This window comes from Acomys russatus, chromosome 19 (genome assembly GCF_903995435.1).
Source record: "Acomys russatus chromosome 19, mAcoRus1.1, whole genome shotgun sequence".
Lineage (NCBI taxonomy): Eukaryota > Metazoa > Chordata > Mammalia > Rodentia > Muridae > Acomys > Acomys russatus.
Genome location: NC_067155.1, coordinates 47,677,573 through 47,748,568, shown reverse-complemented (window position 1 = coordinate 47,748,568; position 70,996 = coordinate 47,677,573). Strand labels below are relative to the sequence as shown.

The 70,996-nt window shown below is 48.8% G+C and overlaps 2 protein-coding genes across 5 annotated transcripts; one reads left to right on the top strand and one right to left on the bottom strand.

Moving 5' to 3' along the window:
* Window positions 1–30,769: 30,769 nt before the first annotated feature.
* Window positions 30,770–57,631, bottom strand: Stx2 (syntaxin 2). Of its 3 annotated transcripts, XM_051161413.1 has the most exons (11): window positions 57,467–57,631; window positions 45,955–46,032; window positions 42,679–42,778; window positions 41,112–41,186; window positions 39,681–39,754; window positions 38,362–38,470; window positions 36,793–36,866; window positions 36,551–36,688; window positions 34,534–34,644; window positions 33,398–33,522; window positions 31,521–32,114 (listed from the first exon to the last, which is right to left on the bottom strand). In XM_051161413.1, exons 1-10 carry the CDS (start codon window positions 57,494–57,496, stop codon window positions 33,442–33,444), a joined length of 870 nt encoding a protein of 289 aa, XP_051017370.1. In that variant the 5' UTR covers window positions 57,497–57,631; the 3' UTR covers window positions 31,521–32,114; window positions 33,398–33,441. The 3 variants fall into 3 exon arrangements, with proteins under 3 accessions (XP_051017369.1, XP_051017370.1, XP_051017371.1); XM_051161412.1 differs by lacking the exon at window positions 33,398–33,522 and having other exon boundaries at window positions 30,770–31,660; XM_051161414.1 differs by lacking the exon at window positions 33,398–33,522.
* Window positions 57,632–66,917: 9,286 nt separating this feature from the next.
* Window positions 66,918–70,044, top strand: Ran (RAN, member RAS oncogene family). Of its 2 annotated transcripts, none has more exons than XM_051161409.1 (7): window positions 66,918–67,036; window positions 67,268–67,313; window positions 67,436–67,520; window positions 67,604–67,729; window positions 68,835–69,022; window positions 69,183–69,353; window positions 69,646–70,044. In XM_051161409.1, exons 2-7 carry the CDS (start codon window positions 67,278–67,280, stop codon window positions 69,688–69,690), a joined length of 651 nt encoding a protein of 216 aa, XP_051017366.1. In that variant the 5' UTR covers window positions 66,918–67,036; window positions 67,268–67,277; the 3' UTR covers window positions 69,691–70,044. The 2 variants fall into 2 exon arrangements, with proteins under 2 accessions (XP_051017366.1, XP_051017368.1); XM_051161411.1 differs by having other exon boundaries at window positions 66,941–67,036; window positions 67,252–67,313.
* Window positions 70,045–70,996: the final 952 nt, after the last annotated feature.

Here is a 70,996-nt window from a genome sequence, read left to right as displayed (position 1 = left end):
GTTGACACACGCGGCCGTCAAGGCCTCCTCTGGGGTCTGGTGGCTTTCTATGTTGAGTCAGAATCAATAGCTTTAATGTACAGTGTACACGGGCTTGCTTTTTAAGTGGGGTTGGCTGAGGGAGAAGAGAGTGAAATAGGATTATAGCTGCAGACAGAGCTTAGGAGATGCAGGGGGCGGGTAAGAGACTCCTAGGAGCAAAAGGGAAATCTAGAAGTAGACTTTAAATCCTCAGCAATGCACAGAGCTGGGGTCTGACCATGGTGGAAGTGGGGGCTGGGTCCCCAGTGCAGGCTGGTAAAGTGAACCCCACTAACTTGCTCACATAGGGCCTTGTGCAAAGTCCCCTTAAACATCTCCTTGTCTGTGCCCCCAGGAGAAGCCTGGAGAACTCTCCTTCTAAGTAACAACATCAAGTACCCTATGTCACCTGGAAAAGGCACAGAGTTGCCATGCCCTGACTGTGAATGGTTACCATCACCAGCCCCTTCCCACCATGCTTTCCGAAGCCAGCTCCCAACTTAAAAAAACAAAAAAACAAACAAAAAAAACCACCCAAATTACAATGTTTTAGCTAGTTAGTTGTTGTGTGTGCATGCACACACATAACACAGAATTTGTGTGGAGATCAGAGGACAATTTTAGGGGAGTCAGTTCCCTCCTTCCAATGTGGGAGTCCTGGGGCTCGAACTCAGGCCATCAGTCTTGTTGGCAAGCACCTTTAGCTGTTGAGCCATTTGGTTGACTCCCTACTTCTACTTAGAAAAATATTAAGTATAGAAATGTAGCTTAGTTGGTAGAGTGCTTGCCTAGTATGGCTGAAGCTCTGGGTTCCATTCCCAGCACTGCACAAAACAGGGCATGGGGACCCACACCTGTAATCCCAGCATCCCACAGGTAAAGGCAGAATTATCCCCAGCCTGGAATACGTAAGATCTTGTCTCAAGTAAATACAGGCACAGGGAAGATGGCTCAGCAGTTAAGAGCACTGGTTATTCTTCGAGAGGACCAGAGTTCAAATCCTAGAACCCAAATGGTGCCTTACAACTACCTGTAACTCAAGTTCCAGGCAATCTGACGCCCTCTTGTGGCCTCCTCAGGCACCAGCAAGCGCACACACACACACACACACACACACACACACACACACACACGGTGCAGACAAACACTCATATACATAAAAGCAAATCTTTAGAAAAATAATAATTAGCTTTTTAAGTAAACAAAAGCAAATGTCCCTTAAATGGGAGTTTTTAGGTCTAGAAGCCATTCTGTGTCATGTCTGTGTCCTCTCAACTCCCTCCCTCCACAGCTCTCTCCATGCCTCAGTTTCTCCATCCTCACAGTGTGGGTGAAAGCAAAAGCCTGGGCTGCCAAAACAAGTTAGAACAGCACTGGGCTATAGCTTCTCAGTGTTGGGGACTAGGTGCCAACACTCAAGATGTGGCTGGGTTTGCAGTGTCCACAGGCTTTGGGGACCACCTCGTGTAGTTGTCAATCTCTGGTGCCTTCAGGGAGTCACAGCACCTCACCCCTGCCTCTGTGGCCCACAGCTTTGTGGGTGTTTTCTTCTGTCACAGAGCTCCCCTCAACCTCTTATTTATATGAATGTATCTTGCTCAATAAGAGGCAGGATAAAGCCCCACCTCCCCAAACAAGACCTGACCTTCTTGGCACCCTGAGGGGACCTCCCCAGGGTCAGTATTCACATGCATTTGCTTGATAAGGATGCTCTGAAGGTCTGGAGTGGGGGCGGTTGTGTGTGTGGGGGTGCATCAATGTCAGCAGTTCCCTGGGCTGACCTGCCTTACAATAAATATCACAGTAGGCATTTGGGCACAGGCCTGCCATCCGGATGCATATTTGAAAGGCTGTGCACCCCCTCACCCATCACAGCTGTGCCATATATACATTAACTTTATTTAGGTGACAGGCAGTTTTCAAGTATAGCCCTCATCTACAATTACATTAAATTATGCATGCCTTTAAAAAGCACACTTACTGAAAACAGACAAAGTCAGTAAAATGCAGGCAGGATTTCACATGGGCCTGGGAGCGGAGCTGATGGTAGAGAAAGCGATGTTGTTGTGGTCCACACTATTAGCCTGGAGCTTGGGGGGACTTCTGTGATATCCATGTCCCCAGGGTGGACCCCAAAGGATCAAACCCAGACAGGGGAATAAGCGATAGTCTTAAGGCCTTTAACCAGAGAAGGCAGACCAGAGACAGGGCTCAGGTCATTGGTTTGTACTGACCCTATGTTGTTCACTTCTGGGAGAAAGAAGGTCCCCTGTTCCCATCGCTATGACAGTGAGCCATAGAACCATGCTGAGGTATGGACGTGACTGTCCCTGGTACAACCAATCAGAAGAGCCAGGGACCACACTGGTCTCCTGTCAAACACAACACCCCATGCTAGTCGCCCCTGGGAAACCATGGGGTGGGAGACCTGAAGGTGGTGAGAGCCGATGGCAGCACACTGGTGTTACTCTATTCTCTGGCTGCCGTGTGCTGTTCCCCACACCCCTTTCCCACCCGTGGAGCCTCAAGGCAAAACGTAGAAAAGAAGCCTTCAGACTGCAAAACTACCCAGGGCAAGGCCCGGCATGGCCAGGGCCCTGGATGATGATGCCGATGAAGAGCCTCAGGCTGTGACAAAGGTTAGGGCTACCTCTCTCCAACCCATCCATCGTGAGGACACAGGACCACAAGGACACACACAGATAACTAAAGTGTGGAAGGTCTCTCTCCCTCCCACCCTGGCCACTGGATTTGCATTCACCCTCTCAACAGTGCAGCTTGCAAGAAAGGAAAATCACACACACTGCAGAGAGGTCTGTAGAAATTCTGGTCTGTGGATCACAGGGGCGGGGGTGGGGGGGTGGTCAAAAGTCCACACATTCTTCAGGATCAGGAGGTGAGAACTGCCGTTCGAGGCTGTGGGCTGTTAGTACAGCTTCTTTTACCAGAGTGCCCAGCCTGACCTAGCCAGGCTTACAGGGTATGGGGTAGCACAGGAGAGCCAACCCATCCATGTCAACACTGGGCCACTTCTATGAATCATGTCCCAGGGAAACAACTGCTCCAGTCTCCAAGATCAAGAACAGGAAGGAGAGAAGGCACCTCGTACACCATTTGAGCCAGGATGTGAAAGGGCTGGGCTGCCCCTACCATCAGAGAGCAAAGTCCAACACAAACAGAATTTAACATGAGCCCATGTGCTGGGCACAAGTGGGGACTGTGGCAGTTTGAATGAAAATGGCGACCACAGGCTCATAAGGTGTGGCCTCGTTGGAAGAGGTGTGTCACTGGAGGTGGGCCTTGGGACTTCAGAAGCTCAAGCCAAACCCAGTGTCACTTTCTCTTCCTGCTGCCTGCTGATCCAGATGGAGAGCCCTTGGCTCTTTCTCCAGCATCATGTCTGTCTCTGCACCTCTGCGCTTGCCACTGTGATGATAATAAACTATCTGAGGTGCTAAAAATTCCCTTGCCCAAGTCCTCACACAAGTTCCACTGGGTACTGTGGCCCTAGTGAACATCACTGACCACGGCATCAGGCGGGGCAGGCAGGCCTGCGAGGGCCCCACAGTGACAACAGAAGCAGCTCTAAGCATGTGACCAGCTGAAATAACCTTCCCTGGGTGACAGAACATGGTCTTTAGGTGTGACTACAGGCACCTCTTTCAGATTCTCTACTTCTGTTTCTCCGCTATATAAAGGGGGGGGGGGGGAGGCACAGTGTATTATCCTCATAGTGTTCTCATGGAATGGGACTGTTGTAGGGAAATGCTCAGTATACACAATAACTCAATAAATACCAGCTAGTGCCTTTGTAATCCTCTATCAGCTGGCATGTAGCCTCTAGGACAGGCCTGGCTCCCAGAGGTGTGTCACTGGGCTCCAAGCTGCCTATCAATGGAACTCACAGGATAACCTCAGTGGTCCCAGGATGGTGTCTGAAGGCTAGTAGGGACCGTCTCTCATCTCTCCTGTCTCTAGGCATGCAAGCGTCTACTAAGCTCAACTTGGGCTCCAATGGCCCAGCTAGCCCAGTGTGGTTCCCCTCATACCCACAGAGAAGAGGAAATTCATGAGGATTGTGTAAACTCTGAAAATCTGGAAGAGCTGAGTTTACACTTGGGTGCCCAGATCAACTTCTCTGTCTTAGGCCAAAGCCTAGCCTGCTCCATACACACAGAGCTGTGGACAGCTGGTGGCCTCAGGATGCTGCTGACCTGCAAATGAACTGCAGTGGGCTGGGAGTGTGGAAGTTACCATAGTTACAAATCTAGTTCCCTTCAGGAATGCCTTTGGTCACTAGGGCAGGAGGAGCCCACACCCTAGACATTTGTGCCCTGTGCTCAGTGCTCATATAGAAGCAGGCCACCAGGGGGCAGCAGAGAGCAAAGGGCCCTGCCCGGGGAGAGTGGGAGAGAAGAGCCTGTGCAGGAGGGAGAGGGTCAGCTGTCCATCAGGTCAGGCAGGAAGAGACCTCTGAGCAGAGCCCTGAACAAGTGAACAGTTGTGGGTAGAGGCCTCTGGGTTAAGATGTAAGGGAGAAAGAAAGAACAAAACCACGTCATGAGTTCCCAGGGCCTCTAGGGACCTCACAGTGGCTCAGACAGGCACTAAATATGACAGAGCTCCATGGCACAACAGGATGGACCTGCTTTCATAGGACTCTGTCTGTCATGCTGAGTGGCCTGTAGATCAGAAATGGATGCAGGAGGCCAGGAATGTGAGTCACAGCCCATGAGGAGATCTTAGGCCAGGCCATAGTGAAAGAGGTCAAACTTCAATGCAAAGGGGAGGAGGGGGCAATGGTGGACAAAACTGTCTGGAGCTGGAGGGATCTAAATAAATGTCTAGACAGAGGAATGCCGAGTCAAGATAGAAGAGAAAAAGTCAGGGATAAGTGCTTTATACACGCCTATGCTTTCAGCAGTCATTCTGGCCAGGCAGGATTTGTATCTCTGGAATGGAATGCTGGCCTAGAATCCCCCAGTGAGGGACTGGAGTGTGGCTAGAGCCCCTGCCTAGAGTGCCCCAGTGAAGGGCTAGGGGCATGACTAGAGCACCTGCTTACTATGTGTAAGGCCCTGCATTCCATCCCTAATCACACCACACACGTCACTCACACACACACACATCACTCACACACACACATCACACACACACATCACTCTCACACACATCACTCACTCACACACACATCACTCTCACACACATCACTCTCACACACACATCACTCACACACACATCACTCTCACACACATCACTCTCACACACACATCACTCTCACACACATCACTCACACACACACATCACTCTCACACACATCACTCTCACACACATCACTCACACACACACACATCACTCTCACACACACATCACTCACACACACATCACTCACACACACATCACACACACATCACTCACACACATACATCACACACACACACACCACTCACACACATCACACACACACATCACACACACAGACACACAGGCATATTGATTTTTTAAATGCCCATCTATACAGCATGGTGTAAGTGCTCACCCACCATTTTTTAAAAGCTGTCACATTTCACTACATCCCACGGTGTGGGGGAACCTTGAGCTGGATGAAGAAGCTACACAGCACAGACCCCGCATCACAAACCGTCACGGCATACATGACACAGAGGCATCGCACGGTTAGTGAATTACACCCTGAGGAAGATGTCATACAAATGTTGATGGCCAGCTCGATGGGGTGATACATGCCTGTGATCCTGAGACTGAGGAGCTGAAGGCAAAAGGAGCAAGAGTTTAAGGATAGTTTAGGCTACAGGAGAACTTATGTCAAAAAAATAAAAATAAAAACGGGGCCATCAAGACAGCTCAGTGGATAAAGGCACTTGCTGCCAAGCCTGACAACATAAATTCAATCCCCAAAATTCATAGGTTAGAAGGAAAGAACTGATTCCCCAAGGTTTCCATTTGACCTGCACACACATGGCCATGGCCTCAAACTCATAGAGATCCTGAGTGCTGGGATTAAAGGCATGTGCCACCATGCCAGCTTTGAATATCTATTATATATATTTATTTATATATATTATTTATGGTATATTAGAATATATATGAATATACACACACGCATATACACACACACATATATGTATATATATTCTACATGCTGTTTCTTGATGCCTGCTCTAGAAGCCAGGAGCCAAGGCCCTAAACTTGAGTGACTTACAAAAGCTCCCAGGGATAGAGTGTCTCATGTACCGGGTCCAAGGCTGGTCCACTGTGTGCCACTGTCATGCCCACTGGGATAACAAGGGCAGGGCAGGGCTTCAGTAAAACTGGCTTTGGAATCAGGGGACCTAGACCTAGAACATGGGGTGTCCTCTCATAGTCGCATGATCTGGGATAAGCTACCTTATTTCCTCCTGTAACGTGGGGAGCCAGTGCCTGTGAGCCATACATACAGGTAACGCTCGTTGGCACGGGCCAGCATCAAGCGTCACCATTCCACATCTATAGTGACAACCACCCCATATCCTCGAGGCCATTCACTCTGTCCCCCTAGCAACAGCAGCCATTTGTAAATAACTATCTTCTCAGTATCTATGGGTCCTGTGCCCAAGACACAGGGGGGGGAGGGGCTTTGATTTCTGAGGAGTGTCCCTTCCCCTCTGTCCCTCTGCCCCTTCCATGTCATCTCAGCCTGGGACTGTAGCACTTCTTATCCTGTTACCAGAGAAGTGAGAAGAGCAGGTGTCATAGGGCAGAGGGGGAACCGTCTGGTCACTAGAAAGTGCCACCGTGCCATGTGTCAGCAAGAACACAAGGCCAGGAAGCCTCCTACGTGGCCAGTGCTGCCACTCCGTGGACCGTGGGATGTGCACACTCAGTGACCACTGTGACACATAGCAGAGAGCAGTGCTCACCTGGAGCCACAAAGACCCCACTGTGGGCCTGGGCTCTGGAGACGCCTGGGCACCCTTCCTGGGGAAAGAGGCCTAAAACATGAGTGGCAGACATTGTGGAATATTACACACCAGTGATCAGAGAAGCCGCCAGAACAGTGTGCCCAGAGTCACTTGAAGAAGCAGAGCACAGCAAGAGAGCAGGAACGCTATGGTTCATTGTCACACTGGGTATTTTACACAGACCCCCCACCCCCAAAACCAAGGTCACACATCAGACAGGAGCAAGGAGTTGACTGAGATGGAGATGGCTTAAAAAAAAAAAAAGTGAAGTGGAGTAAAAGTGGAGGTGAGGAGAGAGACAGAAGAAAAAGGAGCTGGCCCCACCCTTCCAAGGGCAGCATGTGAGCAAGAGTGGCGGGTGTATCCCACAGCTGGCTGGCCTCTCCCCCATACAAGGAGATGAGAGCACTTTCCACACAGGCGGAGGCAGATGAGAAGGCAGGGAGCAGAATGGAAGGCTGCCATTGTTTTCAAGCCGGGTCTGAGGGATGCAGGGTAGCACCCTGGGGATAACTGGCATCTTCCCAAACCGTCCCCATAGACAGGAAGCTCTCCAGTCAAACTGCCCATGCACCTGAACCCAACTCTCCGTGGCACCACTGGGAGCTGCCTGGCCACAAAGGAGGTTTAAGACCAACTTGCCTTTGTCTTTGTGCCCTGCACGGTATTACCTCCTAGAAGGCTGGCACAGGCTTATAGGGGTGCTCCATTTGTGACCTGGCCAAGGCCTAAGGCGGAGCATGGACATTCATTCACCAGAGGGTTGGTCCTCTGACCCAGGGCTGGCCACATGGGGCCCCAAGAAGCCGCAGCCATCTTTGGGAACTTTTAGAAAGATAGAAGCTTGGCCCCTCCCCGAATCCCACCCCTGATACACTGAGTGACAGAGTCCCTATAGTCCTGGTGTGTCTTTGCAGAAAGGCTTATAAGCCCAGCATGGCCACCGCCCACTAGGGAAGCACCTGGGAACCCCCACACCTCCCCATCATCCCTCATGCTGAAGGTGGGGGCAGAGGTAGAGGGCCAGATGCCCCCTCTACCCTGGACTACTGGAAAGGCAGAGCGCCCTCCGTACTGAGCTATTTGGAAACCATTTGGCCCTAAGCCCCTTGCCTCTGTCATACCATGCCCCTAAGGAGCTATCCTGTCCAGAACTCAGAAGTCCTGGCCTCAGAACCCATGCAAAAGAACCATAAATGTTGGGGGGTGGGGGCGGGGCACGCAAGAGCAGCTGCTGAGAAAGAAGCCAGTTTGAGCTTGGAGGGATTCTAGTGAAATGGGGGGATGGGGCAGTTTTCAGAGGTCTCATGCTAGTCACATTGAGATGTTCCCAGCTCTGGGCTCCATAGCTCATAGCTGGACAGCGAAGAAATCATCCCACAACCTGCACACAGGCCCAGGACCCTGGGTACCACCTCTTCCTCCATGCTCTCCCACACTCAGAACCACCTCTCTCTTCCTGCTAGGCAGCTCCACCTGTGTGACACGATGTTCTCTGTGACTTGAGTTGTGTCCCACCCACATCTTCTTCAAGGACCCTCGGAAGGGTCTGAACTGAAGCAGGACCTTCCGTTTCCCCCCACGGCCACTGTGCTGCTCAGACACAAACACTATGTATAATATATACAGACTTTCAGAGGGGGCTAGAGAGCCCAAGTTCAGTTCTGACAACCCACAGTAGACCTGCCTCCCTCCACCCAGCAGAAGATGAAACGTGCTCAGTCCTTCTTTCCTTCCTCCCTCCATCTCTCCTTCCTTCCTCCACACTTCCTTTCATTTCTAGTCCTTGTCCTCCTTCATTCTTTCTCCCCTCTTCTTTTTCTCTTTCCCTCCTTCCTTTCTTTCCTCTGTCCCACTCCCCCCTCTTCACTCCTTTTTTCCTCCCTTCTCTCTTCATCTCCCCTCTCTCTTCCTGACCTGATCTCTCAGGCAGCTCAGGGTTTAGCCAATTAGCTCTCCCTGGGGACAGAACCAAACTGCTCCTGCACAGTTCCCAGCCACCCATGCCTCCCTCTGGCTCTGTCCACACCAGGGTCTGGCAGGTCATCCGGTAAACCTACAAACCCTGCCTTTCCAGGTGGAGGGGAAAGTCTGCACTAGCCAAAGGCCTCTGTAGACAGACACACACACACACACACACACACACACACACACACACAGTGCCGAGAACATCTGTCTCCACAAACAAACCGTTGTGGCCACTCTCTGGGACACTATCCGACAAATTCACGTTGCACATTTAAGTCCGCGTGGGCAGCGGATGGCGTGGCCGACCGCGATGCTTTGAGCCCGCCCCTCCCCCCTGCGCCGTCCCCCAGGAAGTCATCCCCAGGGCCCAGGCGCTCTGTCTGATACCAAGACCGAGCTTCTGCCTTCTGGAAAGACTCTGCTCCTGCAGAGTGGTGTCAAACTTTGCCCAGAGGGGCTTTTTTGAAAGGCTGGGGGCCCAAGAGGACCCGGAGAGCCACAGCGCCACCGTCATCGCCGACACAGTACGGGTGAGAGAAGCCAGCAAGCCCTTCCCTTCACTGACAAGGATTCATTCGTGGCAAGCCACACGATGACAGGAGCACAGTGGCATTCCGCACCAAGCGTCACGCGAGGCAGCCTCCGGTCCTCGGCAACCACCACTGCCCACCCAATGCCGAAGGACCCCCTTCTGATGCAAACTTCACCTGGGCAAAGTTCCCTGCTAAGCCCCTGTCACCCATGCCTCTGCGGCTGTAAGACGAAAGGTGAATGGAACAGAAGCTATTTTTAGGACAGAGAGAGAAAAAAAATTAAATCTCAAATCGCAGCCTACCTTGGACGTTCTCGGTGCCCAGCCTCCCGGGCTCTCTGAGAGAGACAGAGACAGAGCCACTGCAGTGCACTGTGTCAGGTTACAAACTGGGGCCAGAGGGAGGGAGGGAGGGAGGGGAGAGAGAGAGAGAGAGAGAGAGAGAGAGAGAGAGAGAGAGAGAGAGAGAGAGAGAGAGAGAGAGAGAGAGAAAGAGAGGAGGGATCCAATCAACACTAAAGGGCAAGGGTGTGTGGGCACCGCTTGAAATCAGCTAGAAATTATTAATTTAATTTTTGCAGAAAGAGAGGAAATGAAGAGAGAGAGAGGGGGAGGGAGAGAGAGCACAAGAGCAAGAGGCACCCGCCAAAGAGCAGTAGCCAAAGCTTGGGAAAGGCAGTGCTTTAACACGCGCGCGCGCGCGCGCACACACACACACACACATACACACACACGTGCACACACAAACGCGCATGCACACACTCATCCCAAGATGGCTCTGTCCCTTCCCTGCCGGTGTCTCTCACCGAGCTACGGTCAAAAGCAGGGCAGGAATGGAGGCGGAGCTGGGGCCCTTGATGCAGAGCTCTGGGCTGAAGAGCTCCCCTGGCGGCCCAGGGCTAGGTCTGCCCCTGCAGGTGGTCCAGAGCCCAGGCAGCTAGATGGAAGCAGACATAGATGTGCCTGCCCATCAGGTAAGGCTAAGGATGCAGAATGAGGTGGCTGTGCAGAGCTCCCAGCTGCCTGGGTCCTTCATCCCTGTCCAGTCTCCCTCCCCATATGTACCCTTCCTATCTTCAGCTTGGCAACTGCCAGATGTACTAGCTACCTAGCAACAGAGGAGCAAGAGAGAATAATACCGGGAAATGGACACACATGGATGGGGAGACACACACACACTCACACACACACACACACACATACACCACTCCTCTGGGGTCAGAATTTTACTGTTAACTCTATAAAGATGCTAAGTAGCTCCATTTCTCTGGACACCTTAGCCTAGCAGCATCTTGATTGTGGTTGTGTAGGGCCCTCTGGCCTATGTACGAAAAGACTGGGGAAAACAAAACACAAAAAGAAAAGGCAGGCGGGCACAGATCATCTTCGGGTCCCTCCTACCAAACAAAGGTCTTCTGGCAGCTGTCCGTGGCCTCTCTGATTAAGGGACTCACTCTGTGCCTTTAAAACCCTCATGTGAGGGCTGGGGAGAAAGCTCAGGGTTTAAGAGCACCTGATGCTCTTGCAGAAGACTGGGGGTTCGGTCCTCAGCACTCATGCTCACAACCATCTGTATGTGATTCTAACGCCCTCTTCTGGCCTCTTCAGACACTGCATGTATGTGGAGCACAGACACATGCAGGCAACACGCCCACACACATAAAATAAAAACAGATAAGTCTTAAAACTCTAAAGGCTTCTTGGTGGAAACTATGCACCCCTCTGCCACTGTGGGTTCACTTGTGGATCTTAAATGAACCACAGCAACTAAAACTAAAAGGCCAAGGGATTGATGCCCCTCCCCCAAGATGATGTACCCTACCACGAAAATGTATTCATCAACATTCTCAGAACCCAGCCAGGCGTGGTAGTGCATGCTTTTACTCCCAGCATTCAGGAGGCAGGGGCAGGCAGATCTCTGTGAGTTCGAGGCAAGCCTGGTCTACAGAGAGAGTTCCAGAACAGCCAGGGCTACATAGAGAAACCCTGTCTCCAAAAATTATTTTTCTTTTTCAAAACCCACATCAGACAGCTCACAACTGTCTATAACACCAACTTCAGGGGATTCAATGGGTACACACACACACACACACACACACACACACACACACACACACACACACACACACACTACATCTTTCTGGACTCATTTTGCATCCTGGATGTGCCCCCTGAGCTTGCCCTTGGGAAGGGAGGGTTCACTCAAGCACCTCTGCCCCAAACACAGGTCCCCACTGGAGTATGGAGGTAGGGAGTGAAATGCCTGCCACACCCTGCACTCCAGAGCCACTAGGTCCTGGCAACTGCCAACATCCTGAGACCAAAAAAGGAACCTATTCAAAGACTCACCCGCTTTTCCTCACAGCAGTGCTGTCAGAGTAGCCACTGGGACCTTGGCTGTCCTGGACTCACTTTGTAGACCAGGCTGGCCTCGAACTCACAGAGATTTGCCTGCCTCTGCCTCCCCACTTGCTGGGATTATAGGTGTGTGCCACCGCTTCTGGCTTAATTTCTTTTAAAGATTTATTTATTTATTATTTATACAATATTCTCCCTGCATGTACATCTGCATGCCAGAAGAGGGCACCAGATATCATTATAGACAGTTATGAGCCACCATGTGGTTGCTGGGGATTGAACTCAGGACCTTTGAAAGAGCAGATGATGCTCTTAACCTCTGAGCCATCTCTCCAGTCCCCTGTTTTGTTTTTTGTTTTTGTTTTTATTTGGTTTTTTATTTGTCTGTTTGTTTTTGTGTTTTTTTTTGTTTGTTTGTTTTTTTGTTTTTTTTTTTTTGTTTTTTTTTTGAGGCAGGGTTTCTCTGTGTAGCCTTGGCTGTCCTGGACTTGCTTTGTAGACCAGGCTGGCCTTGAACTCACAGTGATCCACCTGCCTCTGCCTCCCGAGGGCTGGGCTTAAAGGCGTGCACCACCAAACCTGGCTATGTTTTCTTTTTTTAATGAAGTGCTCAGGGTAGACAATTCCATGGAAAATAAAAAGCAGACTGGTGATGGTAAAGACTGGAAAGCACTGTTTAGTGGGCATGGGGCTCATTCTAGGGGCAATAGCTAAATAATGGAACCAGAGAGGATAGTCCACATGCCACTGAACTACACGCTTTATAAGAGCTAAAGTGTGTCATTTAATCTGGGGTCACACTGGCCCAGGCCTGATCCTGACTTTCTATGTGACCTTGAATAGGTCAGCCCACTCTTCACCTAGAGAACCACCAACTGTTTAAAATATCAACGCCAACTTCATGGTGCATTTGTGCAAGACAAAATATCTGACAGAAGGAAATAATCCATCACCACTCTAAAAAACTCATTCTGAGCCAGGATAAAGGACATACCTGAAATCCCAGCAACTCTGAGAAGCTGAGGCAGGAGGATTGCTCTAAGTTCAAGGCCACAGCTTGGATCACAGAGACCTTACCTCTAAAAGTCAGTCACTGATATAATGACTATGTGGGCTGGGTTGTAGCTCAGTAACAGGGAACTTGGGGCTCCATCCCTCACCATGCAGGAATGGAAAAATGGCTCAGTATAAGAACACTGGCTGCTTTTCTGGTGGACCCAAGATTGGTTCCCAGAACTCACATGGAGGCTCATGGCCATCTGTAACTCCAGTTCCAGGAGACCCAATGCCCTCTTCTGGTGGGCACTACACACACACACACACACGGTACAGAGATGTCCACAAAAGCACAACGCACAAGTCAAATAGCAAAACCTCTAAAATGAGGAATATATTAAAATTGGATGGCTTTTGACCCCTACTTCCTTAGCAGAGAAGTCATTTTCAAAGCATTCCCACAGATCCAGTAGGCCCCAAGTCCTAGGCTCAGTGGCTCTGTCCCTTCCTGCTGGTGTCTTACAGTGGTCCAAAAGCAAGACAGAACTGGAGGTGAATTTGTGGCCCTTGCTGCCATCCTGAGAAATCCTGGGGGACAGGATGAAGCTTTACAGACAGCTCAGAGCACACTATTTCTTAGTATCATTCCTAATTACACACACACACACACACACACACACACACACACACACACAAAATTAAAAGGGTAAGCATGTGCATGAGTTACTGGAAACAGTGCCAGACTCGAGGCTTTGTGGGCACATCTCTTGAAACAAGGCAGTAGGTGAGGCCTGCCTGCACCAAGATGGATAAAGGCAAGTCCAGCCCAGCAGGAGGAACTGCCATGCCTGAAAGATAAAACAAAAGCAACCACTGGCCCATGCTGGTCTCAGCCCATTCACTCCTGAGCAGAGAACAGAACATGAGACTCCCTGGGTCACCAGGCTGTCATGGACTATGATCAATAATATACCACCTCTGAGTGCCACCAGGCCTCCCCATCCAGGGGACGTGGTCAAATATGGGGCACCAGAGTTCGTGTGAAAGTCAGACCCCACTCTTCACTCAACAGTGGAGAATGTCCTGTCCATTGGCTAGATCTGGGTAGGGGTTCGAAGTTTACTGCACGTATTGTCCTTGGCTGGTGCCATAGTTTGAGCAGGACCCCTGGACCCAGATCTGCCTGTCATAATGTTCTTCTTGTAGGTTTCTAGGACCCTCTGGATCCTACTGTTTCCCCATTCTCCCATGATTCTCTCACCTAGAGTCCCAATAGGATATCCTCCCCTCAGGCTACCAAGAAGAGACTTGATACCCTATGAGCATATACAGAGGGAGGAGGTCTCCCCCAGTCACAGTCATAAGGGAGTAAAGGGAAAATGGGAGGGAGGGAGGAATGAGAGGATACAAGGGACAGGATAACAATTTAGATGTAATATGAATAAATTAATAAAATATATTTTAAAAAAATACACCACCAAGAGGTTGTCCCATCCTGGATATAGCACCTGAGGAGGGTGTCAGGAAAGGGTCAGAAGCAGAGCTGTGTAATGAATGCCCCTTCTGTGCCCCAGCCCTCGCTTGGTAGAGACACATAGCTGCTTCCATGAGGTTCTGCTGCTAGCAGAAGCAGCAGGCATTCTGGTCGCAGAGGAGTTCTGAGGGCTCAGCATTAAACAGGATCTACGGATGGACGCTATTTGAAATGTACCTAATAATAGGTCTCTGCTAATGCTGAGCGTCAGTGCCCCAGCAGGCTGCACTGAGCACAGCCGGCTTCACATCCAGCCAGCTCCAAAGTGGGCAGAAAGTGGGGCCACCTAAGTCTTTGGCGCAGTATTTTGAAGTCAGCTATTGACATAAGCTCAGCACTGGGCCAGGAGTTTAAAAACAAACAAACAAAAAAAAATTTACAATTCCCTGTGGGACAGGAAGGAAAGTCTAGAAAGCTGGAATGCTGAAATTCTGGAAGATCTGCTGAAACCTACTAGAAACCATGGGAAAGCATGGAAACAAATGGTTGCTCTTAGGAATTGGGGGGGGGGTGGATGGATGGAATAAGGATGGAGACTGGGGATGGGATGGGTTAGGATGAGCATGGGATGAGGATGGGATGAGATAGAATGGGGTTAGGATGGTCATGTGATGAATGGCTAGAATAGGGGCTTGGGGGTGATGTGTTGTTGAGATGGGATGAATCGGGGTAGAACGACATGGATGAGGTGGAATGGGATGGGTGGGGTGGGGGATGGTGTGGGATGGGATGGGATTGGATAGTATGGGATAGGGTAGATGATGTTGACGGATAAGATGAGAGGGCGAATAGGACATATGGTGGGATGGGATGGATGGGATAGAAAGAAGTGGATAGGATGGGATGAGATGGATGGTGTGGGGATGGATGAGATGGGAAATCCAACAGGGGATGAGAAGGAAAGAGAAAAATGAACAGAAGAGCCTACATATACGCTAAGTTAGAATGCAATAATTATTTGTGGTAACAAAAAACCATGCATATAATATCTGCATATCAATGCAAGAAATATAAATATGCAGAATATTATATATTATATGTGGAAGCAGTAACTCGCAAGGAAAGAGAAGGGAAAGACAGTCCTACTCAGAGTAGCATTTCCCTCTCCCCCCCGCAAAAAAAAAAAAAATACATGAGTATGCATGACTCACACCAGAAAAACTAAGGAATGAGAAGGGATATTGAATAAAAAGAAGCATGCTGGCTCATCTTGTTGTCAGTTTGACCCGCCCTAGAAGAAGTCTCATCTAAGGAAATGTCTCTACTCGGTTGGCCCATGGTCTGAGGGGCGTTTTCTTGTTTGGCCATTGATGTAGGAGGGTCCAGCCCACTGTGGGTGGTTCCAACCCTATGAAGGCCATCCAGCATGGTTTAAGAAGGCAGGCTAAGGAAGTCAGTAGAAGCAAGCCAGTGAGCCGCATTCCTCCATGGCCTCTGCTTCAGTTCCTGCCTTTGGCTTCCTGCATGAGCTCCTGCCACAGTTCCCCTCTATAGTAGACTAGAACTTCTAAGCCAAATAAACCCTTTTCTGAAAGTTGCTTTTGGTCAGTGTTGTTTTTTGTTTTGTTTTGTTTTGTTTTTTAAGATGTATTTATTTTGCTGGGCATGGTGGTGCATGACTTTAATCCCAGCACTTAGGAGGGAGAGGTAGGCAGATCGCTGTGAGGTCGAGGCCAGCCTGGTCTACAATGCGAGTTCAGGATAGCCAAGGCTACATAGAGAGAGCCTGTCTCAAAAAACCAAAAAAAAAAATTATTTCTTTTATGTGTATGAATATTTTTCCTGAATGCATATTTATGTGCATCCCATATATGCCTGGTGCCACCAATTCCCTGGGACTGGCGTTACAGACAATTGTGAGCTGACATGTGTGTCTAGGAATATAACCTGGGCCCTCTAGAGGAGCAGCCAGTGCTCCTAACCACTGAGCCATCACTCGAACCTTTGGTTGGTGTTTTTATAACAGCAACAAAAAAGTGAGATAGGACAGGGAAGTTACTTTGATTTTTATAAAATTCTCCCTAAATCAATTGTATCATTTCTTGTGTCTTATTTGTTTTTTCTGTTGCTGTGATAAAACACCATGACAAAGGCAACTTATAGAAGAAAGAGTTTATTTGGGCTGAGGGTTCCAAAGGGGTAAGGGTCCATCATGGCGGGGAAGCATGTCAGTAAGTAATAAGTTCACATCTTCAAATGCAAATACAAAGCAGCAAGAAAGAGAGAACAGGATGTGGGGTTGAGCTATAAACCCTCACAGCCCTCCCCCAAGTGGCATATTTCCTCTACCTCCCAAAGTTCCATAACCTCCCCTCAAACAGCGCCACCTGCTGGAGAACAAGTGTTCAACTACTGAGCCTGTGGGCGACATTCTCAGTCAAACCACCACAGTATCAGTACAAATAATGCAAAGTTGAGAGGTTTTAGACCTCTGAATGCTGAAACTTTGTATGAAAATCAAGCCTCAAATTTCATTCTGAAATGCCTCTTTTTAGGACAACAAGAGTCAGGAGAGGGCAGCAGCTTGAGCAGATGGTGAAATACAGCATGAAGAGTTAAGGAGTCTGGGGAGATGGCTTAGCAGATAAAAGCACTTATATGCAAGCATGAGAACCTGAGTTCAAATCCTAAGAATCCATATGAATATCCAGGCACGGCCATCTGTAACTCCAGTGCTGGGGAGAAGAGGTAGAAACCAGTTCACTAAATGCCCAGCTGGGTCATCATTTCACATTACATATGAGAACCTCATTTACCTGGACCTAATTTTGTGTGTAAGATTTTGTCTTACTGGAGCTCTCTGGTTACCAGCCTAGCTTCAGCTACATTGAAAGACCCTATCTCAAGTGAATGACATGGAGAGTGACAGAGCAAGATATGTGATGCTCTCTTCTTGTCTCCACGTGTGTGCGCAGCCACATGCACCTTCTCCCACATATATCACCACCACCACCCCATACACACAAGAGATAAACAGTCTCTTATCTGATGCATAGGTGGAGAGGCTGACAAAACAGCAAACTGACCCAATTAATTAAAGATAAACTAAGACAAAGAGACACTTTTGGCGGGAGAGATGGGCTGGGGCGGAGCTCATGGGAAAGTGTTTGCGCAGCAATCATGAGATCCTGGGCCCCATCCTCAGTACTGCAAAACAAACAAGGACAGTTTACCCAACAGATGTTCAGGAAACTAGATAATTAAGAAACAAAACCTTGCTGTGCATGGTGGTGGTGTATACCTTTAATCTTAGCACTGGGGAGGCAGAGGTAAGAAGCTCAGAGAGGTCCAAGCCTACAGAGCAAGTCTCAGGGAAACATAGACTCTGTCTCTAAAATTGGAGACAAAATCTTACACATAAAATGTGGTCCAGAAAACTATACATACATTGAAATAACAGCCCACCTTGGTATCTATTGGACTATTTACGTTACTTTATTGCATTCATTTTTAGCCTGTTTGTGTAAAAAAAAAAAAAAAAAAATCTATCCAAGGGGTTTTGGGGAAAGGTTCAATGGTATGTTTTTGTCAGATCAATTCCAGAGATTGCTCAAAATTAATCCTGGATAGAGAACCCCCAGGCATCTTGATTTAGGTTCTGGAGATGCAAAAATCATGAGCTGTGGGGCTGGAGAGATGACTCGGGGGTTAAGAGCACTTGTTGCTCTTACAGAGAACCTACCAGTAGGTTTGAGACCCAGCACCTACAACCATCTGTAATTCCATCTACAGGGGATCTGATGCCCTCTTTTGGCCTCCAAGGGCACAAGGCATGCAAATGGTGCACAAATATGCATGTAGACAAGACATTCATACACAAAAATAAAATAAAACAAAGCTTTTTAAAAAATGATAAGTACTCATTTTGAAGAAATCCATGCCACTGAGCTTTCTGTCACTATGACAACATGAAGAGCTTGGTGGAAACGAATGGCAGAATCCAGTATTTTGGGGTAACATCATCAAGTGCTTGAGTTTGTCATCAATCTTGACTTTTTAAAAAGATGTCAGAAGTGTGGGACTAGAGCAACGACTCAGTGGTGAAGAGTGTGTATTTTTCTTGCAGAAGAGCTACGTTCAGTTCTCAGCATCCACACTGGGCGGCTCACACTGCCTCTACATCCAACTCTAGAGAATCCAACGCCCCCTTCTGGCATTTTGAGGCACTGCACTCACATGCACAAATCCACACAGACACAGAAAAGTGCACACGCGCGCGCACACACACACACACACACACACACACACACACACACCAGATGAAAGATGGAGAGATGGATCAGCAGCTTAGAGCACCTTTAATTCTCTTCCAAAGGTCCCATGCTCAGTTCCCAGGACCTATGTCTGATGGCTCACAACTGCCTGTAACTCCAGCTTCAAGGTATCCAATACCCTCTCTTAATCTCCACAGACACCCACACATATGTGGCACACACACACACACACACACACATTTTACACCTAATTATACTGAAGCAAAAACTAAAACTAACCCATCTATAGCCCTAGGAAACTGGATGCCCTCAGAACACGTTCTGTGTGTCAGCTCAACCCAGGAGAAAAGGAGTCACAGCACATGTGGCTTCAAGTATGGTAATGTGATGTTTCCAGGGCTGCCATGTCCCTGGCTGGTTTCACCTAGTTGATGGTAACCTGGGCGTCCTTACCCACTTGTGTCCTAATCACTGCTTGCAAGGAAGATGTAGTCACACTCTAAGAATTTGTTTCACCATAACCATTTCTTTGACGATCAAGCAGCCAAGTGCCCTTGGCGTTCTCAGGCATGACCAGCTAGAGTTCCCATTTGTAGATTTGAAGGGCACACCTCAGCCCATACTGTGGGGGCACCTCCGCAACTGGCCATGTTAGAAAGCCACTGTCTCGGCTGACGTCCAGAGTAAGGCAGGGGCAGCAGGACAAGAAGGCAGAGGAAGATCTGGGAACTGTCCATGGGTAATGGACTCTCTTCAGTTATCCTGCAGGTGGGTCTCAGTGCACCTGTGTGACCAACAGACACTGACCACATAGAGCCTCATCTACATAAACCAGTGTTTCTCGATCTGTGGGTCCCAACCCCACTGGCAAGCCTCTGTCTCTAAAAATATTTATATTATGATTCAAATCAGTAGCAAAATTCATTATGAAGCAGTGTGGTGATAAAAATAATGTTATGGCTAGGATCACCATAAAAGTGTTAATCTTCTGAGGAACTGAGTTAAAGGGTTGCAGCATTAGGAGCGTTGAGAACCAGTGGCATAAACCCTCTCGACACCAGGTAAAGTGGAAGTAGGAAGCATCATCGGAGAAAGCGGGTACCTGAACTGTATGACCAATGTGGATGCTAATTGCTCTGGGCCAGGCCGTCAGAAGATAAGAAGAACTCCCATCTCACAAAGGCACCTGTTGGGCCCTGAGTGGCTTCATGCTGTGGCAGGAGGCAGCAGGATGTGCGAGGTGGATGTGGAGGCTGGAGTCCATCCAGAGGTCATAGAGGCCAGTCCCTTGAGGAGCAATGCTAATAACCTCCACTTGCAGATGCTCTTCTTGCTATGGGCTCCCCATGCGCCCCGCCCTCCTACGTGAGGTGAGCTGAATGGGTTCTTCACCCGAATGAGGACCTGAACCTGATGAGGCCAGGGATGTGTTTGGGAAATAGCGCCCTTACCTGGCATGTTCATGTACCATGATGTTTAAAAAGTAATTAAAAGGCTGAGCACAGGAGCTCATGGTTGCAATCCCAGCACTTGGGAGGCTAAAGCAGAAGGATTCCCATTAGTTCAAGTCCAGCCTGGTTTACCAAAGGGAAGCAAAACAGAGGAAAACCATCTGCTTCGACTCTCATGTCTTTAATACGCTTTATTATTTTATGTGTATAGTGTTTGCCTACACATGTGTAAGGTCACACATTGGGGGTCATCTGGAGGCCGATCTCTGCCCACCTGAGCTGCCTCTCTCATTCCCAGGGTCCCCACTACCTTTCAAAAGAAGCACCTGGCCACCACATGTGGGAGTCAGTGCCGCTCTTGACCGATGCCACCTGTGACCGATGCTGTCCCTATGACTGACATTTGTCTCCATGAGCAACCAGGCCCTGCAGCAGAGTCTTCTACAACTGTCTCTCTGGGCAAATAAAACAGCAGATTTTTGCATCCAATGCTGCTCCCACCCTTCCAGATGGAGCCAGCATCTTACCCTGGTGACTGTCAGGGGGTTAGCTTCAGAAGTGTGGGGCCTGAACTCCTGGGACCCTATGCTACCCAAGCATGGGACCCAGATGCCATGTCTGCTCTGGATTGGCCCTGAGACTCAGGTCCTGGTACCTGCTCTGCAGATCCACAGAGCTAAGGAGCTGGGCTGTAGCCATGCACTGCATATGCTGTGGTCCCACCACCACAGAAGGGCTTGTTTGGGGAGATGGGCTAATCTAAGCCCTAAGTGTAAAATCCTGAATCTTCCTCCCTCCACAACTCCTCCATCTTCCTTTCTCTCTGTGGACAGAGGCAAATAGGACTGAAAAAGGGCAGCTGGACAGGTAACAGATTCATAAAGAGAGAGACACGGAGATGGATAATTGATAGGTAGATAGATGATAAACTCCTGCTGATAGGTGACTGATAGAAACAAATGATAAATGCCTGATAGGTGATTAGATAGATAATATACAGCTGGTAGATGATGGATAGGTGAATATGATAGATCAAAAGTATATAAACAATAGATGATGGATGGATAGATGATAAATGATTGGTAGATAGAGACAGATAGATGATAGATAATGGGCAGATGATTGATAAGTAGATGATAGAAATGCAAATAAGCAGGTGGCAGACAGATGATAGATGTCAGTGGGAGGTGGAAGTTTTTGTTTTGTTTTATTTTTGTTTCAATTTTTTGATTTTTGACGCAAGGTTTCTCTGTGTAACCCTGGCTGTCCTGGCACTCACTCTTTGACTAGGTTGGCCTCGAACTCAGATATCCTCCTGCCTTTGCCTCCCAAGTGCTGGGGTTAAAGGAGTGTGCCACCACTGCCAGGCTACGGGTGGTGGACATTTTTATATAAAGCGAAGAAAGTATAAAGAATTTGGGGCAAGGTGTGAGCAGTGCATCTGGTATAAGACTTAAGGGAGCATTTACTGGGTCCCTTCTTGTTTTTAAATGCTGCATTATATTAAAACAGAAAGGCCTCTCCAACACTGTAGAAAACCTGCAAGCCACCCTAAAGACGGGACACTCCTGTCTGTCATCACGCTCTTCTGGCTCAGGTTACTCACTCCCAGACCCCTGGCTGGGCACCAGGTCCCTCTCTGCCCAGTAGTCCCTTCCCAGACAGTCTGGTATCTAGGTGCCTGCTGGGGGTGGCGGCAGGCCTTCTCTGTGTGGACTGTGGTCTTTTCTCCACTTCCATGGAGGGTGTCATCCTCTTCTCTGCAGAGAAGGCACTGCTCCCAGATGCTAAAGGAAGCCAATTAGGCTAAGCCCTAATACCAGCCAGCTCTTCCTCCTATAGGTAGAACCAGTTACCCTAGGATAGCAATGCACTCAGGATACGGTGGGAGCCGAGTGGTACTGTAGGTTGGTGAGCAGGGAAAGTGGAAGCTAGGTTTTGCTTTCCCTTACGAAGAGGGACAAGTGATGTGAACCATATCCTTCATTTCCCCTTCTAGTTCCCACCCTAAATACAGATGTGAGAGCTGGAGCCATGACAGCCACATTTCAACTGTGACTAAGAGGCTAAAAAAGTTGAGTGTGGTAGCCCCAATGTACTCAAGCCACTAGCCCCTAGGCAGCAGACGCCTGCATTCAAACCTCTTCTCATCGGAGAAAAATAGATCTCTGTTTGAGTAACTGTTGGATGTGTGTTGTCCTGCTTCTGTGTGACTCATTTTAAACACACACACACACACACACACACACACACACACACACACACACATCCATTGTTGTCGTTTGGGTTTTTTGTTTTGTTTTGTTTTGTTTTGTTTTGTTTTGTTTCTACCCTTCTCTGCCTTAGGCTACAGAGAACAGCTGTGGTTAAATCTGCAGCAACACAACAGCTTAGGACTTCTTCCCCTCATTCTTCCTGCTCTAATGAAGACACCGACTCACTGTGCCCTTCCCTTTGCCTCAGATACTGAAACACTTAACCCCAAGAAATTGGAATCTTCCCAGAGGTCTCTCGGTGGAGCTTTTGTGGTGGCAGGAGAGTATGGACCCTAGATGGCAGCATTAACATAAGAGGGGGCCTGGAGAGACGGCTCAGTGTTCCTTTCCACCCAGCACTTGCATAGTGACTCCAGTTACTGAGCTCTGATGCCCTCTTCTGGTCTCTTCAGGTACTGCATGCACACACTTGGATACACACATACATATAAAATAAATAAACCTAGCAGACAGTGCAGGCGCTCACTTTTAAGCGCAGCATTTGGGAGGCAGAGGCAGGCAGATCTTTGAGTTTGAGGCCAGCCTGAGTGAGTTCCAGGACAGCCAGTGCTACATGGAGAAATTGTATCCAAAAAATAAATAAATAAATAAATAAATCTAAAAATAAAAATGTTAAAGATTAACATAAGTCCATTGGCAGAGAAACAGTGGAAACCTTTGCCTACCACAACTTAATCTGAGCAGAAACAAAACCTTGAGACACAAGTACTGGAGGACCAGAACTATGTAACAGTCTTATAAAGTGTTAAATGACCTGAGGCCTGGCACTTTGGGTTCTTTTCTTTCTTTCCATCACTGGCCTATACTATTCTTTAGAATGTTTTTTCTTTGTTAATAAAGTGTCTTCATTTCTATTGCTAAGCCTGTGCCCTGGTCCAATTCTTTGCTTTAGGACACACAAACCTGGATTCTTCAACAGATGTCCCAGGACTAAGTCTGTCTTGTTCGGGCTGCCAGGGGTCAGGTCCAGATCTAACAGCTCTAATAATAAAAGGGACTGAACTAAACTCTGCTCCAGGCAGAACTGGGCCTGGGTAGGGTTCTCAACTGTGCACATGGCCCTGCATTCCTCCCTCAAACTGGACACTCCCCTATTCTATTCAACTGCTGATATGCTACAGATACATACAGAGTGTTCCCACTACACTGGTTAGAGAAGGCTGCGTTGTGCCCACTGCCTGTCCCTGGTTGTGCTCAGTGGCTCATGCCAACACGCTTGCTGGTGGCTCTTTTCATCCTACCATCTATGTGGTAGGCCTCCAGGAGCAAAAAGACTCTCAGAGTCATAAAGGCAGCAGGGCTCTTCGGAGCTGAAGACATTGATGTGGACCAAGAAACCTTGCCTGGGGGTCCTCTGCCCACATAGGTCCTGTGCCCACATAGGTCCTCAGTAGAATGCCAGATCCAGCCCCGGGGAGAGAGAGGAAAGCCTCAAAGCCTGACTGCTGGGGCTCAGCACAGGATCCAGAAAAGCGGCAGCCCTGGGTGACCTGATGATGACTCTTTAGGGACTTGTTGTCACCTTGGCTCTGGTTGCTCTTTCAGATTCAAAGTGCACCTTCAACCCTCAGCCGTGATTTGTCAGTGTCTCACATGGCATGTCCCTTTTTCCACAGTGGCCCCAGCCATCAACTGTGAGTAGGCCAGGAACCGGCCTTGGGCCAGGCTGGCTCACCTGGAAAAATTCATTGCTCTCTGGTGCCACCTAGAGGTTCCTTCTGTGAACTCAAAATAAGAAAGTGAAGGTAACTGGACAATGTCTCCTCCTCCTCCTCCTCCTCCTCCTCCTTCTCATCCTCCTCCATTACATTTATTTTATTGTTATTTGTGTGTATGTGCACGCACACACGTACACATTTGTGTGGAGGCCAGAGGACAGCTCTCAGGAGTCAGCTCTCTCTGTCCACCACATGGATTCTGGGGATCAAACCCAGGTCACCAAGCTCGGCAACAAGAAGAGCTGTTAAACCCAGTGGTGGTGGCACACGCCTTTAATTCCAGCACTCCAGAGGTAGAGGCAGAGGGAATCTCTCTGAGTTTGAGGCCAGCCTGGTCTAACAAAGGGAGATCCAGGACAGCCAAGGCTACACAAAGAAACCTTGGGGTCTTGGGGGAAAAAAAAAAAGAGTTGTTAAAGCCAAATATGGTAGCCCACAATTTTAATCCCAGTACTGAGGAGGCAGAGGCAGTTTGAGGTCAGGTGGGGCTACATAGTAAAAACTTGTCTCTTAAAAAAAAGTGCCTTTCCCCACTGAGCCATCCCACCTTCCCAGGGCGATCTCTTATATACTCACGAAGGCCATGGAGGAGGTCACACAGACTCCTGAGGCACAAAACTGTCCTGTCCTTGTGTCCCCTTCCTGAGTGACTACACCTGGAGTTTTGGCCCTTGTTTATTATGCAGTCTATATAACATTGTATTTGTGTTTTCTGCACCTGGGGGAAGGTCATTGTTATTCTCTCTCTCTCTCTCTCTCTCTCTCTCTCTCTCTCTCTCTCTCTCTCTCTCTCTCTCTCTCTCTCTCTCACACACACACACACACACACACACACACACACAGAGACTGATTTATTGTGCTGAATAAACACTCTGCTATAATATCAACTGTTCTTGTAAGTAGTGACACCTGAACACTGGGAACATTCTAGAACCTATGTGAGTTTCATCTTCTGCTGTGTAGCACTTTACATGAGGTCTAGAATCAGCAACCCATGCTGTAAACTGCTTTCTAGGTGCGTCTGTCCAGCCATGAAAAGTGGCTTTTTCCTGCCTCTGCCAACTGTAGCTGTGTGGGAGGCATCACCTGCTTGGCACGTTAAAAACAGCATCTCTAGGGATGGGCTTGCCACTGAGTTGGTAGAGTGCTTACTGAGCATGTGCATAGCCCTGGGTTTGATCCCCAGCATGAACACACCAGGCACAGTGCTGGACATCCCAGGGATCAGAAGTTCAAGGTTATCCTTAGCTACACAGCAAATTGGGGGCCATCCTGGACTACATGAAATCCTGGATCAGAAACAAACTATATTTTTTAAAAGTGGTACTTCTGATACATAGCCCTGGTTGGGGGCCCAAATGGTGGGGACTGCCACTTGCATGACACTCCTACATGGCGACACACTAGCAGGACTTGAGGAGAGTCACCTTGGCCTATTGTGCTAGTTTTTCCCTCTGTACACAAGGTGTGAAAATAGCACTGATGCCTGGAGTGAGTTACGATGCAAAAAGGGCTGTGATGGGCTATGTGCACAGGCAGCGTGGCAGCAGCCCTACGGTCTCTGGTCCCGTGGTGACACACTAAGCATGCTCCTCTGCCATGCACTCTGGTGGACAGAGCGTTGTGATGCTCCTGATTGACAGTGTTTATCCATCAGCTGCGTTGGTTCCCATGGCAGCACCGTGATAAAGGCTCGGTGAAAAAGATGTCAGGAGGCTGCTATAAGCTGGCAACACTCACTACACAGCTTTTTAGAACTGAGAGATAGAGATAGAAATAGAGATAAAGATACAGAGAGGGAGAGGGAGAGGGAGAGAGAGAGAAGGGGGGAGAGAGAGAAAGGAGGGAGAGAGAGGGATATAGAGAGAGAGAGGAGGGAGAGAAAGAGAAGGGGGAAGGGAGAGAGAGGGAGGGGGAGAAAGAGAAGGGTGGGAGGAAAAGAGGGAGGGAGGGAGAGAGAGGAGAGGGAGTAGGGGGGAGAGAGAGAAGGGAGGGAGGGAGGGAGGGAGGGAGGGAGAGAGAGAGAAGAATTCTCACGCAGGCACCAGGAGGGATGGACAAGAGCTCAGTAACGCAGACATCAACACTGAATGCAGGATCCTAAAGCACACATTCAATGCAACTTTTCCTTCTCTTCAGTTTGGAAATTGCCATGAAAGTCACCAGCAAGGTCATGGCTGGGGGATGTTGTGCTATGTGACATCAGCCCTACATAGAAAGACAAGTGTTGCACATTTGCATATAGGAGGAAAATATGTCAGTCACACACAGATAAAGAATACAAAGGGGCCACTGGGGAGAAGCAGGAGAGAGAAAGTGGACATGGTGTCCCACATGGTCAGAAAGCTGACTCAAAGCACAGCCGCTAGCTAGCTAGTCTGGAATGATCTAGAAGAGAGGTACCAAAGCCCCTAACACAAAGAAGTGACATATTTAAGGAGGCAGTTGTGTATTACCTTGATGTGACTATTTCATACTATGAATGCACTGTACTCCAGAATGCAATTATGCTGTGTCAATTATAAATTTGTAATTTAATTATATTCTAAGATATTATAAGTGTGTATTTTAAAATTAAAAATATCATGGGTCATATGTGGTGGCACATTGCTATTATGCCAGTACTTGGGAGGCTAAGGCAGGAGGATTGCTGAGAGTTTGAGGCCAGCCTGGGCTATATAATCAGATCTTATCTCAAAAGACAAAACAAAATAGTTATTGAGTCAACTGCTTTCAACCAGTTTCATTTCTCACCCGGGCCACTTCCGTATTTGTTTTCTCCTTGAGACCTGCTGACCTTGACAGATTTTCAATTGTGACTGTATGGTGACTCTTTACAGCTTGGCATCTTCCAGGAGACCAGAACTGTTGGGGGGTGGGAGTGGGGGTAGGGTGTCTTCATCCACCTCTGTCCCGGCCAGGCTTCTCTGCCCACAGAGCTCAGCCTTCTTCAGAGGTACCTATACACATGGAGCAGAGCACCCCACAGCCTATCAGCACCTAAGGGCTAGTAGCTCAAAGCCAATGGCCTTGTCCCCCTCATCAAACACAAGTTTTGGGGCTGGAGGGATGGTTCGGTGGTTAAGGGCATGTCATAGGACCAGTTTGGTTCTCTGCACCATCCACTGTCAGGTGACTTACAACCACCTGACATAGCAAGACCCAGCCTCAGAATACGAAACAGAATTTTAAAAGTCTTGAAATTAAAATCATCCCAGCCATGGGCTGGTGAGATGGCTCAGCAGGTAAAGGTACTTGCTGCCAAGGCTGATCCCTGCAAGTTGTCCTCTGACTGCTACACTTTGATAATGGCATGCATGTGTGGGTGTGTGCAGACACACAATAAATAAAGCTTCTAAAACACCCAATGACTGGGACTCCTTGACACTTCAACTTTAAAAACAAAAACAAAAACAAAAACCTCTCCAACCAGAGCCAATGTGGCTCAGAGCTCACAATGCTGTTGTGCCATCTCCTTGGGGTCACCAATATAGTCACTCCTCAGGCTGACTTGGAGCTGCTAAGCATTGTGGGAGACTCCCATTCTATTATTAAAGCTCAGGCCAGTGCTTCCTTCCTACTATTGATCAGACAGAACCCCTTCCCCACTGAGGTCCCTTGTGGGTTCCCATAGTCTGGCCCTGTCACCCTGAAGTCCCCCACAGGCACCCGTTGTCTCTGCAGGACAGAAGCATCCAGAGCAGGGGGTCTGGAGGAGGCTACATTCCCCCAGATAAGTCATTGTTTGTGGGTCATTCATGTTCTGATGGCTCTGAGACCTCCAGTTGGAAGGGGGTCCCCTCTTCAGAAGCGACAATAAGCAGCTCTTAAAGGGTCACACAGGTCAGGGGGAAAACAGGATTTGATTGACACAGAGCCAGCTGGACCAAGGTCTGGACTAGCATGCTGTGAGCAGGGCGCCCTCTCCTGCCCTCAGGCTGTGAGAACAAATGATGAGGAAAAAAAACCAAAACAAAACCGAGACACCATGCAGAGGTAAGGTGCAGTCAGCCTCCAGATCCACTATCCAGGAAGACCACACATTCCCACCCCTTGCACTGAGAAAGACAATTGCAATTTTGGAAACAGCTTCAGTGGGAGAAACAGGATAGCTCCCTCTAGTGGCTGTTCTTGGTTTTGTCAACCTGACACACCCGGAAAGAGGGGGACCTCGGCTTCCATCAGCCTTTTAAAGGAATCACCAAGTTTTTTTCTGCAATCCCTGCCTTGAAAAACGTCCTGCTGATAAGAGTGCAGCTCCCCTCCCCAGGATACCCAACTTACCTCCGTGGCCTTTTGCCTTACTGTGGTTCTGATAAGAAGCATCCTCCCAAAGGCTTGGTCTCAACTGTGAGACGATCAAGAGAGTGTTAGCTTTATCAGTGGGCTACTAGGAGGAAACGGGCCTGTCTGTTACTTTTCTATTGCTCGGAGAAACACTGTGGCTAGAAGCAATGTGGGGAGGAAAGGGTTTATTTCAGGGTACAGCTCGCAGTCCATCACTGAGCAAAGGCAGGGTAGGAACTCAAGGCAGGAATCTGGGGCACAAACTGAAGCAAAGGGGTGCTGCTTACTGGCTTGCTCCCCAATGGCTTCCTCAGCCGGCTTTCTTACAGCACCCAGAACCACCTGCATGGAGGTGGCAGCACCCAACGATGAGCTGAGCTTTCTCTCGTCAATCAAGAAAATGCCCACAGGCTTATTACACATATTAATGTTATGGAGACATTTTCTCAATTAAATCTCTTTCCTCTTAGATGATTCTAGCTTGTGTCAAGTTGACAAACAACAAAACTAGTGAACCAACTGTCAGAAGGAATAGCTCCAGGCCCTGTAACTACTCACCCTCCACCACACACATTCACGGTGTCTCTCTCCTGACCCCTGCTGCCCAGCACTCACAAAGCTTTCTCCTTGTGTGACTGAGCTCATCAGGCAAGTCCACATCTACCCTGAACCTTTGCACGTGTTGCCTAAGTCTGTAGCATCACACCCCTCCCCCATTTCCTCTTTTCACACATCAACACCTCTGAGTTGTCTGGCTCCCTGCCCTGCTCCTCTGGATCACAGGCCCTAAGGGCCTGGGACCATATTGGGTGCTTTCTGGTGCTCCCTAGCAGGGTGGACCTGGCAGGCTCCCAGCTGGTGTTGTACAGGCATTTATGGAACAAGAGCTGCTTGCTTCATAGAAAGGAGAATGGAGATGCATGCTTCTTTGTGGAAGGGTAGTATTGTTGTTCTTGTTGTTGTTTGTGTGTGTGTGTGTGTGTGTGTGTGTGTGTGTGTGTGTGTGTGTGTGTGTGTAGCTGCACAGTAAAGCCACTGAAGCTTTGGTGAGGAGGGCAAGTCTGTAACACCCATCCAGATGAAAAGGGATGGAAGACCCTGGTCTATGAAATGGAGTGATGAGACGGCATTGTCCTCTTCCTTCTATCCCTGGACCAAGAAAGGCCATGCCCCTACAGAAGACCTGGGACCAAGCCATAGAGCTCCGGGGAATAACAAGCCCCGTGGCACTGTTTTTTGAAAACATTTAGAAAGGCAAGGTAGGGTAAGGCCAAACTAAACTCCAGCTGCTGGTACTACACAGGCCCCCAGCACACACAGGGACCTGCACTTCACTGCGTCCATATCTGGACCCTGGTCCCATGCAGGTCTTCTCCCATGACTGGGCTGAGGCATCCACAGAATGCCAGGTTCCTGGCCCCTCTCCCATGTCCTCACATTCCCTCCAGTCACGGTGAGTCCTGGGAAGCCATAAAAAAATGTCTTTTGACCTCAGATGGGGGGGAGAGGAGGGGGAAAGGGCAGGTACCAAGAGATCCAAGAAAGAGTTCCATCCAGTCTCACTTGGTGAACCAGTGGATTTACTGTGGTCACTTACAAGGGTGTGCTGCTCCTGGGCAGCCTGCTGCATGAACACTCAGGAAAAGCTGCTCCATGGACCAGTCTGCAGGCAACTTACAGGCAGTTACACTGCCACAGAGTGCTGAGCCCCAGGCAGCCTGTGCCCCCCGCTAACAGGCCTGTAAAGGTCTCCTATGATTGGCTCAGCTGCTCTGCACTAGACATGACTGCCATGTCCTGTCTGGGACATAGATACATGGAAAGTGTGTCTAGACTTATTTACAAGTGCTCATGTCTCCTCAGAAAGTATCACACAACGGGGTCTTATACAATGGCAATCTCCCCAGAAGTCCTTTTATAATGATGAGGCAGAAAATATATTCTTGTTTGCTTCTCTGGGATCATTTTAATGTAAACACAAAATGTTTGGAGAGATTGTTGGAAAAAGTAACAAGAGGATCTGTAAATGTTATTTTTAAGTAAACTATGAAGTCAGCATAGAAACATATCCTTAGTGCTGACTCACTTGCCCACACACCCCTGCTTTGCTAGAAAATAAGATTCAGTCACCTGCCTGGTCAAGAGGCCACCCGAGCACATAATCAGGAGTACACTGCAGGCCAAGGACTCAGGCTGACCTTGAAGGAACCTGGCCATGAGTGATGGCAACCTCTTTGGTGGTACGCAGGTCCTCTGCGGCTACATCAGATGGCACTGAAGCAGAGAGGGCGGGAGCTGCACAAGCACAGTTTCATCTTCAGAGCTTTCAGGGAGCTTCCAGACAGGAAGAGTGAGTGTCCAGACAGGAAGTGTAAGCATCCAGGCGGGAAGTGGGAGCATCCAGGAGGGAAGAGTCTCCGCTGCAGGTCAGCTCTGCACCAGGACGCACCTGCAGGCCAGCTCTGCACCAGGACACACAGCCCCGCCTCCTGCAGTAGCTCTCAGCACATGCGTGTCAGGCTTGGGGTGTGTGAGGTTGATCCACTCTAAGGATGGTGATTTCTAGGTTGTTCAGCATCTCTCACACTTGGTGTGCGGACTCAGCACAGCTACATCAGACCCGACCACATGAGGCTGGGATAGGGTGAGCAGCCACACCCACAGTCAGCAGTTGGCAGGGTTCACTAGGCTTGGTGTGCTTCTCATACTCGGTCTCAACAGATAAGCAGTCACTGGGCCACCAATTCACAGGTGTCCAACAGCCCGCATCTTTATACCTCACGTCACAACATCCTAGGAACTCTGGGCATTAGAGGGTGTTCAGCTGAGAATCTGGGCCCTCAGATGCTGTCCAAGAACGGCTCTGTGCCTGGAACCATTCCCGTGACTTTGGTGTGCACCATGTCTTGGTTCCACTGTCGCCTCACCTTGAGACTCCACTGTCACGAGTGGACAAGGAGGAGCGCAACGTGAGCGCGGCACGTGACCACTTGTCACCTCGTCCATGATGAAGCAGGTAGAAACAGGCTACTGACAAGACTTTTAAGACCCTTACGCTTCCGAGGTCAGAGTCACCAAAGGCACTGAAGAAGGGCCCTGAGGGGCTGTGAGGCCATGTTTTCAGTGACAGTAGCAAACTGTTACATGGCTGCCTAGGGCTGGCCCATTGTCCTTCACAAGGCAGTGTCTAGCTTAGAAAAGGGGGGTTTCGACGTTAATATATTAAGGAATTTAACTTATAGATATTTAAAATTACAGATACCTTACAAAACAGTGCTGTGATGATTCTGCAAGCAAGCCATGAAGAGCAATTGGGCCCAGGATGAAGAGTCTTCATTCGCACTGTCTGCTGAGAGCACAGAGCACACCCTAATTAAACTGCACACACATGTTTAACACTGACATCTTTTTTAAAGTTAGATTTCCCCCTTCCCCCGATCATTCCTATTTCAAAGCTACCAAGAGAAGGCCACCATTGTGAAATCTCGGTGGTGTCCTTCAGAGAGACCGAGGCTATCTGGGCTGGCACGTTGCATCCACTCAGCTCATGGGGTCTCATGGTATGAAGCCTCTGTGATGCTTTATTCTTCATCACCAGTAAAAACATCAGCGCCCAGCACTTGCCCCGGGGTCGGAGCGTCACAAGTAGAAGGACAGGACACTGACTCTGCTGCACGTGGGGTCCGAGTCTCTGAGGACAAAGAGCTCTTGGGGTGCGGTTGCTATGACAATGCCGTTGCTAGGATAATTCCAAGGATCACAAGCAAAGTGACTACACAAATGAGGACGAACATCACCTTCTGCAAGAAAAGAGACAGGAGTCTGCAGTGCAGAGAGAAAGCAAGCACTGTCCCCACGATGCCCTGCTGTCTGAGGCGTTTGTCCACCGTTAGGAAACGCACTCCAGGTGAGGGAGGAGGGAACACAAAACCACCTTTCTAGATGGGGCAAGCTATCTGGTCTAGTTTCATGAATGAAGGAAGGAAGGAACGAGTGTGTGTGTGTGCTGCGTGTGTGTGTGTGTGTGTGTGTGTGTGTAAGTGTGTATGTGTGTTATATGCAGGCAGTACAGCAAATGGCCAGCTGGCCCAGGGTAGAGACTCACACCTGCTCTCCCAGGTCCTAGCAAGAGCAGTTCATGGGCACCACAAAAAGCATATGCTTCTCTCATCATGCTGAGAGCCAGCCACCACAGGGACTTTGTGACCATGTTCAACTGACCTTGTTGTGCTAAGGGGGAAAAATGCATGGTTTTACAAAGACTGATGAAAATGTTGAAAAATACCATTTTTTTTTTTTTAGCAGACAAAATCAATCTGCCATCTTTTACAGAAGACTAAGAGGGCGGCATCAGGAAAGGTGGGTAACCTCCTGTCCAAGAGACATGGGGCTGCAAGTCCTTGTCCCAGGACAAATGCTCTGTGTAACCCCACAGCCTGCAATGACCACAGAGAGTGGCTGCTGCTGCTGCTGCTGGCAGCCATGCTGGACAAGAACTCGACTGTGAGAGAAGCCTCGTGGGTGGAAAGGCAGGAAGGACTGCAGCCATAGGGGAAAATTATCGTGAAGAAACACCACTGACTGGCCATGTTCACAAGGATGGCCCAGTGTGGAGGTGAATCGGCAGAACTAGGGGACAGATGACCATGAGCAACAACACAGGACTTTCCAGACTGACCGTAGGAACCTCATGGTCCTGCACGAGTTAGCAGGTGGCTAACTACATGTCAAGGTTTTCATTTTAGTAGGGGCTTGTCATCCGATGACCAGATAGATACTGCCAGGCAGGGACCTGAGAAGGGTTTAGTCTGTTGCGGTTGCTGATAGCTTAAGCGCCATTCTCTCAATTCCACTGTGAGCGGAGCAGTTAGAGAGTATTTTCTCTGTGGGGCAATGGCCACCTTGTGCAGAGCTGAGTGGCCTCTCAGCCTGTGTCACCTCAGTAAACAGAGACCCCCTGAGACCTGAAGCAAAGCGCTCGGGGTGCAAGCCCCTGTGACTTTTAAGTATATTAACGCTGGGCAAACAACACTGCTGGCTGGTTGAAAAGGTTAATAAGTAAATTAGTTGATCAGTCACTTACTGCCACCCTGAGGGAGAGGCAAGCACCCAGCGCCATCTACGCAATCATTTGCCAACCGACAAGCCAATGATTAGAGCCAGGACAGCAATGACAGCCACCGCCACAGCAGCAATTATCCACTTTTTCTGTCAAAGAAAAGCAGGCTGATTACACCACGCTGATTGTACACTGCCACGGTCAAGGGCAGCCTTCACTGGGAGTGAAGCGATTGCCAGAACTCGTTTTGAACTCTAAGTTACAGGCCCTCTTCTGAAGCCTAGAGCAGTTGTTAACTTTCTGAGCATCTCTATCTATGAGGTCAGTTTTCTTAAGAGTAGGTCTTCTATGTAACCCGGTAACACTAGCTTTTACCTGGGCACATGACAGGTTCATATTGGTTTCTGCTGGACTGAAACACAGGACATTCTCCCAGGAGCCCCCGAAGTCAGAGCTCTGACGGGAAACCCACCTGCAGCAGGCTGTGATGCCCTCCGCATGCCCTCAGCTGTCCTAGAAGAGCTTGCATGCTTATGTCATGTGTCTACATCTGAAGACTTAGACAAAGGGGTTAACAGCTCGTCCCTCTGCAGGCAGCCGGCATGGAACCTGAACTCCCGCAAGCTTCAGGGATGCCATGGGAGATACTCAAGTCAGCAGGGTACATCCAGCACTCTGCATCAGGAACATCCACTGCTCCACCACTGCCTTGGAACAGTCTGGGTACAAGGCAGATGTCTAAGAAAGCCGCGACTGCCTCCTGGGGCTCCAGGGGACCCTGACACAAGACACCAGGCCCACCTACAGCCTCAGCCAGCCAGCTCCCTAAGAGAGCAAACAGCTCTCACATACAATTCATTCCCAGTGATTCTGAGGGGAAACCCAAATCCTATCAGCTTGTTCCTCCCTCCAGATAATGTCCGTCAGAGGGAACAGGGCTCAAAAGAGGCAAGCTCATCTTGAGCTGAGGTTCTAAAGGGTTTTAATTAGAATACTAAATGGCTCATATACAAATAAGCTAATCAACTTAGGAAACTTAAGTGAAAAGAATTATTTCCATTTAAAAATAAAACATGTATTTAAGGCATTTTGCTCCTTCCACAGCTAGAAGCCAAGAGAAGAGAAGCCACCCCAGGCTCAGTCCTCAGTGGAGAACTCACCCGCCTGGCTTTGCTCTGGTACTTGATGGCCTTCTTGGTTTCCTCCTTAGCGTGTTCGACGTAGTCTGCAGCATTCATCACGTTTCTCTCGATGTTGTTGACCATTTCACCCTGAAAACAAGTTTCCAACTCAGCAAACTTCCAATCACTCTGCCCTGTCTCCCGGGACAGCTCTCATGGAAGGCCGGCATGAGAGGGAGGGATGGAGACAGGATCCCTCACAGCTGCACGGGAGGGCAAGGCTGGTGCAGATGTGCCAGCAAAAGCAATCCCATTCAATTCACGCTTTAGAAGCAGCCAAAAGGGGTGGCAGCAACAGTGACAGGTGAGTGGTGACCATCCACAGATGAGATGAGACCCGCCATGTAAGCTCTTCATGGATATGTGGTGAAGGGAGGGCCGCAAGCTCAGGTAGTCTCATGTTTTACTACTATGTAAAACATTCCACACGCAAAGGATGATGTCTTTTCACCACTATTTATCTTTACAATATCAGCAAACTAAGTACAGCCTCGGGATGACAATGAACTGATGATCGGAGATGAAAATGGAAGAGACGCCACAGCGTGCTGGGGGAGGGGCATGTTACCTGGGTCCTGTCCGGGAGGAGACAGAGTCTGTGGCAGCCAATAGCAAAGCATTGGAGAAGGATGGACAGGGAACTCATCATTCACAGACAACCGCACTAGCTAGTCCTGATTCTCAATTACCAGTGTAACACAATGGCAGACGTCTAAAGGGGAAGTGAGGCCGCGAATGGGGGCTTGTCTCATGATGCTCCACACTACACTTTAGATACGGTATGACAAAGCCTGAGCTGTTACAAAGTTCTGTGATTCAAAATCAATCTACCACTCTGATCACACAAATACTTTCCATCTGAACCCTTGTGGAAAGTTACCAGATATCCCACTGCTCAGTTCTTAGACCAAGTGGCAACTGGCCCATCCCAGATCGAAGAGTAACACACATGTCCACTCCTGAGCAGCAGTGCCCACCCGTGGCCACAGGTACACAATTCCAACACATCAGTGCCTATCTATGCCTCCACGGAACTGTTAGTATCGTCCACAGGTGTACGGTACTTGAGATCTTCACATTTTTATGGTAAAGGTCACCAAAATAAACACCATTCTTCACAAGGCTGGGAGGGCATGTGGGGGTGGGCATTCTAAACCCTTTTATGTATCCAGGTCACCATAGAACCTCACTAACTATACGCAAAGCACACTGACAGCTGCCTTGGGGCGGGAACCAAAGCTTGTCTCACTGGAAGCCAGTGGCACTCTATCCTGCCCCAGACTCTCCTGAGGGATCTGGAAACCCTGGGAAGACCAGCTCAGACTCCGCAGCTCCCCACTGCAATTGATCAGTACACATATATAACCTGATGTCTTTGTACCTGCACGCACACTCTGGTCCTCCCTGCCTGAGCTGCAGGGCAGGAGGGAACACCATAGAGTGAGCATGGGCTCAGGTCAGCCTCACTGACTTACCCTTGAGGTTAGCTTTTAGGCACTGTCCCTTCCTCAGTCACTCCTGTGGAAAATGGCCCCAAGAGAGGAAGACCAATACCCACCCCCCAGTTCTGCTGTTTTTCAGGGTGCTTGGCTGGACCACCTCCTTCCTCTGGGAGCACTGTTCTATGTAGCAGAGGTCACATGATGTGTGCTCACATATATTTACACTTATTTGTATCCATGGCTAAAGTAAGGTTGCTTCTTTATATCCTGTTATTTTAACTAAAACCCCCCATAGATGTTTGAAGACTTCATTGTTCTCCATGAACAAGTTCCTGATGATGGCTGTCTACCTAAGTAGCAGCCTGTGAGCATGCCGTGGCTCCTGTATTAGCCAGTGTCCTATGAGGAAGTGTAGGTTTGGGTTTGAGTTCAGCATTCGCACAGCAGACAACTCCTGGACTTCGAGATTGAGTACCTAGTCATGGCTTTCTTGGCCAGAACAGGCTGAGTACAAGCCTCTCCACAACCAGCCTGTGTGGAAGACGCCTCATTACCTGAGTCTCCACAAACATGGCCATATCCATGAACATCTCGTGCAGCTCTCGGATGCTGGTCTCTAGCTTCATGATGTCTTTGTGGCGTGACTCGATCTCGTTGAGGGCTTGCCTAGTAATTTGTGAATCTGATATAATCTTTGGAAGTAAAAGGCAAAGTGTTACTGACTGGACTGGCCAGCACATTAAAGGCAAAATCGCCCAGCTCGGGAAGTGTGTGCATTCACATCTGTGGCACTCACATCTGAGATGAAGATGGAAGGCTTCCCGCTCTCCAGCATCTCCTCCAGCTCATCGTCAGTGGTGGTCCTCCCAGCTAAGAGATAACAGGAACTGCACTGAGGACGCAGCATGGCTCAACAGCCAGGGCTGGTCAACTAAGGGCATGTGATGGTTTGAATGAAAATGGTCCCCATATGCCCATAGGGAGTGTCACTATTAGGAGGTGTGGCCTTGTTGGAGGAAGTGTGTCACTGGGGGCAAACTCTGAGGTCTCGGGTGCTCAAACCAGGCCCAGTGTCACTCTCTCTTCCCGCAACCTGTAGATCTAGATATAGAACTCTCAGCTACCTCTCCAGCACTGTGTCTGTCTGTGTGCCACCATGTTTCCACCATGTTCATGACAACAATGAACATAAACTCTGAAGTATGACAGCCCAATTACATAGTGGTGCATGCCTTTAATCCCACCATTCTGGAGGAGGAGGAGGCAGGCGAATCTCTGTGAGTTCGAGGCCAGCCTGGTCTACAAAGCGAGTCCATGACAGCCAAGGCTACACAGAGAAACCCTGTCTCTAAAAACAAAACAAAACAAACAAACAAACAAACAAACAAACAAAAAGACAGCCCAATTAAATGTTTTCCTTTATAAGAGTTGCTGTGGTCATGGCTTCTCTTCACAGCAATGAAACCCTAAGACAGGGCCTCACTAAGACTTAATTGAGCCATTAACATTGTCTACACTGTTTCCCTGCCCTTTCTTTTTTTTCTTTTCTTTTCTTTTCTTTTTTGCTTTTTGTTGAGACCGGTTTCTCTGTGTAGCCTTGGCTGTCCTGAATTCACTTTGTAGACTAGGCTAGCCTCAAACTCACAGTGATCCGCCTGCCTCTGCCTCCCGAGTGATGGGATTAAAGGCGTGCGCCACCATGCCCAGCTTCCCTGCCCTTTCTAAGATACTTTCCTGGGCAGGTTAATGTAGCAGAAATGTGACTGCAATGCATCACAAATCCACCCTGGTGTTACAAAGGAGCAGCTGCGCCACCAGCTTCTGGCCAGAGGGAGTTAAACTGAAGGTGACATGTGACAACTGGATGAGTGAACACATGGGAGGTCATCTCCCAGCCAAGTAGGAGGGGCTGTACACAGAAATGCAAACTGCAATCAGAAATCAGAACTGCAAGCTTTCCAGATGTGACTGAAATAAAAGCATCAGCAGGTACGAGTCATTTAGAGCCCCTCACTCAGAACTCTGAAGCCTACAGCACATAACACATCTGGCTGACTCTGGGCACAGGTATTGGAAAAGGTTTTTTTCAGTATATGGTGCAGTTAAGAAGTGGGTCCGGAGCTAGAGAGATGGCTCAGAGGCTAAGAGCACTGGCTGCTCTTCCAAAAGTCCTGAGTTCAATTCCCAGCAACCACATGATGGCTCACACCCATCTATAATGAGATCTGGTGCCCTCTTCTGGCCTGCAGGTGTATGTACAGAGCACTGTACACATAAAAATAAATAAATCTTTAAAAAAAGAAGTGAGTCCACTCATGTAATGGAAAAGTTCTGTGAAGTGTGTCTCCCACACACTCCTACTCACTGATCTCTAGCTGGCGCTGGATGCGGCCTTTGCTGCGCTCCCGAAACAGGATCTGTGCTTCGTTGTACTCTGTCATGACGTCCACAAACTTCCGTGATAGCACCGAGTGCTAGAGCATAGAAAGCACTGTGTTACTGTATGACAGCCATTCCTTCCTTGGAAAGAGGCAAAACTTACGACTAAGAAGCTCAGACTGGGCTGGAGAGATGGCTCAGAGGTTAAGAGCCCTGGCTGCTCTCCCAAAGGTCCTGAGTTCAATTCCCAGCAACCACAGGGTGGCTCACAACCATTTATGATGAGATCTGGTGGCCTCTTCTGGTATACAGGAGTACAAGCAGGCAGAACACTGTATAATAGTAAATAAATAAATCTTTTTTTTTTTTAAAAAAAGCTCATAGACCATTACTCTGTTCCAGAAAAAAACAAAAGCAAAAGCAGTAATGGGAGCTGCATGACCTGTGCCACCAGGCATGGTAGTGCACGCCTTCAATTCCAATACTCAGGAGGTAGAGGTAGGTGGATCTCTGTGAGTTCAAGATCAGCCTGGTCTACATAGCAAGCTCCAGGCCAGCCAGGGTTACATAGTGAGACCCTCATCTCAAAAAACAAAACAAACCACCATCACCAACAATAACAAATAAGCTGGGGCTTAGGGCACTTAATTGACCTCTGGGTGTTGGGAATCATTGGAGGTTGAATCCAGTTGGGAGGTTCATGGACTGGCTTGAGCTGTCTGGCTTGGTGAAACAGGGTTGACCTTGCCAGGTTTCACCCATAAACCTTGAACAGTTAAGACCAATTTCTCAACCTGTGAGTCATAACAACTTTGGGGTTGAATATCAAATATCCTGAATATCATATATTTATATTACAATTCATAACTAGCAATATTACAGTTATGAAATAGGATTGAGAATAATTTTAGGGTTGGGGGTCACAACAACATGAGGAACTGTATTAAAGGGTCACAGCATTAGGAAGGTTGAGAACCAATGATTAAAACCAAACCACTGACATGCAGCCAGTTTGGCTGGCTCTATGGCACAGACCATGTGGGTAGCTGAGGCATCTCTTCACAGGAAAGAGATGCAGTCGGTGAGGGCAGACACGACCATAAAGATGAAACAAGAGGGCTTAGGTGGCTCAGTGACAAAGCTCTTGCTGAGCATGTCAAGGTAAGTGGCTCTGATTCCCAGCACAACGAATGAATGAGTGAATGAGTGAGTGAATGAATGAATGAATGAATGAAATTGCTTTGAATTTGGACAAAGTAAGATTCTTCCACATTGCTTCAGTCTAACTGAGGCTGGAGGGCTGACCTGGGTCCTTCGTATCCGCAGATCCACAGACGTCCGGTTCCCGCTCTCATCCTGATCGCAACTCTGCTCAATAGCTGGAAGGAAGCAGGAGAGAGTCGCCAGGTGTGACAGCAGTCTCAGGGACGGCCTCAACTTCCCCATAAAACTAAATAGGTGACTTCTGATAATTGTCCTAGACACCAAGAGAGATGCTTTTGACACTGAGCACACATATGTGAACAATGATGGCCATGTAGACGGACATGCCAGTCATGTTTTATGTATGCATACACACCAAAAGCACTAACACATGCATACAGAAAAATACACGCACACACATACACAAAACAAAGTCATGCACAAATACGCACAGGTATGTGTTTTGTATGAGCCTTGTATATTTGTATTCATGCATTTGTCTGCTTGTGTTTGTATGTCTGTGTTTGCGTATCCACATGTTTGACTCTGTGTTGTTCTGTGTTGCTCTAGTTGATTTCATGTGTGCGCATTTGTGTTTGTAAGTATTTGGTGTGCATATTTGGGGGTGCCATGTGTTTTTAAACATCTAGTCACTGTGATGAGTCTGAATTAGACATAAAGTAGTCGTGCTCTTGGGAACAACACTGTTTGTGAGGTGTCCACTCTCTGGGGTGTGCTTTGAGACCAGTGGGCAGTGCACTAGCACCTGGGCAATGTGTCTGCCATCATGGAGCCGCTGCTCCTGAGAAGAGGTATGACATGCAGAGATGAAGTTCCCTCCTTTTGATGTGTCTCTGATTTAAATGTGTCTTCCTCACAGATCAAGAAAGGCAACTTCTGTTTAAACACTGCGCAAAAAACCATAACCCTCCCCCATGCCAGGTGTCATGCTAAAGACATGGTCTCTGCTGAGCAGCCAGCAGACAGAAAGTATATCCTAGCTAAGCGACCCATTTCAGATCTCTGTGAATCACTATAAGGGTTATTCTCCCTTCATAGTACAAAATACAGATATCCAACCTACTTAGAAGAAGTCTCAATTTTCATTTTGGGAAATATAAGAATAATAAAACCCTGAGGGAAGAGGCACCAACGTCCACAGCACACCAGCACCCAGAAGGCACCGACGTCCACAGCACACCAGTACCCAGAAGGCACCAACATCCACAGCACATCAGCACCCAGAAGGCACCAACGTCCACAGCACAGCAGTACCCCAGAAGGCACCAATGTCCACAGCACACCAGCACCCAGAAGGCACCAACGTCCACAGCACACCAGCACCCAGAAGGCACCAACGTCCACAGCACACCAGCACCCAGAAGGCACCAACATCCACAGCACACCAGCACCCAGAAGGCACCAACGTCCACAGCACACCAGCACCCAGAAAGCACCAACGTCCACAGTACACCAGCACCCCAGAAGGCACCAACGTCCACAGCACACCAGCACCCCAGAAGGCAGACTCACACTTCAGCCGGCCTCGAATCCTGTTGGCAGTTTTCTTGATCTCTTTGTTCAGGTCTTCCAGCTCGTCTTTTATTTCTTTCAAAGGTTAAAATAAAGCACATAAGCTACAACATTAGACGCTTGAACATCTATGCATGCAGACCAAGTACAGAAGCGCCAGCCTGCTTTCCCCAGCGTCTCCCCAAGTGTGCTTTCCCCCAGCCACCGATGCCATGCCCAGGCCAGCTCCTGGTAGACCCTGAACTGTGCCATCAGACACAGCTGGTGGGGAGCCAGAACTGTCAGCTCACCCCAAGCAAGGAATAAACACTTGACTGACTCTAATGCTGATCTTCACTGGGACAAGGGGTGCATACGACCGCAAGAAGCCTGCCCTGGTACCAGAGGTCCTTTCTGTTGTTGCCATCTTCTGAGGCCTTGTTGCTCCATTGGGCACAGCATGCATGCCACTCTCCAGCAGACCTGGCTCTAGACCTTCAGAGGCAACTCTGGTGCCGCAGATATCCTCGGGGTGAAAGGTCACCTACTGCAGCTAACTGACAAGGGTAGTCCCACAGCAACTAAGGTGGCTCTAAGGGACCCCACCCAGAGTCTTTCTTGCAGTCGGATGTGACGTCATTAGAACTCCCAAAGAGCTGAAGCACACCAGAGCCTGACAGATGTGAGGGAAGTCCTACAAAGCCCAGTATGGCCAGAAACCAGAGCTCCTCTGAAGTTCCCCAGGAAGAACATGAGGTCAGGAAACAGGCAGATTAGCTTTCGGGCAGTGGAGTGGCCAGAGGTGAGTGACCTGGTCCAAAATAACAGACATGTAGAAGCAACCAGACACTGGGGAAGGCCCCACAGGCTGTGCCTCGGTTTCCAGTTTTTTCTGCAAGTGGTAGCCAACACTGAAAGTTTCTAAGCAAAGGCATTCAATGGGGGTTTAGAGAGATTGCTCAGATACCTAAACCATGGGGAAATGGGAATTTAAACTGCTTTGAGATGCTCTCTGAGGCCCCCTCTCCCCACTCTGTCAGCAGGCACCACACAGCTGGCCTCCAGGCTCAGGCTCTCCTACCTGCATCCAGTACTAAGCCAGCTTCAGCAAGCAGCCACTGCTTTCCAAATCCGCCTGTTGTTACTGTCCCCAAACACCACCACCAACCCCCAACTGTGGGCACAGTGTAGACCACCTGGCTGAGCCCATCACGGCCAGAGTCCCATTGGGTACACTCACATATCCTTTGGATCTGGCCTAGCAGTGGATACTGGGCTTTCCCCAGCTGGACACTGGGGCTATTTAGGAGCCTCCCAACACCAGTGGTGGTGTATAGCTTTAATCCCAGCACTCGGGAGGCAGAGGCAGGCAGATCTGTGAGTTCGAGGCCAGCCTGGTCTACAGAATGAGTTCCAGGACAGCTGGGGCTACACAGAGAAACCCTATCTCAAAATAATTTAAAAAAAAAAAAAAAAAAAAAAAAAAGACATCCTGGAATGCCAAAGGGGCCTACTTGTGGTCACCTGCATGACCATACTGCACCATCTAAGAGAAAACCAGAGGATAGACAGACAGCGACAGACTTACTTCCTTCTGGGTTTGGGGCAGAAAGGATGATGCTGTGGTTCTTTTTCACGTCTTCCACATACTGAGCAATTCTGGCTATGTTGCTTCGAATCTCCTCCACCTAGGAGAGAGACGTTGTGTAAGGACAAAGTGGCTGTCCACTGCTGTCCACCCCGTACAGAGGGAGGCTGGAGAGGGAGATGTGACCTCCATAAGGAATAGGTATCTCTTCTTCTCTCACTGTGACCATTACTTAAAAAATAGGCACCAGCAAGACAGCACAGAGGATAAAGGTGCTCGCCACCAAACCGGACAACCTGAGTCTGATACCTGGAACCCATATTGTGGAAACAGAGAGTCAACTCCTAAAACTTGCCCTGACTTCCACTTGCATATTGTATTGTAGCATGCACATGAGTGTGTACGTGTACACACACACACACACACACACACACACACACACACTTAAAATATAATAAAAAATTTAAATCCATGTTGGGTGCAGTGGCACACACAGGTATAAAACTTGAGCTGGGAAATTATCCTGGCTGTGGTGGTTTGAATGAAAACGGCCCATAGGGAGTGGCACTATGTGAAAGGGTTAGGACCTATTGCCTTGTTGGAGGAAATGTGTCACCGTGGTGGGCTTTGAGGTTTCAGATGCTCAAGCCAGGCCCACTGTCACTCTCTCTTGTTGCCTGCCAATCCAGATGTAGAACTCTGAGCTACATCCCCAGCCCCATGTCTGCCTGTGTGCCACCATGCTTCCTGCTATGACAACAATGGGCTAAACCTCTGAACCTTTAAGCCAGCCCCAATTAAATGGTTTCCTTTGTAAGAGTAGCGGTGGCCATGGTGTCTCTTCCCAGCAATAGAAACCCTATCTAAGACCCTGAGTGATCTAGCCGGTCCCTACACAACAGAGACCAAAGAAATAATGTCAGGAAGGGGGGCGTTTTGGTGAGAGATGGGTACTGTGCTTTCAAGACGGAGAGGCCACAAGCCAGGAAATAAGAGTGGGCCCCATTCCACTGCAGCATTTATCAGCAGTTCTCTGCCTTCCTAATGCTGCGACCCTCTAACACAGTTCCTCATGTTGTGGTGACCCCCAACCATATCTTTGTTACTACCCCATAACTGTAATTTTGCTACTGTTCTGAATCGTGGTATAAATATTCTTGGAGACAGAGGTTTGCCAAAGGGGTCGTGACCACACATTGAGGACTACTGCTTTAGCTTAATCTCAGCCTTTAGGACGCCCTGGAGACAGAGCGCTTAAGGGGCTGAGAGACAATACGTGCTACTTAAAGCCTCTAGTCTTTAGTCATTTGTCACAGCAAAGCATACATTTGCATGTTTTCATGAAAAAGTGCCCTCCTGCTTGTGGTTTGGATGGGAATGTCCTCCACAGGCTCCCATATTTGAATATGTGGTACCCAGCTGGTGGTGTGTTTGGTAGCCAGCCAGTGGGTTTCACAGCCTCGCGTCATTCCCAGCAGCAAGCTCTGTTTTGTGCTTGCAGTTTAAGATGTGAGCCGTGAGCCTGCCTGCTGCTCCACCTGCCATGCCTCCCTGCCATGACTCCTGGGCCTCGGGAACCATAAGCCCCAATAAACTCTTTCCTCCATTAGTCACCTTGGTCATGGCAATAGATCACAGCAAGAAAAAAGTAATGAATAAACCTTCAGATCAGTGAAACTATACAGAAGGAGGCGTGTTCTATAAAGGCTGGCTTTCTAGTCTATCGAGGTAGCATGGTCCTATGCCCACGTTCCCTCTGAACAACTTTGTCTCTGGACCTTCCTGGGGTGCAAGAGTCAAGAGGCAGGCTGGGGGTGGTGGCGCACGCCTTTAATCCCAGCACTCAGGAAGCAGAGGCAGGAAGATTACTATGAGTTCGAGGCCAGCCTGGTCTAAAAAGTAAGTCTATGACAGCCAAGGCTGCACAGAGAAACCGTCTCTTAAAAATAAAAAAGGGAAGAGGCACATACCTCAATGTCAATGAGACCCTCCTAAAGGGTGGTGGGACCCAGGAAATCATGGCTCAAGGCCTAGAGACAACCTGGAAATCGAGATATTAAAAGAGAAATCCAACAAGAAACCCACTATTGAAGGGTGGAGCAGGGCTACCACTAGGCCTGGATGGCACAGGGCCATGTGGCTCACCACTGCTACTGGAGAAGCAGAGACATCACGTACTCAGGCATGTAGTTATGTTAACCATGGGACAGTAAAGGCCGGTGCTCAGGGCTGGAGAGATGGCTCAGCAGTTAGAACAATGGTTTCTCTTCCAGAGGACCTGAGTTCAATTCCCAGCAACCACATGGCAGCTCACAACTATTTATAACTACAATTCCAGGGAACCCAATGCCTTCTTCTGGCCTCCAGCACCATGTCTGTCTGCATGCTGCCATTGCTTCTTGCCTTGATGATAATAGACTGAGCCTCTGAAACTGTAAGGCAGCCCCAGTTAAATGTCTGCCTTTACAGGAGTTGCCTTGGTCATGGTGTCTCTTCACAACGACCCAAACGAAGACAATGGGTGAGCAACACCAACAGCAAAGGGGGCCTCAGACATTGAGCTTCTGAAGCCAGGACTCCTGCTTCCAAGGGACCAAAGACCCTGGGTTCCTGAGAGGCCACAAGTCTCACTATGAGGCCTTCTAAAGAATCACTCCAGAGGTGTGGCTGGCCACCCAAGGGAGGCCTTGCAGTTCCAAGTCATAGAGAGAGCAGCAAGAACAGGACACTGACCCAGCCACCCAGGTACACTGGTTCCATGCCCCACAGCATCTCCTTTCCCTGTGTATATCCAGCCCTCCCCTCCAGGCTGCTTGCATAGAATAGTCACTTAAAGCTATCTCAATATTAACCACTACTGAGATGACACTGAACGTTCCCAAGAATTTACATGTTTCAAACAACTTTAAAAACACCCATGCTCAGGAGGCTGAGGCAGGAGGATGGCAAGTCCAAAGCTAACCTGGGCCACACTGTAAGACACTATCTGGAAATTCCAAAATCAATGCAAGCAAAAATATAGTCATATGTCAATCATGATAGGAATACCATGAGGACACAGTGGCTGGGTGACTTCCCTGTGGGAGTGACATGGAGCACAGACGCCTCTTCGATGGCACTACTGGCATGACCTCATGGGATCTCAGTCCCATGAGGGTCCACCATTAACCAAAACACAGTTGCAGGGTGCATGCGTATGCTGTTTTACATGTGCCCACAAACACTGCTGTAATAAGGTAACTTCAGGCAAAGGTGAAGCCTGCATTAAATACTGACCTGATGGAAGAAATCATCCATAAAATGGTCCTTTTCAACAATGACGACAGCAGTGTCTCCATCATCATTTTTCCTACACTGGAATAGAAAACATTTTCAAAGTGTCACATAGGCCGAAAAGCAACTCAGGGGCCCTAGCACCTCAAGTGCAGCAGAACAGCCACATTCCACAGGCAGCGACCACCTAAGTCTGCAGCCTCTTCGTGTGACAACAACATGGGCAGGGGAAGGTGCGGAGCCTGAGAAGAAAACAAAAGCCAGATTCCCATGCATCCTGGGCCTTGACTCTAGGCTCTGAGCATGCTAGGCAACTGCTCTAACACTGAGCTACATCACTATCCCCATAAACATATTTTCTGTAAAGATTTTAAAAGGTACTGGCGGGGGCTGGGGAGATGGCTCAGCGGATAAGAGCACTGTCTGCTCTTCCAAAGGTCCTGAGTTTAATCCCCAGCAACCAAATGGTGGCTCACAACCATCTATACTGGAATCTGATGCCCTCTTCTAGCATACAGGTGTATATGCAGATGGAACACTCATACGTAAAATAAATCTTTTAAAAATAAAATAAAATGCTACTGGCAGTGGGGGCTTGAGAGATGGCTCAGTGGTTAAGAGCACTGGCTGCTCTTCCAGAGGTCTTGAGTTCAATTCCCAGCACCCACATGGTGGCTCACTTCTCTAACTGCAGTCCCATGAAATACCCTCTTCTGGTGTGCAGATGAACATGCAGGTAAAACATCCATATACATAAGACACATAAACAGATAAATTCTTTTCAAATTTTTGTCTGAGAGTTGGCTCAGTGGTTAAGAGTACTTGTTTTGTTCTCGGAAAGGATCCAGGTTTGATTCCCAGCATCCACATGGAGGCTCCCTACCTCCTTGGGTACCAAGCATGCATGTAGTTCACAGACATACAGGCAGGCAAAACACTCACACAAAATAAAATAAAGTAGAAATAAAATAAAATAAAATAAAATGAATGCTACGGGGTTTGGTGGTGCACCCCTTGTAATCCCAGCCCTTGAGAGGTGGAGGCAGAATGATCAGAAGACCCAGGTCAACCTGCTACATAGTAAGTTCTTTTTTTGTTTTGTTTTTCAAGACAGGGTTTCTCTGTGTAGCCTTGGTTGTCCTGGACTCACGTTGTAGACCAGGCTGGCCTCGAACTCACAGGGATCCACCTGCCTCTGCTTCCCCGGGGCTGAGATTAAAGGCGTGTGCTACCACCGCCCAGCTACACAGTGAGTTCAAAGCCAGCCTGGGAAACAGGAGATCTTATTTAAGAACAAACAAAACTGCTGACAGCAGTAGGAAACTTTTGTAGAGTGCATAGTAACTCCCAGAGTATGTCAGCCTTATGTTCTACGAGGGTAATAACCACCACACACTGTGTTTAATAATAATGAACATTCTGACAAGAGGAGCTGAGAAAGACAATCAAGTAACAGTGGAGAAGAAAAAGGTGACATCGCACCAGGCGTGGTGGTGCAGGCCTTTAATCCCAGCACTCGGGAGGCAGAGGCAGGGGGATCTCTGTGAGTTCCAGGGCAGCCTGGTCTACAAGGTAAATCCAGGACAGCCAAGGTTACACAGAGAAACCCTGTCTCAAAAACCCAAAATAATAATAAATTAAAAATAAAATTTAAAAAAAGAAAAAAGAAAGTGACATCGCAGACACAGCTAGCATGGAGCCACTTGCTAGAAACATAAGACAGGATCAGAGATGCACAGCACCAGGCACTTCCTGGCCTTGGATCCTGAAAATGCTGGGTGACACACCAATATCCCAGCCACTGCTGCCTTTGAGGCCTGCCTGGGGCCTTGTTACAGTAACCTACCTGGAAGCCACCCTTCCAGGAGGTCAAGGCCACTAGCAGAACAAACATGTCCAAATTAGCCAGAGGCAGCTTTTGTCAACAGCTATTAAGCCCCCCACAGAAGCTGGTCTCTAAATGCCCCTGCTGAGCCCCGCCTTCCAAGAGGCACAGGGGAGGGACCTGCTGAGCTCTTTCCCCCCAGGGCAGCCCCGTGAGTCAGCACTACCTAAGCCTCCTTTCCAGGAGCCCAGCAGGCTACGCATCTTAGGAACCTACACTGCTTGGGGAGAATGGAGCCTTTACCCTGCGGGCCTGACAACACACAGCAGGGCTCTTTTACTACCTTGGGAGCCTTGCAGACTAGATTCTGCTTCAATTCTGGGCTCAGAAAAATCTACAGAACTAAGAAATGTCTTCAAAGCTGGTGTGGTGGGGCACCCTTTTTCTTTTTTAACCCTAACACTGAAGATGTAGAAGCTGGGGTCCCTGTGAGTTTGAGGTCAACGGGGTCATGAAAGCACCACAAATTCTGCCTCCCTCGTATACTACGCAGGACCCTCACCAAGGCACAATCAGCTCTTCCAGTATCTTACGTAACCTCCTCTTATGCTACCTGCATAGACAAGATGGCTGGTTAGTTAAGGCTGAGAGCGCTACTCTAAGATACAGACCAAGAATATGAGCGGAACCTTTGTCGCCAGGGAGATGACACCATATAACCAGGGCCAGATTAATAAAAAAGGAACATCACCTAAGAGGGTGCCATGTGTATGTATGAATATATACATGAATACATACATACACATATATATTCTTGAAGTCTAACACAGCCCCACTGGCTTCTCAGGGCCACACACCTGCAGTCTGTCTTCCCAGCCCAGGGATGTAACTTCTGTGTGACTTTCCCCTAGACCCCACGTCACACTGCCAGTCAATACACTGCTCTCCTAGATGCCTGGAATGAAGGACAGTGCTGAAGTGTGGCAGGCTGTCCCAACAGCCCTCAGCAAGGGAGTCACATTTGGAATAGGCACACTGACTTGTCTGGTTAGGATGGCTCACTCTAGAGAGGGGTAGGCTGCAATCATTAAACTGAGATAGTCTGTGAAAGGAACTTTTATTCGCCTGTTTCAGTTATCTCAGAGGCTTACTGCCTCTGCCTGCTAACCTAGGCCTAGTCCTGGAAGATTCTAGCCTCTGCAGAATCTAACCTAGGCCTAGACTGTTTTCAGCCTCTGAGACTTACTACTGAGTAAGCTCACCCTTTCTTGTTCTTTCTGAGTTCTGGGCTAGCTGGATCAACTCAGCTGTTCTGGCTCAAACTCCTCTCCCAGCTGACTGAGTCAATCTGGCTTCTCTCTCTGCCCCTGAATTGCTCTTCTTGGCCTCAAACTAACTCCAGTGATCTGCTCTCATCTTCTGGGTCCTTGTTCTCTCTTCAACCTCTCTCTGTAAAACTCTGCTGGTAAAACTACATCGCCCCTTAAGTAGCTTCCCTTTCCTCTCTGTTCCCCTGAGGGTTGGGTGTACTGCATTCTTTCAAATCTTTCTCTGATTTGTAACCCTTTCAAACCTGAGTGCATCACTTTCAAACATGGGTGCTTCCTGCTACAAACTAACTTTACCTTCATTGTTTGGGATTAAAGGCGTGTCCCACCATGCCTGGACATAAGCTCTTCTTTACCTGAAACTTGCTCTATAAGGCTGGCCTTGAACTCTTGCCTGCTTGCCTCTGTCTCCTGGATTAAAGGTGTGTTTGTATTCCAGCTGGACCACACAGACCTAGGTCTTTGGGTGTGGTCTCTTGCCAGAGCAGCCATGTTCTGAATTAAAGTTCCTCTGCAACAGTCACAGCCAAGGAAGATAACTGTGAGAGTAAAATAGAGGTTGACACAAGTGTTGCAGGATATTTGATCCCATTGTGATCCCTGAGATTGTGAACTGTAAAAATCTGTATTTTGTTTGGTGTGGTTGAGTCCTAACACACACCTTTAATCCAAGAACTTTCTGTACACAGATTTAATAAAGTTAACCCTAGGTCAAGAGGCAGAGCAAGAAACCAGCTGACAGGGATTAAAGAGTAGGAGGGACTTTGAGTTGCCGAGTATTTAGGACAGCATGTAGAAGTAGAAGGGACTTTTAGCTCTTTAGCTCTTCAGCTCCTTGGCTTTTGGCTTTTTGGGGGAAGGGGGGCAGCCTTTTCCTCCTGGGCTGTGAGCTGAGCTACTGAGCCTTTGAGCCTTTTCCATCAGGGATGTAAGCTTAGTAGGAAGGTCAGCTGGGTGCTTTCTCGGCCTCTCTGAGCTAGCAGCTTTTCACCTCAGCATCTAGCTCCTGAGTCTTTGTTGGTAAAATAAAACAATTGGGATTTTCTCTTAAAATAACACACAAGGCCTCTGTACCCTTGAGAATGGAGTATCAAAGACAGGTATCTCAGAATCTACAAGATGCAAAGAGAAATGTTGACCATAGCTTTCAGAGGCGCAAACACCTGATTTCACACCTGAAGCCTCAAATGCCTTTGGAAACTGGGCCAGAAGGATCTCAACTTTGAAGCCAGCAAGCCAGGCTATGCAGCCACATGCCTTTAATCGTAGCACTCCAGAGGCAGAGACAGGTGGTTATCTGTGAGTTCAAGGCCAGCCTGGTCAACATAACAAGTTCTAGGACAGTCAATGCTACATAGAGAGACCCTGTCTCATATAAAAAGCAACTTGAAGCCATCTGTGGTGGCACGTGCTTTTAATCCCAGCACTTGGGAGGCAGGGGCAGCCTGGCCTACAGAGCAAGTCCAGGACAGGCAGGGCTACACAGAGAAACCCTGTTTTGAAAAACCAAAACAAACAAACAAAAAACAACTTGAAGCTACCCAGTACAGCATTGTGAGGTAGGACAATCCTGAGTTTGGGGCCAGACTGGGCTACATAGTGAACTCTGAGCCAGCCTGGGATATACAGCAAGTCAAAGATAAGGGAGGGAGGGAGGGAGGGAAGGGGCTGCCAGCAGGTACCACACACTGCTGTGGGGCTGTAATGTGGCCCATTTCTAACAATCCTCTCTGAGCATGAGCCATGGCCTGTAAATGCGTCCAGAGTCTCAAAGGCACAGGCAATGCCTTGAGGAATCATTGGGCCAGGGAGAGAAACCAAATTGCACCTTGTGCAGGCCGCTGGGACATAAGATGACCATTGCCAGGGACACTGAGAAAAGCCAGACAGGGACTTCCTGGTGGTGAAGGTGTGAGGGAGGCAGAGACGGAGGCAGGCCGACCACAGAGGCTAGGGTAGCTGTCAGGAAGCAGGCTCATCCTGCTGCCAAGGAGCCAAGAGGAAGTCTGGCCGTGGCAGATGCTCTCCAGGCCATATAGTTCAGATATAGCTTGAGCAAAAACAGGAAATAATTGGTCTATGGAAAAATCCAGACTCTTGGCTGCAACCTGTTCCATTCTGATTATAACATCCTAAAATGCAGCTCATGGTTCCTCTATACTCTTCCTCCCTCACCCTCGGGAATCCTTGGCATGCAGCCAATTCACTTCAAGTCAGACTCTAGTGCCGCACCTAGCTCAGACCTTGCACTCTATTCCTGTGTGCATTCTGGCTGCTGGAGACAGAATCACTCCTGGCATAGAGTCTGGGCAATCCCAAGCAAGTTGCTCCAGGTTCTGTGTTAAATGACCAGTGGGTGGGAGTGGGACGTAACCCTGGGCACAGCTAGTCGGCCTGTACAAAATCTGTGAATGCAAACCGCTTTCCACAATCAACCTTCTTTTGCAGTGAGGTCTTAACTTCACCACCCAAGCTAACCTGGAACTCAGGATCTTCCTACCTCAACCTCCCAAACAACGAAATCATGGCCTTTCAAACAAGCTATTTTCTAAGTCCTTCACAGGTGATTAGCACGGGCACCTTTTTCTCAGGTGGATGCATACATAGCTAATGAGGAATCTTCCTGGGAAATCTCAAACTCTGGGTCACTTTGGTCGGTATAGTTCAGCCATTTTAACCACAAAATTAAACCCTAGATCTTATCGACAAAAAAAAGCAGCATTTAGATGCATGTAAGGAGGAAGTTGTTTTTTCTAACTTCCTGAAAACATAAAACCTAGTACGTATCAACAGTGTAAGCCCATGGCATTTGCTTCCTCATTTCTTGTCCCAGAGGTTCCTGTGTCAGGTACACACCTATCTCTCTGAAGCAGAAAGACTGTTAGCGCTCCATTTTGCATACAAGAAAATCAAAGTACCTAGAGGTTTGTATACAATTTACTTGGGCCGAGGATGGAGCTCGGTGGGACCGCACTTGCCACACTTCCACAAAGCCTTGAGTTGTGTCCACAAGCCCTGGAGAAGACAGCTGAGCCTGAGCTCCACGGTGGCAGCTTCCACTACACTGCTTTCTAACTGCCCAGTCCTTGAACGGGGATGACAGGGCACAGGCCTAGATAAGGTCACTTCTAAGTCCAGAATCCTATAATAAAACCAAGTCACATATTTGTTGTGTGTGACACATACTACTGTCTATGTATGTGGAGACCGGGGGGACAACATCAGCTGTCATTTCTCAGGCGCTGTCCTCCTTCCTTTTTCAAACAGGGTCTCTCACTGCCCTGAACTCCACAAGTAGGCTAGGCTGGCTGGCCAGTGAACCCCAAGGATCCGCCTATCTCCACCTCCCCAGCATTTGAATTACAGTGTATGCCAGGGTGCCTTTTCAAATGTGGGCTCTTAGGATTAAACCCACATCCTCCTACTTGCAAAGAGAGCACTTTAGCAATTAAGCCATCCATCCCAGCCCACCGGTTCCCATATTCTCCCTATTTCTGGAGTCCTGGCATAATGACCTACTGGGGCCAGCATGATGGCTCAGCAGGTCAGTGTGCCTGCCATCAAGCTTGACCACTTCAGTTTGACTCCAAAACTCACACAGAGAAAGAAGTAACTCCCACAAGTTGCCCTCTGACCTCCACATGTGCACTTTGGTGCATGCACTTGTGCAAATAAATAAAGTTTATGCTTTTTAAAAAATTGTTGTTTGAGGCCCAACAGTGGTGGTGCACGCCTTTAACCCCAGCTCTCAGGAGGCAGAGGCAGGTGGATCACTGTGAGTTCCAGGCTAGCCTTGTCTACAAAGCAAGTCTAGGACAGCCAAGAGAAGACAGAGAAACTCTGTCTCAAAAAAAAAAAGAAAGAAAAAAAAAAAAAAAAAAAAAGGATGAATTCAGTTTGGGATCAGGACAGAATTCCTAAAAACTTCTGAAATGCCCTCAGCATACTTCTGCCACTTTGTAATACTCATCTGTTTATATGAAGGGACCTTTTTGGCATTGGCTATTATAAAATCAAAATATCAGTGCTGTGCTCTGGATCCCAAAGTGTCAAATATTCAGCCAAGATTTAATTCTTTGTGTAAAAACAAGCACATCCATCTTATTTGCCGTCATCCTTGATAAATGATAAGCGTATGGAAGTGTTTAAAGATACATCTGTGGTTTATCAGCATCAGTTAATGCTGTATTTGTACAACTATTTTACATACTTATATATGCAGGGCCATGTAAAAACTTCTGAAGTGAAAAGGGGTCACGCTAGTGGAAATATTAAAAAACCCAGGCTTTAGGGTGGTGGGCCTCACACCCTGCTGAGAGGCTGCAACCATTCCAAGAACAGAGACCATGTTTGCTCTGCAACAGCAAACCCAGCAAAGCCGGTAGTTATCACTCTTGTATTTTCAAGAGGGAAGAACACTAATTGATTCTGGGGGCCTTGACAGTCTCATCTCTTGCCCACTCTATCAACACAAACTCCAGTTTCACAGTGACCACCACATTTGTTGTGGAGGCATCTTTATACCAATGGAATGCATAAAAAAGTCAATCCACTTTTAATGTGGTTTAGCCCTGAAAAGATTGACACTTTTGTAGAGGAATTTTAATTCAGATCATGGCTGCTCTGGCAAGAGATCACATCCAAAGACCTTCTAGGTCCATGTGATCCAGCTGGAATACAGACACACCTTTAATCCAGGAGACAGAGGCAAGCAGATCTCTTGAGTTCAAGGCCAGCCTGTTATAGAGCAAGTTTCAGGTAAAGAAAAGCTTAGCTGGTGCATGCCTTTAATCCTAGCACTCAGGAGACAGAAGCATGCATATCTCTGAGTTCTAGTCAGCGCTGTTCAGGCAGTTCAGTTGAGAGTGAGTGGAGGAAAATTCGTGGAAGTTCAGTTGTAGAATTCAGAGGCAGTTTACCAAGGGAGTTTTACAGAGACAGGTGAAGACAGAATGAACCAGAGAATGAGAAGGAGCCAGGAGATTAGAACAGATTGCCAGAGTTAGTTGAGGCCAAGCAGAGCCAATTCAGTCAGAGGCTAAGAGAAGCCAGTTTGAATCAGTCAGCTTGGAAAGGAGTTTGAACCATAACAGATGGGTTGAACAGGCCAGCTAGAGTTCAGAAAGAACTAGAAAGGGTAAGCTTAAACAGCAGTAAGTCTCAGAGGCTGAAAACATTCTAGGCCTAGATTGTACAGAGGCTATAAGCTTCCAGGACTAGGCCTAGGTTAGCAGACAGAGGCAGTAACCCTCCGAGACGACGGTTAAATCAAGTGAATAAAAGTTATTTTTACAACACTTCATGTGCAGCTGTATAGACTGATCTAGAAGCTGATTATGGTGAATGTTGAGACAAACAAGGAGGACCTCTCCTAGGGCCCTGGAAAAGCGATGCACACAGGCAAAGTACTGTTCAATCAGCATCAGAGACAATGACGGGCTCTTACAATCTTTTATCGTAAGCTTTCTTTCTAACGGTCAGCTTCCTGTCAGCAAGCCAAGACACTGGTGGATGAGGCAACTGTCTTCCCTTTGATGCTCCAACTACCTTAAGGAAAAGGACTAACTCGGTCAAAGAGCTGGACAAGGCCCTAAGCGAGCACCAGCCTTGAGAGACCTATGTAATGCGCCAGCGGCTGGCTGCCCCAGCTCCTAAAGGCACGGCCTCTGCCAGGGGTTTCAGTCTACACTCAACTGTTTGCTGTCACAAGCCTTTGTGAACTCTGGATGACCCTGTAACCAGTCCCCCTAAATCAACAGGAGGGATACTACAGAGGCAACGCTGGGATAGATGAGACCATAAACCTTCATTTGCAAAGGAGATCTGGGATTGGTTCACACGTTTTCCTCGTCTATACAACCAGGCTGTCTAGCTCACTCAGTGCTCATCTGGTGAGTGGGCCATGCTAGCCCTGCCACATACAAGCTTCTTTGGAGTGGGCTTGCCCCACCCACTTCTAGTGGTGCGGGAGGGGACTGGTAGCTTGGAGAAAAGCAGACTTGCAGAAAGCTCTGACAGTGCAGCAGACAGCCTCATGGCACACTGAATCACACCAGCCATAAGGGGAGGAGCCGCAAGCAGCAGCAGGGGCTGTACAAGTGTCCATAGGAAACAGCTCAACAGTTCTAGGGAGTGACAGGAAGGAGCTGAGGCTGCATAGCCACAGAAGCCTTTAAGGGCCACAGAGAGAAAAGGGAACTGGAGATGATGGCTCAGTGGTTAAGAGCACTGACTGCTCTTCCAGAGGACCAAGGTTTGATTCCCAGCACTCACATGACAGCTCATAATTGTAACTCCAGGTTTCAACACCCTCACATAGACATAGGAGCAGGCAAAGACACCAATGTACATTAAATAAAACTAAACTATTTAAAAGGGTGGGGACGCTGGGTGGCACATGCCTTTAATCCCAGCACTCAGGAGGCAGAGACACTCTACAGAGCGAGTTCCAGGGGGATAAAACAAAGAAAAGAAAAGTCATTGGAACAGTTCCAGAGAGCTGTCAGTCTTTAGGGCCCAGGGTCTCAGACCTCAGCCCCAGCAGCTGTCAAGGTCTGAGGGATCCACACTTGTTCGGAGTCCCACTCCTAGTGCCTAGAGCTGTGACGCTAGAGGGCACCATCTGCTGCCGCTCCTCCAGGCTGTCAACAAAACCAACCAGGAGTCCAGCGCTGGAAGCAATTTCTCTCCTTCCCAGGTTTCTAGCAAAGCCCCTGATCGGGGAAAGGTCACAAAGCACATCAGCACGGGAACACAAATGCTGCATGTGTAGATGTTAAAAAGCTACACTCGAGGGAACAGAGAACAGAATGGTTACAGGGTACTGGAAGGGTGGCAGGGAGCAGTGTACACAGGTGGCTCTGGGGCCCAGCTGGAGAGAAGAAAGCCTTCCAACATTCTGCGTCGCATTGGGTGACTGTGTTTGATGCCCACCAGTAGCCTCTGAGGAGGGTCTTGTGGTTCTCTCTGTCTCTCTTTCTCTGCTCTTGTTTTTCAAGATAGGGTTTGACTGTGTAGCCCTAGCTGTCCTGGAACTCCCTCTGTGGACCAGGGTGGCCTTGAACTCACAGAGATCCACCTGCCTCTACCTCTCAAGTGCTGGGATTAAAAGTGCGTGTGCCACCACGGTCTAGCTGGTCATAAGGTTTTCATCCCAAAGAAATTACAAGCATCTGAAAGGGTATGGCCAGCCACCTTGACTGGCCCTGCACTGCATGTATGTCCTGAATGTCATACTCCAAGCTAGGCACAATAACTGTATCCATCGCAAATGTAGATATATGTTGTAAAATAGCTATCTATCCCCTTTAAAAAGCTCAGCCTTTCTCTTGCTGTAGTACTCACTAGTGACTGAAGCCCCGCATTAAAGCATAAACACATTTCTGGTCCCAGGTGCATTGGGAAAATACCTAAGCCAGCTGTGGATGCTGCTTACCTCACCAGGCACCTAGCCCCTCAGCTCCAAGTTTGTGTGGAGTGTCGGTGAGGGATTCTTAGTACAGCATTCTGTATCTGGCCATGAAAAAAAGCAGTGGGAAAGTGGACCCTCCAGGGTGGGGCAAGCAGTTGGAGAGGGTGTGATAAGAGCCTAGCAAAAAGATCAGGCAGGCACTACCATGGTGAGTTCCAAGCAGGCAACCAACACCAGCCCAAGCCAGGGAGGGGGTCCTAGCCTAGCCTTTGCTCCTTGCCTAAAACACCAAGCCACACTCTCACCCACTGAAATCAGTCAGCCCTGTCTGGTGGCCTGTGCCCAGAAGCGGTCCCCGCAGACTAGGATGCTGCTAGCACAGACCCTGAATCTCTTCCATAGCCCACCCCTGGAATCCCAACAACCTGAGACACTTGGAACCCAGGAGCCCTGTCCCAAGAACCCACTTGCAGCCTTGCCCAGGGTCCCGTGGAGACCTTCCAGCAATCCTACCGAAACTCCACCCTAACACCCTTGAAGACCCACAGGAGCCCTAGCGCCCTTCCCCTAAGACCCTGATCAGAAACACCGCTCCGGTCCCTCCTGTGCCTCCCGTGACTCTTGGAGTCCCTACAGCCCCTTCCTGAAGACTACGCCCTGCCACCCCTAGAGACCCTGGAGCCTCTGGAGGCCCTGGGACACCTGGAACCATCCTATTAGACTCCTAGAGACACTGCCCAAGTCCCTCCACGGGTGTTCCTCTCACCGTAGTTCCCTTCCTTGGTCCCCCTCCCGGCCTCCTTACTCAGGCTCCTTCTAGGGGTCTTGCTCCTGGACTCCCCTCCGTGAGTCCCTCCCCCATCCTCTTCCCGGGGTTCCTCCTAGGGTCTTAGCCCCGGACCGACAGCAGCTCGCCCGCCGGCCCGGACCGCTATCCGGCTTTCCGCTCACCGCCGTGAGGTCAGGCAGCCGGTCCCGCATCCCCACCGGCCAGCAAGGCGGGGCGCCCGCCGCTCAGCTGCCCCGCCGCACACTCTCTGGTGGCCCCGTCGCCGCCTCTGCCAGCCCGGGTCCTAGCCCCGCGCCGCCGCCCTCCTTCGGGCAGGCGCTGCCACGGCAACCGCGCCCGCGCTCTCTGCGCTTGCGCCTGCCCCACCCCCTCCCGCGGGACCCCGGGTGCCTGGGCGGGTCATCGCGAGGGGTGGGGAAGTGGGTGTGGTTCCATCTGGGGGCGGGGCCTGGCCTAAGTCCTCTGGCTGCAGGGCTAGACTAACACGCTGTCGGCCCTTGCTGATTTCTGCACTTTTGCTCGTTTTGTTTACTTAAAAATACTTCAAGAGCTGGAGCTATAGGTCAGTGGGTAGCATTTGCCTACCATGCCCTAGATTTAATGTCCAACAGCGAAAAAACAAAATTCCAAATTCACTATTACAGCACATTGATGGCAAAGCAATAAGAATAAAGGAGGCACACCTACCACCTCGTCTCACCCTGAGAGCGCCACACTTGGGTCCTCAAAGAATACCTGCAGGTCCCACCCTGGAGGCAGTTCTGGTGGGAGAATCAAACAGAGAAGTTTTTGTTTTTTCCTGATCACGGTGGCAGTGTACCCATCAAAAGCCAAGAGAGGGAGGGAGGATTTATCTTGGCCCATGGCTTCAGGGGCTAAAGTCCATTATGTCAGGGGGAAAGTTATGGCTGCAGATGGCCCATGTTGGTGGGAGCATTAGCCCTAACCCTTTACATTTGGGAGGAACAGAAGGCTAAGGTAGGAATGACAGAAAGTGGTCCAGGCTATAGCCCTCAAGGTCTGGTCACCAGCCACTCACTTTCTCCACCTAGGCCTCACTTCCTAGAAGTTCCACAACCAGACTGGAGAGATGGCTCAGTGGTTAAGAGCACCAGTTGCTCTTCCAGAGGTTCTGAGTTCAATAGCCAGCACCCTCATGGTGGCTCACAACCATCTATAATGGCATCTGATGCCCTTTTCTGATCTCTTTCCTCATGCAGGCATATATACAAACAGAGTGTTCGTATACATAAATAAATCTTTAAAAAAGAGGAAGTTCCACAACCTCTCACCAGCTGAGAAACAAATATTCAAACACAGGGGTCTATGGAAACCACAACACAGGGAAAGGAGATAGGTTAACACCAGCAAAGAGGGTGGAGCTTCCTCTGAATTTCTGTGTCCCTCCTGTGGAGCCAAGACCCCTGTGCCGGTAGGTATTGTCAATTTAGCAGGATATAGAATCTCCAAGGAGACAAGCCTCCTTTATGAGGGGTTATCTAGATCAGGGCAATGACAGGGGAAAGCCTTCTTAACTGTGGTCTGGGGGTCCCAAACCCAACAAAAAGGAGGAAGTGAGCTGAGCCCCAGCATTCACGTCTCTCTGCTTTGTGACTGTGGATGCCATGTGACCATTGCCTCAACCTGCTGACCCCACCAGGATGGACTGTACCCGCCTCGAACTGTGAACCACAGTAAACCCTACTTCCCTATGTGAGTTTCAAGGTGGCTGTGCACAGCAGCTTTCCTTCTTTACTGTCTCCTTAAACATTTATTTATGGCAGAGGGTTAACACACATGTAGACGCTCAAGAACACTTCCAGGACTTGGTTCTCTTCTACCATGTGGGTCCCTGAGACAGAACTCAGGCTTGCTGGGAAATGCCTCTAACTTCTAAGCCATCTCACCAGCCGGAAGCTTTCGTACCCCCACACCCCAGACAGGGTTTCTCTGTGGAGCCTTGTAGCTTTCATTTGTAAGTGTGCTGGTATTCAAGCTAAGTATCTTCAGGATGGGGTGCACTTACCAGAAACATGCCACAGTGAGTTTGTATTCCCCAAATATATACCCAGCTGGGCACTCTCTGTCTAGCACTAAGGCTTCAGGCAGCAAGGCAGAGCTGAGGGGGAAAAAGGAAGGAAGGAAGGAGGGAGAGATGGACAGAGAAGATAAGGAGAGAGCATACTTTTTATTAATAAAAACATTCAAACTCTAAAGATAGAATCCTTTAGGTTGTGCAGGCAGTCTTGCTTTGCTTTGTTTTGAACAAAGTCTCATGGAGCTGAGGCTGGCCTCACACTCCCTGTGTAGCTGAGGGTGCCCACGAACTTTTGATCCTCCTGTTTTGGCCTCCTAAATGCTGGGATCACAGGTATATGACAATAAGCCTGGGAACAAAAACAGGTTTAAGGTTGCAGTTCTTTTTTTTTTTTTTTTTTTTTCCCCTGAGACAGGGTTTCTCTTATAGTCCTGGCTGTCCTGGACTCACTTTGTAGACCTGGCTGGCCTCAAACTCAGAGATCCGCCTGCCTCTGCCTCCCAAGTGCTGGGATTACAGGTGTGCACCACCATGCCTGGCTGTAGTTCTTTTTTTGTTTGTTTGTTTTTGTTTTTCAAGACAGGGTTTCTCTGTGTAGCCTTTGCTGTCCTGGACTCGCTTTGTAGGCCAGGCTGGCCTCGAACTCACAGGGATCTGCCTGCCTCTGCCTCCCGAGTGCTGGGATTAAAGGTGTGCACCAACAGCCTGGCTGCAGTTCTATTCTGCATGGTGGCTTGTACCTGTATTCACAGGAGGCTGAGGCTGAAAGACTGATACACGTTGAACCAGCAGAGGTTACAGTGAGACCCTGTTACAACAACAACAAAGTCTATGCTAAAAGCATGCAGGCAGCATGGGGACCAAGAGAATGAAATAACCACTAAGTGACTTTCAAATTAGGCCCCACTTCCGAGCCATGCATATTGTACATTATTGTTTTCTTTCCTAGTGCTGGGATTTAAACCCAGGTCCCTGGCCATGCTAGGCAAACACTTTGCCACTGAGCACTTTTTATGTTTTTCAGTTTTTAAACAAGGTCTCATCAGTTGCTCAGGCTGGCCTTAAATTCTCTCTGTAGCCCACACTGGCCTTGAACTTGTGACCCTCCTGGTATTACAGGCCTGGATGAGTCGTTCAGGAAATTTGTATTAATGGTTGTATTATATCCACTGACAGTGGTGTTGGATTGTGACCTCTTCTCCCTATGAATGGGACCTTTTAGAAGAAAGGGCCTTTTGCAGTTCAGCTTAATGTGAGATGACGTCATGACTCAGGGCTCTACTTCAGTGACTGGTAATCCCAGGAGAGAAGAGTCAGAGACAGACATGCAGAGGGGGACGATACAACTAGGATGCGATGATCATGTCACTGAAGCCCCGTGGCTACAAACCAAGGGATGGCCACAAATGAATGCCAGCACTCAAAAGCTCAAGGGCGAGCCTTCAGGGACAGCGTGGCCTGCCCACTCCTGCGTTTCAGACTTTCAGAAACTTCCCTGGGAGGGTTTGGTGGTGCAGGCATGTCAGAAGACAAAGAAGAACCCCGAATTCAAGTCCAACCTGAACTGCAGAGTGGATTCAAGGATAGCCTGGGCAACTCAGTAAGGTGTTTGTCTCCAAGTAAAAAGTAAAAGGATGCCTGAAGGGTGTACCTCATTACTAGTGTTTGCATAACAACCCTGAGGCCTTGAGTTTAATACCAGGGACGGGTAAGGAATCCATCTCTGCCCTATTAAGGGACCCAGTTTGTGGTATTTTGTTAAGCCAATGTCATCTTGTAACTATCTTATAAATAGGACCGCTATGCTGCACACATTGGCTGTTGACACGGCTTACAAGAGTTCACTTTTAAAATCAAGCTTTTTTTTTTTTACTTGCTTTGTAGACCAAGCTGTCCTTGAACTGACAGTGATCCGCCTGTCTCTGCCTCCCAAGCGCTAAGATTAAAGGCGTGTGCCACCACCGCCTGGCCGAAATCAAGCATTTAAAATGCGTCACACATTTTAAACTAAAAAAAAAAAAAAAAAAGAAAAGAAAAGGGCCAATGTTTGATATAAATATACAATTGAGCATATGCTAGAAAGAACATATAATGGGACACTATATATCCACATTCACACATACGGCGTCCTTCATCTAGGAGCGTCCCAGCGCGCTGCTCATAAGGGCCCCTCTAGCTAGAGGAGCAGCCATGACTCCTAATCTGGGAAGCCAGCTCAGAATGACTGACATCTCTCACTTTCCAAAGGCAGAAAGTCTGCGATCAGGGGCCTCCAGAGTGGGGGTCTGGAAAAGCTGCGTCCCTCTCCTGGGTCCAGGCATGGTGAGAAGGGCAAGAGAGCTCCCGGGGGACTCTTGTGTTGTTGACACTCTCTCAGAAAGACCAGGGGCTCACTATGTAGCTGAAGCTGGCTTTGATTTCCCTTCTTCTGCCCTGAAAATGTTGAGATTTAACACACACACACACACACACACACACACACACACACCAGCCTTTCTGGGGACACTTTTCCTTTCATTTCTCTTTTTCTTTCTTTCTTTTTTTCAAGACAGGGTTTTCTGTGTAGCCTTGGTTGGGATTAAAGGCATGCATCACCATGTCCACCTTTTTCCTTTTTTTAAAAAAAGATTTATTTATTATTATGTATAGTGTTCTGCCTGTATCTACACGTGCAGGCCAGAAGAGGACATCAGATCACATTATAGATGGTTGTGAGCCACCATGTGGTTGCTGGGAATTGAACTCAGGACCTTTGGAAGAGTAGGCGGTGCTCTTAACCATTGAGCCATTTCTCCAGCCTTTCTTTTCTTTTTTAAGATAGCCTCTGACCCAAGCTGTCCTCAAACTCCCTAAGTAGACAAAGATGACCTTAAACTTCTGATCTAATGCTAGGAATTGAACCCAGGGTCTCCTGCATCTAGACAAGCACTCTATCCACTGACCTATATCCTGAACCACAGGGAACACTTTGATAAGGACATTTCCCTGTTTGTGAGGCTCCACCTGGGACCTCATCACTTCTCAAAGGCCCTACCTCTTGATAAAGTCACTCTTGAGGGAAGAGTCAATAGGGAATGGGGTAGGGAATAAACAATCCACACTGTGCTCATCTGTAGACACAGAAAGCCAAAACATAAGCCAGGTTGGCTTGCATGGGGTCCTGCGTTTAATCCCCAGCACTACTATAAAACAAATCAGAACAATCAGAGAGCTTGTGTCTATTAGCCTCTCTGGCCCACCTCTTACTCCCCCTAGCTCCTCAGCTCAGCTGCACAGTGGTCTCCCTGGAATCTCTTTATAATTGGTCTGCTTGGCATGCCTTCCCTCACCTTCTGTGGTCCTGTTCCTCCCTTGCTATCTGAGAGATAGTTTGGAGTCATCCCCTGCCCAGCCATCTCCTTCCTCCTTTCCAATTTGGTAGTCATCATGCTTAGGACAGCTGTCATTCTGTATCCATGGGGACTGAGTCTAGGAACCACCTGCAAGCCTGCAGATGGTCAAGTCTCATATACATAAAACAATGCCACATTTGCATATAACCTATGCTTATAACCTATTCCGAGTACTTTGAACCCTTATACCTCACACAATGTACACAATACGTAAGTAGTTGCATAGTAACTGTATTGTTTGTTTAGCCTGGTTTCTTGAGACATGGTTTCTCTGTGTAGTTCTGGCTGTCCTGGACTCACTTTGTAGACCAGGCTGGCCTCGAACTTACAGCATTCTGCCTGCCTCTGCCTCCTGAGTGCTGGGATTAAAGGCATGTGCCACCACACCCAGCATAACTGTATTGTTTGGGACACAGAAACAAGAGACACTCCATATACAGTTAGTAAGAATGCAATGTCCTCTAATACTTTTAGCATGCAGCTGGCTAAACCCACAGATACAGAACCATCTTTTACAAAGAGAGCCACCTGTTTACCTTACCTAGTTCATTTCTAGCCTGTTTTGTTTTGCTTGCTTGTTTTGACAAAGCCAACCCTAGAGCTCCCTGCACAATGTGCAGGCAGTTCCGCTAAAGAGTGTCCTCTCTGTTAGTGTTTATTATCTGTATGAGCTCAGAGAGGGCCAGCTTGTAGGTAACAGCCACTCAACCCAGTAAAAAGAGTATGAGACAACCATCAGGGGCTAGCTCAGGTCTAAAGTAGGCTGGGAGAAGCCATATAGCACATAGGCTGGCTACAGTGCAGGGCACAATGTGCCCTCTGCACAATCCTAAATTACAGAAGAGAGATGAAACCAGGATGCCAAGATGCACAGATATCTGACATATCTCTTCGTTTGGCTTTTTAGGTGAAGAGGTTCTATGACAAGATGACCAGTCATGTTTCATGAGGGCCACATTCTCCCCTTAGGAAAAGCCAAGCATCTGAGAAGTTACTGACATTCATCCCTAGGCAAAGGAGAAGGAAAGTGTCTGAAGGTTCCTTATTCCTTTGCAAAGAAAGCAACTCTGATGGAGACTGCACGAATAGAAAATACTAGTCCTGCACATCTGTTAAATGTTTATCTGTGTAATGGTTCCTTCCACATACCATTAAAGTTCCAATACCTTGGCATCTAGATCACCATTATTGTATTTTATTTTGATCCTCATGAACGCTGACCCAGCGCTCCTCCTGGCCCTGAAACACCATGACTCCCACTGCTGTTTCTGATTGCTCGCTGTGTGTTCAGAAAGCTGAAGGTCCAGTTGATGGCTCAATGGCTACTCAGTGGGTGTGGGTTATGTTCAGGGCTCCGTGCCGTGCCCCATGTTCCATGCTGAATATGAAAGACAGGTGACTTTGCTTTACTGAGGAGACAGAGAAATAACAAACCTGTGAGTCATTCTGCTCAGTATTTCCAACCAGGTGCTTTCACGGCGAAAGCCTGGGTGTGAGGCGGTGGCGAGACAGGGTAGTCAGGCTGCGGCAAGCAAAAGCGTCAGGGCAAAGCCTTTCTACAGAGAGACCAGTAAGTACATAGGCTCCGCAACAGGAGCAATCTTGGCTGAAATGGGATTAGAAAAGTTTGTGAGGACTCCAAAGAGCTACAGGGAGGGGAGGAACAGGGCAGGAGAGGGAGGCACAAACTAGGCCACCTGGCAGTGAGAGGGAATCAAAAAGACTGCAGGGCTGGAGAAGGGAGTAGAGTGGGGTTTTAAAAGATTGTTCTGTGTCCTTGAAGTTTTGATGGTGGTCACACCATCAACTCTTTTGGTACCCCATCCAAGCTGCACATCCAGAAGTTAATTACAAGAAAGTATTGGACACCATCCAGAGGGAGTCTACAACAGCATCAGTGTGTGTGTGTGTGTGTGTGTGTGTGTGTAATGAGGTGTTCAACACCTGAGCCAGCAGGGGATATCTCAAATTCAAATTATACTATAGCATTTGGGGGCTCAGAAGAAAAACACAATTAGCTATTTTGTTCACTGCTGTGACAAAAAGCAAGTTTAGGTGAGGAAGCGTTTACTTTGGCACAATTCCATGGCACGATCTATTATATCTGGGGAAGGTGGGAAGTGTCATGGCAAGAGTGCGTGTGAGGTGGCTAGTCACACTGTGCCCACAGCCAAGAAGCAGGGCGAGATGAACGCGGCTGCCCTGCTCGCTCTCTCTCCTATTTATTCAGGTCGGGGTACAGCAGAGCTTCAGTCAAACCCTATCTGTGAGTACCAGAGACACGCCCAGAGGTTATCTGCTAGGCAACCCTAAATCCTGGAGACTAGCCGTCACATGCTACAATCCCCTGAACAGCCACAATTTCCCCCCCCAAGGCTGTACAAATTATCCTGTTTATAGCCTCCCCCTCCCCACCCCTTACCCACCCCCAGTTCACGTACATGTTAAGCAGCTGCCAAGTTTTAAACTTCAAGCTAAGAATAGGTTTGCAGTTCACGTTGGATGGCAAAAGCAAGTAGCTGTCAACTAGGCAGAAGCAGACAGCAGTCTGGTCAGTGCGGGCAGGGAATGGCATGGCCGATGCCCACTTAAAAGTGTGCTTCTTCCTAGGATGAAGCTCTTTGTAAATTCCAAGCTTGGGCCAGTTAGTAACAAAAGCCAGCCCACCGGATGGTGCCATTCAGCAAGCTGGTCGTCAGGACAGGTAACTCCTGATAAGTTCTCAATGGGAGAGGGTCTTGGGAGTAATCTCACGACCTAACACCCAGTGAAGCTTTTATCAATACTCTGAAGCAAGACCCGGAACTAGGAGGGTTGACAGCTCTCTCCTAAACTCTCCATTTGGCCACATTCCTATCCGCTATCGAACACAGCCCATGATGTAGCCCCTCGTGGCTGATTTAAATGACACATACCCAAGAATATAATTTTATATTTATATAAATAGGCAACTGACATCACATTACATACACACATACATACATACTATGTACTAGTTTTTGTGGTGTAGCCGGGAGCGGTGGTGCATGCTTGTAATTCCTGCACCTGGGGAGGCAGAGGCAGGCGGGACCTGTGAGTTCCAGGGCAGCCTGGTTTACAAAGCAAGTCCAGGACAACCAAAGCTACATAGAAAAACCCTGTCTCTAACTGCCCCACCCCAGCCCCCCACCCGCAAAGTTTTTGTGGCACACAAAACCACCACCTTCTCATCTTTCTTCCACTTACTGCTTTCCCCAACATTATCATTTCTAACCATAAAGGAACGGGTGCCATCTGTTTCCTTATCTCTGCAGGGGATTCGATAAAAAGTCTTGTACTTTTCACAGTAGGCAAGCGCAGTCTACCATCAAACTACCTGCCTAAGTTGCCCAGGCTAGCCTAAGGCCTGTGCTGGCTCCTTTTAAATGGCATATCACAAAGTCACAGCAGAGCCACACGCTCTAGGTCATCAGAGATGAACTCTCCATTTTCCTAGCAGCATTTGGGGAGTGGAACCTTGGCTCCCAGCAGGCCCAATCTAACCGTTGTTTCCCCAGGCCCTGGTCACTTGGAGCTCAGGAGGGAGCCAGGGTGGAATCTTCTGAGAAATGGATTATCCACAAGGGCCATGCAACAGAGGGTTCCCGTCCCATTCTGAGTCCGTACCACAGCCAGGACCAGCAGGACTCCACGCATCTAAGGCCAGGCCGCGTTCACCCCTGGAACGCCGGGCTGACGCAAGCCAGGCCCCGGGCACGCGCATTCTCATTCATTCACTCCATCGATTCTGCAGACGCCCGCCCCCCCACCCCCCCCCCCCCAACCCCCCGCCCTCAGCTATCGCCCGCCAGCGAGATCTCTCGTGTCTGTGGAGACGGGACTTGGGGAAGAAAGTCGGGCGGTGCCCGATGAGCAGCAGCAAGCGACAGGGAGACAGCACCCGCCTTTCCCGCCCACGAGGCCCGGGCTAGGCCGCCGCCCGCGTGACGCGCGGCCTCCCGCAGTGAGCGCATGCGCGCGGGAGCCCGCGCTGGCCCACGCGGACCTTCTGCTCTGCGTGCGTGCGCGTTCCCGCCCGCCCTCCCCACGTGACCCGCCGCACCTCTCCCGCCTTCTGCGCTCGGACTGACCAGCGGAGTCGGATGGGCCGTGCGGACGTGCGCGTGCGCGTGCGCCGCGTGGTTGGGCGCGGCGCCGTTGCTCCGCCCCTTCCAGGCTCCTCCCCCTCCGCGCGCCGGCGTCCGCTGCGTCTCCGGCATTTGAATCGCGCTTCCGCCATCTTTCCAGCTTCAGTCGGACGGGCGCGGAGACTCTTCTGGAAGGTAGCGGCGGGGCCGGGAGGGCTGGGCCGGGCGCGGGCGGCGGCATACGCTGGGTTCTCCTTCGGGTGGGCGCGGGGCGGCGGCGGTGAGGAGAGTGAACGGGCAGCGCCCTGGGCTTCTCAGGCAGCTTCCCTTCCCCCACCGTCTCACGCCGCGTCCCCGCCTTCCCGCGCGCTCTTCCCGGCCGCGGCCTTTGTGGGGCGCACGTGCCGCAGCCGCTCTCTCCCGCAGGATCGCCGCGATGGCCGCCCAGGGAGAGCCGCAGGTCCAGTTCAAGGTGTGTGTGTGTGTGCGGACGGACGGACGGACGGGCGGACTGGCGGGTCGGGCAAGAGGGGGAGGTCGGGAGGACAGCATGGCGGGAGGGAACCGGGGCCGCTCACGCCACCTTCTTCCCAGCTCGTCCTGGTGGGCGACGGCGGCACCGGGAAGACGACGTTCGTGAAACGCCACTTGACGGGCGAGTTCGAGAAGAAGTATGTAGGTAGGTGCGGCGGGGCTGCGCGACCCTGGGCCTGGAGAAGGCGCGGGCTGTGCGTGGCTGACCCTGCCGCCCTGTCCCCGCAGCCACCCTGGGCGTGGAGGTGCACCCGCTCGTCTTCCATACCAACAGAGGACCCATCAAGTTCAACGTGTGGGACACAGCCGGCCAGGAGAAGTTCGGGGGCCTTCGCGATGGCTACTACATTCAAGGTGAGGGGCTGCGGAAGTGGGCCTGGCCGGCGGCGGACATGTGCCCCGGGATGAGCCCGGGACCCAGCCGTTGCTCGGTGACAAGGAAGGAAGATAAGGGATAGAGACAGCGTCGCTTCCAGGGAAGTCGTGACCTGGTTTGAGTGGATAGGAGATGATTTATTTTTTTATTTTTTTTTTTTTTTAATACGAGTCGCCAGGGGTGTCATTCGATCACATGCTGTGTCATGCTAGGCATGGTTTGGGGCAAACTGTGGCTTTACAACTTGATGGGGCCAGGGAAGCTGTTGGGTTTTGAAAACTTTTTTGGTTTTCGAAACTTACATTGAGGTATGTGCAAAGTGCTTACCTGTGAATATTTCCATCTTTAAGAAATTTAAAGCTAGCCAAATTAAACCTCCAGCTCCTGGAGACAGTCTCTCTCTCTCACATGTGAAAGGCAGCTGTGTCGTGTAAATCATACTAACTTTTACTTTTCTCCTTGAAAGTGATTCAGACATTTTAAGGTGAAAAGAAGCTCTTTTGGTGGTTCAGGACAAATGAATGAAAAAAGGTTTCTTGCGATCTTACTAGCCTGATGAGAAAATCCTTGAGAATTTTTTGGTCTCTTCCTGTCTTTTAGTATGTAAAGACACAAACGTGTTTATCCTCTGAATTGAAACATTTTAACCAGAAAATCGGGACTGTACGTTTGCTGCTCTTTAACTGTATCTTCGCCATCCCTGTAGCGCAGGTTACAGAAAGGACCTCAGATTTCCTTAAGGCATAGCATTCTTTAATCATTTAAGAATATATTTCTAGGTGGTGGCAGAGTATTTTTGTAGGTCCTACTCAGTGTAAGGGAGATAGGCCCTCTGGAATGCTGCTGTAATATTTTACTCTTGATAAACTTGGATAGTAGTGGTGACTGGGGGGTGTTGAGGGAGATGTAGTTGATAGCATAAATGGTCTTGAATTTTGATACTTTAATGTGAAGAGGAAGTGGAGTCAAGTGCCATGTATTACAATATTAACCTTTCAGGATTTGGGGAGGGGCTTCACATAGTGGATGACTGGATCCTGCAGTAGACTGAAGAAACATTCCCATGCCTTTAATGTTTTTCAGCCCAGTGTGCCATTATAATGTTTGATGTAACATCGAGAGTTACTTACAAGAACGTACCTAACTGGCACAGAGATCTGGTACGCGTGTGTGAAAATATCCCCATTGTATTGTGTGGCAACAAGGTGGATATTAAGGACAGGAAAGTGAAGGCAAAATCTATTGTCTTCCACCGAAAGAAGAATCTTCAGGTATGCTCATAATTGAATAATTTTTAGAAAAGATGGTAAGGTACACATACGTGTTCTCTATTAAGAGTTGACCAGTGTTCTATGTCTGAGTTTAAAGTGTCTTGGAATGGTGATTATTAAAAGAATGTCTCAAATATACATTCCTTTGTGTCTTAAACAGTACTATGACATTTCTGCCAAAAGTAACTACAACTTTGAAAAGCCTTTCCTCTGGCTTGCCAGAAAGCTCATTGGAGACCCTAACTTGGAGTTTGTTGCCATGCCTGCGCTTGCCCCCCCTGAGGTGGTCATGGACCCAGCGCTGGCAGCACAGTATGAGCATGATTTAGAGGTATTTGTTCTTTAAATTGTTTTCTTGTGTATGGGTTTTTTACCTTCATGTGTGTCTGTACTTTGCTTTGTGTCTGTACTTTGCTTCGTGTCTGCCGAAACCAGAAACTGCTGCTTTTGGATCCTCCCAGCCCTGTGGGTGCTGAGAATCAGACTCTGGTCACCAGAAAAGTTGGCAGTGCTCTTGGTGCCTGAGCCGTCTTCAGCCCCATTTGTCCTTACAGTTAGTGCTTAGGCCTGGCTTGGTCATGGTGGTTTTGATCTGGACTGTATCCTTTCGTTTCTTGCTCCAGGTTGCTCAAACGACTGCCCTTCCGGATGAGGATGATGACCTGTGAGAAAGTGAAGGTGGAGCCCTGCGTCAGAAGTCTAGTTTTATAGGCAACTGTCCTGTGATGTCAGCGGTGCAGCGTGTGTGCCACCTTATTTAGCTAACAGATCGTGAACTTCATTGGGATGCTGAAGGAGATGAATGGGCTTCGGAGTGAATGTGGCAGTTAAAACATACTTTCATTTTTTTTGGACTTGCATATTTAGCTGTTTGGAACAGAGTTGTTTCCTTCCTGAATTTCAAAGATAAGACTGCTATAGTCGCATCACAATACTCGGTGGTGAAATCTTGTTTGTTACTGTCATTCCCATTCTTTTCGTTTAGAATCAGAATAAAGTTGTATTTCAAATAATCTAAACAAGTGAATCCTCCCTTGCTTATAAGCCTATTAAAGCTGCTAACGTAAGGGCGCTTGTGCCATATTCATAGTTTAAAATGCTCTTGCCTGAGGTCCATTCTGTTATGTTCTTGTGCCTACTTTCATAAACATTTGGATTGAGTCATGACCTAACTGTCCTGTAAAGAGGTATAAATATTGTGATTTCATCTAAGATAATGCCTGCATTTTGCCAGGTGGTTTCACCTAAGAGTTCCTTTAAAGATTTTAAATATGTAGGCATTGGGTGTTTATGGCTCACAATTGACTGTTTCTGTAAGATTCAGAATGTAGGTTTCCATGTGTAATGTTGGTTCTTGAATGTGTTGACTGCTTTCAAGTGGTGGCTCATGCTCTGCATGATGGTCTCAGCACTCAGGAGTCAGAGGTGGTGGGAGGATCTCTTTGAGTTAAGGCCAACTTGGTCCACACACCAAGTTCCAGGTTAGCCAGGCCTGAGACCTGTCTCAAAAAAACAAAAAAACATGGCAGGCTGTGTTCTAGTGTCAGAGCATCAGGTGATGTCCTCCGGCCCTGGGGTTTTCTAGGCTGTGCAAGGAAGGAAATGGAACAGGAAGGAATACTACCACTGAATAGTAGGGGTGGGCATCTCGTGGGAAACCGTCAATTGAGTCTTTTTCTTAGTATGCGTGTGATCCCATCAGAACTGCGCTGTGCTCAGATGCCTTCTGGGGCACTGTTGGTCCAGTCTACCAAAGTTCTCTAAAGAGTGGGCACTTTTTTTTTTTTTTCCTACAAAGAAGGTAGAGTCATTTAAAATGGAGTGGGTGAATGGGAGGTGTACTGTGTGCTAGCTTCTGCACTGATGTCAAGACTCAGACTTGAATGCTGTGCTACCATCAGGTGAAGACCCTTCCCCTGACTGGGATGAAACCTCATTAAGATGTCCTGAATTAATACAATGTGTGTAAAGCTG

Bases quoted from the DNA above. Each gene is read 5' to 3' on its own strand.
- Stx2 (XM_051161412.1), bottom strand. From the start codon at position 57,496: ATGCGGGACCGGCTGCCTGACCTCACGGCG. The intron at 41,187-42,678 runs GTAAGTCTGTCG...AACCTTTGAAAG, and splicing joins TGCCCCAAACCCAGAAGGAA to AAATAAAAGACGAGCTGGAA. The intron at 34,645-36,550 runs GTAATGAGGCGT...ACTTGTTTTCAG, and splicing joins CCATGTTTGTGGAGACTCAG to GGTGAAATGGTCAACAACAT.
- Ran (XM_051161409.1), top strand. From the start codon at position 67,278: ATGGCCGCCCAGGGAGAGCCGCAGGTCCAGTTCAAG. The intron at 67,314-67,435 runs GTGTGTGTGTGT...CCTTCTTCCCAG, and splicing joins AGCCGCAGGTCCAGTTCAAG to CTCGTCCTGGTGGGCGACGG. The intron at 67,730-68,834 runs GTGAGGGGCTGC...AATGTTTTTCAG, and splicing joins CGATGGCTACTACATTCAAG to CCCAGTGTGCCATTATAATG.